General features: G+C 54.6%; 3 protein-coding genes across 7 annotated transcripts; 1 reads left to right on the top strand and 2 right to left on the bottom strand.

Annotated features, from left to right (window-relative positions):
• Positions 1-1,960: 1,960 nt before the first annotated feature.
• Positions 1,961-21,403, bottom strand: GGA1 (golgi associated, gamma adaptin ear containing, ARF binding protein 1; the record flags this gene model as incomplete). Of its 5 annotated transcripts, none has more annotated exons than XM_079715971.1 (17): positions 1,961-2,886; positions 2,979-3,089; positions 3,331-3,496; positions 4,424-4,621; positions 5,097-5,263; positions 5,734-5,798; positions 9,283-9,435; positions 10,104-10,211; positions 11,316-11,397; positions 11,476-11,616; positions 12,659-12,739; positions 13,362-13,462; positions 13,873-13,996; positions 14,982-15,098; positions 16,514-16,610; positions 17,877-17,961; positions 21,361-21,403. In XM_079715971.1, the coding sequence occupies 17 exons, from the start codon at positions 21,401-21,403 to the stop codon at positions 2,776-2,778; spliced, it is 1,950 nt and encodes a 649-aa protein (XP_079572097.1). In that variant the 3' UTR covers positions 1,961-2,775. The 5 variants fall into 5 exon arrangements, with proteins under 5 accessions (XP_079572097.1, XP_079572098.1, XP_079572096.1 ...); XM_079715972.1 differs by having other exon boundaries at positions 14,982-15,080; positions 16,535-16,610; XM_079715970.1 differs by having other exon boundaries at positions 3,331-3,500; positions 4,428-4,621; positions 14,982-15,080; positions 16,535-16,610.
• A 19,493-nt stretch (positions 21,404-40,896) lies between these two features.
• LGALS2 (galectin 2) lies at positions 40,897-42,810 on the top strand (the record flags this gene model as incomplete). Its single annotated transcript, XM_079715323.1, has 3 exons — positions 40,897-40,973; positions 42,339-42,498; positions 42,664-42,810. The coding sequence occupies exons 1-3, from the start codon at positions 40,906-40,908 to the stop codon at positions 42,808-42,810; spliced, it is 375 nt and encodes a 124-aa protein (XP_079571449.1). The 5' UTR covers positions 40,897-40,905.
• A 618-nt stretch (positions 42,811-43,428) lies between these two features.
• On the bottom strand, positions 43,429-46,502 carry CDC42EP1 (CDC42 effector protein 1). Its single transcript, XM_079715806.1, has 2 exons — positions 45,996-46,502; positions 43,429-44,698 (listed from the first exon to the last, which is right to left on the bottom strand). The coding sequence occupies exons 1-2, from the start codon at positions 46,456-46,458 to the stop codon at positions 44,076-44,078; spliced, it is 1,086 nt and encodes a 361-aa protein (XP_079571932.1). The 5' UTR covers positions 46,459-46,502; the 3' UTR covers positions 43,429-44,075.
• Positions 46,503-69,291: the final 22,789 nt, after the last annotated feature.

The raw sequence follows: 69,291 nt of genomic DNA, 5'->3' as shown, positions 1-69,291 counted from the left end.
TAGAAGTGGAAGTGTGCCTTCAAGGCCTGGGAAGTCCCACTGCTCCTGGCGTGGGCGGGGGTGGGGCTGACCCTTGCAGAGACAGAGAACACTCCTGCGTGTACCCCCTTCCAGCCTGAGGTCTCCAGGGGCTCTGGACCTGTGTCTGGATTGACACGCAGTATTTGGGGGATGACTCCTCCAGGTGGTGAAGGCAAAGGGTCCCCTCCTCTGATCAGACACCCCCTCTAGCCCCTCAGACAGATGCAGGCTCCTGCGGCAGCTCCTGTGTGTATCTCCCTCCCAGCTCTCGGTGGTCATGCTCCTGGCTCAAGGGTCCCGTGCCAGGCTGTGAGCTCTGAGGACAGGGCTGTGCCTGGCACAGGTGCTGCTCAAGAGGCACTTGCAGGACAGACAGGCAGACAGCTGGATGGGTGGCCTAGGAACAAGGAAAGGTGGTCAGAAAGACTGAAGGGATCTCCCTGTCCCTGTGACATCTGGGTCACTCCAAGCCGACTGGGGGACCCTTTTGCCCAAGGACCCTTCAGAAGGCCTCTGAGGGGCCTTACAGCTCACTGGGTACCCCCCCCCCCCACCTTTTCAAACAAGGAACCTAAAGGCCAGAGAAGGAAGCACCTTGTTCAAAGTCTCACAGCAAGCCAGAGACCCCACTGGAAGAGGCCTAGGCTCCCAGCCAGCAGCCACAGGCTCACCAACCTGTAGAGTGCGAGCTCCTGAGGGTGCTTCTGGGGCCCCAGGGGGACGCCACAGGGAATAGGGTTTTGTTTCATTTAAAGGAAGAAGCTTCCAACAAGAGATTATCTTTCGGAGACATCACAAGGGTTTAGGCAGAGTCCTGCCTGGCAGGCAGGGAGGGGAACAGGAAGGAGGCCACGTGGCTGAGAGGTCAGGGTGTCTGGGGGCCTGGATGCAGGATGGTGGTCACACTGTGGGGGCAGTGGGGAACTGGATATGCTGGCTCTGAGGCCTGCTCCCTCTCCCGTGCCCTCGACAGCATGGCCCACGTCGAGAAGCTCTTGCCCTGCACTTCCAAGGGTCGGCCTGGCACAGAGAAGGGCCCTCATTTGCAGAACTGAAAAGAGCACACAGGCTAGGCTGGCCTCCAGCACTTCTCAATAGTATCTATGTAAAGGTGTTCAGCGCCCAAGTTCACACTGCGGAAAACTAGATTAGACAAAGGGAAATTGACGTCTTAAATGCAGAACTTCCACCATCTGCTAGAAGAGAAAGGGCGGGCAGCCTTCCCCAGATGTCTGTGAGCAGGAACTCTCCCTGGCAGAGCGCAGAGGGCACGGAGGGTGGGCTCCCCACCACAGAGCAAGCCCTGGACTAGCTCTTTCTGGCTCTGCTCCGTGCTGGTTGGCTCCCTCAGCTGCTAGCCTCTAAGCCACTCCCCAGGCCTGGACCCCAGCCTCCCAGTTAGAGAAACACTGATAACCCAGTGGGGACGTGCTCCGGCCGGGAGTGGCAGGGCCACCCCCCCACACCCCGCCCCGTGCAGGGTCCGTGGGCCTCTCCGGAAACAAGCTGCAGCTGGCACCCTGCTCCCTAGGAGTAGCCTCTGGGGAGAGGGAGCAGCTGAGGCACGGGCCTCGGGTGGTGCTGCACCGCAGCTGTGTTTTGAGGGCTGAGTGCAGCAAGAGGAAGTTGTGAGTGGCCAGGGGCCTCCCCCTCAGCGTCTGCAGCAGCTGGGGCTCCTGGCAGGTCCGAGCAGCCGCTCGCTTCCAGCTGGGACAGCTCTGGGCCCACCACAGCCCTGGGTCCTCTCTGGTGACTCAGCAGTGGCCACAGGCCCCTGAGCTGGGCCTCTTCCGGTACAGGGACTGGGAGTGGTGAGAAGAGGAACCGCGGCCTGATCTCCAAGGAGAGGCAGAGAGGTCTGCGGGGCAGCCCTGGGATCCTCCCACTCTTGGACCCCTCCTGACTCCCTCTACCTCAGAAGGACCATGAGAGCAGCTGGTCGAGGAAAAAGGACGTTTTATTTCCATAAATACTCCTGCTCTCACTCACACACTGACCCCACTTCTGCCCATGGACAGACAGATGGACAAAGCCCAATGAATGAAAGAGACACACTGAGAACTCCAGTGCAGGACCTCCCTTGGCCAGGGGCCTGGGAGCCCCCAGCTGGGGCCACCTGTCTCTCCCACAGTCCCCCTGGAGGCCTGACAGCAAAGGGGCCAGGAGAGTGGAGACCCCAAGGAGGAGTGGGGGAGAGGTGGGGCTCCCCTCACTGGGCCCCCCTGAGACAGTGACCACAGGGCCACGCAGAGAGAAAAGCTAAGAGAGTCAAACCAAACACCCGAGAGTGCAAAGAGCTGGGGGTGCAGGCGTCACGCCCCCCCAGTCACCCGGTTCCTATGGAGGAGGCCTGAGCTGGTCCCGGCTCCAGCACGGCCCCAGGTTATGGCTGGGCCTTCCCATAAGGCATACGAGACAGGCAGGGATGACCCCTCCCCAGGCTGGGGTCGGGGCTGGGCCTGAGGTCCTGGCCCTTGCCCGACAACCATGCTTCTCCCCCACGACCCCCAGTCCTTGCGGGGCCCGTGTGCAGCACTTCCCCGCTCCAGCCTCCCACCTGTGATGAAGGTCCCCACCAGTGCAAACCGAGGCCTAGCCTCCTGCTGGGTTTGGCTCAGCAGGGGAGAGGGCAAGGAAGGAGGGGCCCACAGTGGGGAGGGGAGAAGCACCAGACCCAGGGGAATATGGCCGTGGGAACCCAGGCTCAGTGGCGGCCAGTCCCGTTGCCCCTCCTCTCCCCAGCCCCTCTCTGTTCTAGAGGCTCCCCCAGGTCTCCGGTGGGGGGAACTGGTCCACGTCCCCCATCTCGTTGTAGGTCTGGTCGCCCACGGTGAAGAGGAGCTTGTAGCGGAGACGAACCTTCTCCTGAGGCAGATACGGTGAAGGCAGAGGGTCGGACGGGGAAAAGAGGCTGCCCCCCCACCACAGCGGTGCCCTGTCACAGCCGGGCCCCTCACCTTCTGGGGGTTGGCAAGGAGCAGGACCTGGGTGATGGCTGAGGGGTGGACGATGGGGTTATATGCTGGCAGCTCTGTGCCTGAGGGCGGCTGCAGCTTCACCTTCATGATCTGCAGACAGGAGGGCAGGATGGGGCACAGCTAGCCCTGGCTTCTCGTCCCCGGTCCCTGGGGAACAAGGCCCAGCCTCCTGCCAGCTCCTCCTCTGGGGGCCCTTCTACCCCCCAACTCCCCAAGAAGAGAGAGACAGAGAGACGGAGACAGAGACCCTACCCCCGCCCTGGAGAGCTGGCTCCCCATCCAGCCCCAAGTCACCCTGCCTTGAGGAGGGGGGGTGGTCTGCCCATGTCACCTTGGGAACAGCTGACTGGAAAACAATGTTGCGGATGGGCTGGGGGGCGGTGCTCAGCATGGAAACCACCACCACCAGCACATCGGAGCGCCCGGGCAGTGGGTCTCGGGCGAAGTGGAAGAGGACCCGGAAGCCATGTTGGTCATACACGGTCACCGGCAAGATGCTGCCTGGCAGAGGAGAAGGGGAGAGGGCGATGGTGGGGGCGGGGGTGGGTGCCAAGCCTGAGCCCAAGCACACCCGACCAGCTCCCCACACCTGGCTGACCCCGGGCACTCGCTGCTCTGCTGGGGATGAATGAACAGACCCAGACCCAGGCTGTCGCCTTGACCCTGGGCAGCAGTGCAGGCAGGGGTACAGTCCGGGGCTCAGACAGGCAGGTGGACTTCTAGTGTGATGGTGAAGGCAGAATGCCCACCCTGGAACTGAGTCCCAACCGGGCTCCCGAAGTGCCGGGCTCCCAGAGTGCTCGAGCGAAGGGCTGGGCGTGCGCTTCACTCATGCTCTCACTGTGTGATGCTGGTACAGCCACTCTGCTTCTCTGAGCTCAGGGCCCTCCATACTGCTAAGACGGTGGCACCACTACCTAGCTCCTGGGGACACCAAGGGGGTGATACCCTCGTCACAGTGAGCTCACAAGATGGACAGCGCTGAGAAGACTAGCCCGTCTTCACCAGTCTGCTCACAGCCTGGTGCCGTGAGCAGCCCTTTTGCTCCCGGGCAGGAGAAGCCTAGGCTTGGACCTCAATCTTTATGCTGGTTCGGTTTTATGATCTTGGGGAGCCCCACAAACCTCCCCTGTCCTGGCCCTGCCTTCCCGGGGAGGGGCGCAGGGGCCATCCGTGAGAAGTCCTCTTGCCTGGGTCACCCTGGAGTTTAGAATGCAGTTTTGTGACACTCTGGGACCAGTGAGAAAACTGAGTCCTGGGAAGAGGAAGGGTCTTGCCCAGAGGCCCCGCTGAGTCGGGCAGGGCTGGGAGGGGAGCCCTGCCTTCCCACCGGCTGCCCCAGATCCAGCTCCTGACAGCAGGCAAGGCGGGTGGGGCCGCGAGCTGACCCAGCCCAGCCGGTACCTGCTGTGCCCCCGCCCTACTCACTGGGTTTGATGGACTCCAGAGGCACAGTGATGTTGGCCAGCGAGAGCTCCGTCGGTGTGGGCTGCTGCAGGGACCCAGAGGGCTCGGGGGACACGGTGTGGAGGACGCTGGTGGCGCCAGAGCTGGACAAGCTACAGCTGCTTTTATTCTGCAGGTCCCGGAGTGTGAGCCGGGGGGCTGGCTGCTGCTTCTCCCTTATTGGAGGGCGGTGCATTGAGAGGTGAAGCTTTGGTGGCCAAGAGACGAGGGGCACAGGAAAGGCTGGGCTTCCTGGCTGTCCCTGACGGCCGGCTCAGACGCCCCCTGTCTCTCTGGCCTTGGTCTCCTCACCTTGGAACGGGTAGCTCTTGCTCACCCCACCCACTCGGGGTCAATGCCCTAGTCCCTGGCAGCCCTCTGGGCTTTCAGTCTTTGTCAGGTGCTGGCAGGCCAGGCCTAGGGGAGGGCGTGTGAGTGGGGCACGGTCCCCTATCTCTCATACTCTCCAGGCCCTGTTGGATGGGCCCTGCACCTGCTGTGGTCACTCCTGTGTCCCTCGAGCCCAGGACAGCACTTGGCACACGGTGGTACTCTGGCAGTGCTGCTCACGGGGACAAACCAGCATCGGGCCTCTCCCTGATGGGCCTGGGGCAGGGGCAGGGGCAGGGTCTGGGCAGGGCGTGCCCTCACCACCGCACTTGCTGGGACTCCGGGGGCAGCGACTGCTGCAGGAGGGTCTTCCCCAGGAGGTCCAAGTCATCCAGACCACTGCTGGTGGGCAGGGACGTCTGCGCCGGGGGCCGACTGTCCACGCTGGGGGCTGGAGCGGGGTGGGGGGGCTCAGTGCCATCAGACGACTGTTGGGCATACAAAGGATGCGGGTGGGTGAGGCTGTGCTGAGAAGGCGTCAGGTCACCTGGCACTGCCCTGAGGCCCCTGCCCCTCCCGGCAGGAGACATCTGGGGAAGCAGCAGCAGGGGTGTGGACAACATTCCCGCCGGCCTGCGCCCCTCTCACCCCAGGGCCATCGGTGGGCCAGGCCTGGTCTGGGATTCTACTCGAGAAACCATCCCGTTCCAGGGACCTCGGAGTCACCCTCAAGAGAAAAGGAATGGGGAACCCCCATCTCAACCCGAGAGAAACCCAAGGCTGAGACATGCAGGGAAAAGCGCTGTGAGGGGAGGCCCTCCCATCTTCCTCCACCCTGGGATGGGTGCCTCCGCCCCCCGGGCCACCCCTTCCCCCGGCCCTCCTGCCCACCCGTCCCTTCACTGCCCCTCAGACTGCCTGTCCCAGCTGCTCTGCACCTGGGATGGGCCCCTCCTACCTGGAAGCTGTTCCACCCAGCACCATCCAAGCCTGGGCCTGAAGGGGGTGTGGGGTCGCTTAGGCCTGCAGGGAAACAAGACAGAGGTAAAGCCTCTGGATTCGTGAGCAGAGGCAAGAGAGCCGGGGCGACTATGTGCTGAGTCAGGGTTCCCTGATTGCTACCCTCTCCCTGCACCCCCTCCTCTGAGAGGCTCAGCTCGAAGGGGACACACCCTCTCCCCCCACAAAGGGAACCAGCTGCAGAGCAGAAGTAGAAACCAAAGACCCCAAGAGCCCATTCCCTGGGCCCAAACACGCTTCCTCTCTTGCCACTCAGAAGCCAACTCAACTACTGAGGTCAGGACTTTCACCTTCGTTCATTATGGGGCAGCTGGGAGCCAGCGGGGCGGGGGGGAAGAGGGCGTGGGAGACACCACGTGAGGTCTGTAAACTCAGATCCAGGCAGGCAGGGGTCACCATCCTGTGCCCATCCAAACTGGAGGGACACCCTCTGAGCGTCACAAGGGCACTGCGGTGCAGTGAACAGGGCCCTGGGCCCAGGCCCGGCCCAGAATCTGAGCAACCAGGGGCAAGGTGCCGGCTGGGCCGCAGGGTCCGAGCACACCACGCGGATGGCCTGGGCAGACTCTAAAGGCCCTGTCTGCCCTGGCACGTGCCAAGGCTGGCTGCAAAGGAGGGCGGTGGCCCTTCTGGAAGGGGCCTGCTCATCGCCTGCTGGTCGGTAGAGGGCAACAGGTCACCAGCCAGTTTGACCTCTGCCCGCCCTGAAGCACACCCCCAGCCAAGTTCACCCTGGTTTTTAAAGAGAAGCCAAGTTATCCTGTTTGTAGCAATGCCTGAATAAGTGAGGTCCAGCCTGGCAGGCAAGGGTGAGGCACGGGAGGCTGCAACTGCTGGGTCTCCACCTCTGGACATGCCTCTCTTGAGACCAGGGACAACACAGTGGAGGCTGCTAACAGCTCCGGGTCAGGCACTGCAGACATGGGTCTCAATCCTCACACAGCCTTACAAGGTGGATGTGGGGTTCTCATGCCTCCTTTAGAGATGAGGAAACGGGCGCTCAGAGGGGCTAAGTAACCTGCCCACAGTCACACAACTGGAAAGCGGCAGAGTGTGCACTTGGACAGAGCAAGGCCTAATTACTGGAGCTCAGACACAGCTCTGCCACCCAGCTGTGTGACCTTGGGCTGGGGGCAACCTTCCTGTGCCTCGTCTGTAAGACGGGAGACAACGGTAGCATTTGCATCAGAGGACTGTTGTCACTACTGAATGGGACAATTCAGACACGGTGCCTGCCCGGCGCTGGGACCTCTCTGGCAGACGGGAAGTGCGTTTTGCTTACCCCACCCCTCCCCCTCCCCCTCCCTGCCAGAGAGAACGGTTTAGGATGAGCCCCCTTTGTGGTCCCAAGGCTTCCTCCACTCCCCCGAGCCGGGGAGCTGGGTGGCTGCTGCCCTGCCACTTCTGGTTCTGGTTCCCACATTTTCTTTGCTTTGAGTAGCAACCAGAGGAAGCTGGAGGCTCAGGGCTCTGCTGAAGCGACCGGGGGACAGGAAGTGCAAAGCACACAGTGCCTCGCTGGGGGCTGGGCCACACGCTCCTGCTGCCGCCTGGAGCAGGCTCTGCTGGGGAAGACGAGCCTGTGTGTGCTTTCTGGTTACTGGGCCATCTTGACCTCTCAAGCGGGGCCAGGGTCCTCTCTCCCTGAGTCACCTCACCCCTGGCTCTGAATGATGAGGGCGCAGGTGGGTGGGACTCCTCAGGAAGCCCCCGCACACCCCGTGGTCAGGGCCTCCTGGGGGGTGCTGGCTGACGGGCCCACACAGGGGAACTTGACCTGGTCCGCTGACCCCCTTGTCTCCTGCTCGTCCCTCCAGGCCCTCACTTCCCGTTCCCGGCTGACGAGCTGAGTCAGAGCAGCTATGAGTGAGGCTTCAGGATCTGAGGGCCTCGTGCAAAGCCTGGTGCCCCGTCGGTCAAGTCACTCAGCCTTTCTAAGCCTTGCTCTGGCATCTGCAGACCAGGGACGTTGACAGCACCGTCTTCTGGGCTGAGTGGAGGGCGGGCTAAGACACAGCAGTGCTCGGAGGCTGAGGTCAGGGGAGCCCCCGCCGGGACCCCGGCATACCATCGCTTCTCGGAGTCCGTCAGGTGTGGTTTTCACCTCAGAACTAACTCAGGAGAACACAGTCTGATTTGGCTTCCAAGTTAGTTTCCCAACATATCCTCCGAGACTCCTTTGACAGGGCAAGGTCTCCTTGACAGAGCCCGACCACCTCTATCTCTTCACGCCTTCGAGCCATTGTGAGGAGGCTGCTCTGAGGCTCTCCTGCTGCTACGCTCTCAGGGGGCACTGCTGCGCCTGAAAGCTGCAAACTCTAAAACTGCTTGGCCGGCTGGGTGCCCTCTGCTTCTTCCCCAGGGATGAGCCTGCTCCCCATTGGGCTCTGGAGCCCCGACCCTGCCACAGTGACTGCGGGCCTGGCCTGGGACCAGCGTGGCTCACAGAGTGCCTTGTGCTCCCGCACGGGCTTCCCTGGAGCTTCCAGAGCTCCCCACCTCTTTCTCAGTGGCGAGGAAATGCTGACTTGCCTGGGGAGCTCCCAATTCTAGGCTCTAACCTGCTGCAGGGAAATCCCTTTGTTTTCCCTCAGGCCGCCAGAGCCTAGGTGTGGCTGGCTTATCAGAGGTGATGCCAGCCTTACCGTTTTTTAAAAAAAAAATTTTTTTTGGCTGCGTTGGGTCTTTGTTATTGCACGTGGGCTTTCTCTAGTTGCGACAAGCAGGGGCTACTCTTAGTTGCGGTGCGTGGGCTTCTCATTGTGGTGGTTTCTCTTGTTGTGGAGCACGGGCTCTAGGTGTGTGGGCTTCAACAGTTGTGGTACATGGGCTTAGCTGCTCCGCGACATGTGGGATCTTCCCAGACCAGGGCTTGAACCCGTGTCCCCTGCATTGGCAGGTGGATTCTTTTTTCTTTTTTTTTAAAAATAAACTTATTTATTTATTTATTTTGGGCTGCGTTGGGTCTTCGTTGCCGTGCGCGGGTTTTCTCTAGTTCCGGCGAGCAGGGCCTACTCTTCGTTGTGGTGCGCGGGCTTCTCATTGCGGTGGCTTCTCTTGTTGCAGAGCATGGGCTCTAGGCATACGGACTTCAGTAGTTGTGGCTCACGGGCTCTAGAGCGCAGGCTCAGTAGTTGTGGCGCAGGGGCTTAGTTGCTACGCGGCATGTGGGATCTTCCTGGACCAGGGCTCAAACCCATGTCCCCTGAATTGGCAGGCGGATTCTTAACCGCTGCTCCACCAGGGAAGTCCCACCAGCCTCACACTTTGACTGTAGGACCTGGCGCAAGCTCCTTCATTTCCCTGAGCCTCAGTTTCCTCAGCTGTGAAATGGGCCTGATGCCTCTCCTCCATCCTCCAGAGGACTCACAGGAGGAGGAGGAACACGCTGACCTGACTGCACTCTGAAAGCTGCCTTGTGTACTGGGGGCATCACCCCCCACCTGCAGCAGAGCCTGCCCTGCTCTGGGCCCCGCCCCTTCCTCACCCAGAGACATGAGCTCATCGTCAAGTAGGGAAACTGAGGTGCTGGGCTGCTCCAGGCTGGCCTGGTCACCAGGGCGGGTGGGCGTGGCTGGGTCAGTGGTGCCCACCGGAGGGAGATCCAGACCTGAGAGGTCCAACAAGGCCGAGGTGCTCCCTGGGGTGGGAAAGGAGAGTCAGGCCAGCCTTGGGCGGAGGACACTCAGAGTCCCTGGGGTCTGGGAGCAGCGAGCTTCCCCTCCTTGGCCACACTCCCTCTGCCCCGAATCTGCTTGCCAGGCCTCTTCTTTGGCACATGGTGTCCTTTCCTCACAGAATGTACTTCCTTCTTCCCTGTCTCTTGGCCAATTGCCTCCCATCCTTTAAGGCCCCTCTTAGACTCCGATGTTTCTGTGTAGTACCCCACCCCCACCTCTCCCAAACAGGGCCAATTCTAACCTCTCCCGGGGGGGCTGTCACTTTACCCTGAGTGGAGCCGAGCCTGTAATGCTGATGTATCAAACCCTCTTTGCCCACTTCTGATAATTAAACTAAGCCTCGGGGGGTGTGACCTAGCCCCACACAACAGGTGCCAGACTTGTCAAATGAAAGAAAGGCCTTCCTTCTTCTGCCTGTCCTCGCCAAACCCTCGGCTCCCTCCCCTCCGACCCGCATCCAGACCTCCTCCCCCGCAGCTGCAGGCTTGGCACAGACTCCACCCCCAGCTCTCTCAGTGGGGGCCTCCTCCATCTTAAGGGGCCACCAAGCTCTGTGACCAGCACCCTAGCCAGGACCCTATGGCCCTCCGACTCAGGGGCCCTCCCAGCTCTCCTGCCACCTCCTCACCAGGGATGGAGGCGGCTGTGGCATCGCCGTTGACCTCCTCGCCCCGCACCAGCTGCTTGTACAGGTTGATGACCTGGGTGAGGTTGTCGTTGGCTTGCAGGATCTCCGCTGGAACAGACAGGAGGGGAGAGGCCAGGCTGAAAGAATGTGGGGGCCTCCGGGGGGGATGAGCACCCCACGGCCATCTCAAGCCTCGTGGGAGGGGCCCGGGGGCAGCCCACCTCGACTCCTCAGACTAAGGCCCTCTGCGACCTGCCCTTGCCCAGTCCCCTCCACGCTGCCCCGTGCCGGCCCCCGAACACACAGGCGTGCACCGGCCTCCAGGCCTCCACTCGGGCTCTGCTGTCTGGAGACCCCCGGATCTCTGCATGGCTGCACCCCTTCCTACTTCAGGTCTTTATCCAATTCACCTCAGGGAGGCCCTCTCTAACCGCCAGCCCGTACCACCAGTCCCGCCTCTGTTTTTCTCCACGCCCCTTACCGCCGCCTGACAAACTGCCCCGCTCACACCCCTGCTTTACCGTTTGTCTCCTCTTATCAGGCTACAAGCTCCATGAGGATTTGGCTCTGCTGATTTTGATCACTGCCATACCCCCCGGGGCCCAGAACAGTGCCCGGCACAAACTAGGCCCTCATTGATGTCACCTCCTGGGGGCCAAGGCTTAGAGGGATCTGAGCAGCAAGCCTCTTGGGTGGGGACCAGGTGCCTAGCACATGGGAGGCGCTCAGGGAACTCCTGAGGAATGGAGGCTGAGACGGTACCTAGACTGCTGCCCGACAGGCCCTGGCTGATGTGGTGGCACGAAACAAGGACGAGACCCTGACGTGTGGCCCTAGCAGGAGCCACGGGGCCCAGCTCTGGAAGCACTCGGGCCTGAGGGGTTTGCTCTAGGTTTCGAGCTCACCCTAACTGGGGAGGCAGTGTCTGGAGGGAGAGAGCCTCCGGTGCACCCTGGCTCTGCCACCGTTCTGCTCTCTGATCTGGACAGGTCACTTCCCTCCCTGAGCCCCAGTTGTGAAATAGGGACAATTCTCCCTCCTGTGCAGCTTATGGGCAGTAAATAAGGTGTCTGCGAAAGGGCTTGACCCAAAGGGCCTCTAAAGCACATCAGCCCTTGATCGCCGCTTCCTTCTTCCTCAAAGTGGAGAAACCCAAGGTCACTGCTGGAGAAGGGGGCCCCCTGGTGGCAGCTCCTTCCAACTGCAGCTCACCTAAGGCCTCATCATTGTCCTCCGTGTCGCTGGCCAGTCGGAAGAGTGTGGGCCGCAAGCGCTCACAGCGCTGGTACAGTTCCTGGGGGCAGCAGGGCGGGCAGGTCAGGGCCGGCGGGGGCCCTGCAGTGCGTGGGGGGGTGGGTGGGGGCGGGCGCACCTTCATGAGGTCCTCACTACTTTGCGCAGCTGCGCCGCCCTGGCTGTGGTTCATCACCATCTCCGTTAGCAGCTTCACGTTGTTGTTCACCTCCTCGATGGCGCTCACCCGCTTTGAGATCTTCTCCATTCGCTTCTGGTCCTGGGGAGGCATCAGCAAACGGCCCCGGAGCGCCTGAGTCAGGACTGGACCTGAGCCAGGCACTGTCCCACACCACCCTCTGCTGGGTGTGATATCAGCCCCTGCTAAGAGCCCCTCGGGCCCAGGACAGGGCACTCTGGTCCAAGAAGCCCTTGACCAACCCTGTGTTCACTTCCTCTCCTCTTGCCAACGCCCCCTGGACCCAGGCCTCCGCAGGAGCCCATCAGAATCTCTAGGGGTGGCCCAGGATTCTGGGTTTCCAACATACTCACCAGGTGATTCTGGAGGACTGGGAGCTAGATTTACACCTGTGTTTCTACATAACCCTCCCCCTCTGTGTTTGTCCCTTGAAAGGAGGTTCAGTACTTGAGAGTGAAAGGGGACCTTAGCGGTCACCAAGTACAACTGAGAAACTAGTGCCGTGACCCCCTTGAAAGGCCACTGCAGCAGTGACCCTGCTATCCCTCTCCCACTCTGCTCACTATGCATGCTCCTCCCTTGTGGAATGAAAGGTGGGCTTGTGCTGTGCCATCTGATACAGTCGCCCTCCTTGAGAAGAGCTGCCCTTTCTCTGGGCTGTCAGAGTACACAGCTTGCCCTGAGACAGCCAAGAGTGTCTGCCCTTTGGGTCTCTGGACTGCACTTTTTTGATGACATACCCTTATCAATAAAAAAGATTTCAGCGTGCACCCACAACACAGGTATACATACTTATAAAATACATGTACATTATTCTCTATGTGTATGTATGTAAAATATACTATATTTTGAACATAGTAAGGCCTAATTTCCCTCTAACTTTTACAGAAGAGGTATTCAGGCTCACAGAAGCCAATGCAGGTCAGCTTGCCTGCTGGGAAATTCTTCCTTCCACACGCTGATCCTGGCTCTGCCCGCAGGGTCCCCCTGACTCGGTCAGCTCTTTCTCTGCTGTCACAGCCCTTTAGTTGGGCCACTGTGCACACGTACACACGACCTCCCTCAGTGGCCCAGCTCAACAGCCCATCCCGCCACCTCCTTGCACTCTGGGCTTGGCCATCACCTCCTGCACCATCTCCTTGATGAGTTTGTTGGCAGCTCGGAGGTCCTCGGGGTGGGAGCTCTTCAGCAGGCGGGCCAGCATCTGTGGAGACAGAGGGACATGGCTGTGACAGCAGTCCCTGGGTCTGGGGTCCCGTGCTGGCTCCTTTTCCTGGTGGTGGGATGTGAATAAGTTACTAAGCTCTCCATGGGATGGCAAAGATCTGACACCTTACAGGGTGGCCGTGGGACAAGTGACACACTGCACGTAAGCGCTCTCTGCAGCGCCCGGCAGAATTAAGCTTTCAACAAATGGTGTGAAACATTACATTACTATTGCTAGAGAATTCTTCTGGAAGGATGTACAGGAAACTCAACGTTTACCCCCTGGGACTAGAGCAGGTAGAAGAGGAGCTTTTACTTTTTATCCTACCCCCCGTGCTGTTTTAAGTTCTTGCCCATGACCACATGCTTCTTTAACAAAAAGCTAGTAAAATCATTGTTGAGAAGGTCACAGACATAAAGACAGGCAAGCTCCTTCCTGATCAACCTATGAAATGCCCTCAAACCAACCCCAGGGCCACCAGCCTCAGGTCTGCGTTTACTAAGTGAAGGGCACTGCGCGGGCAGCACTCAGCACGTGTGAGGGCTCAACACCTGGCGCCCGTCACCCACTGACCCCCAGTGGGCCTGGAGTCCTCATCTGGCCCTCCCTGAAGCCTCACCTTGGATTTCTCCTCGTCTTCAAAGATCACATTCTTGGGCCGTGGCGGAGGAAGGGGAAAGATGGCATCATCTGGAAGCTTGGGGTCGGCCTTCACAATCCCTGCAGCAGACGGCGGTGGGCAGACCGTCTCAGGGGCTGGGGTGGAGGGGAGAGGGGGATGGGGGCGGGCAAGGGTAGGATGGAAGGTGGAGGGCAGGCTTTCTCCAGCATGCGGGCGCTGGACTGTGGGGGGTCAGGGCCTGCTCCTGAACTACCATGTCCAATAGTGTGTGTGTGGGGTCGGGGGCAGTTAGAAACCTGTATTTTGAGGCCGTACCATGGGGACCAGTCTCTGACTCAACCTCATCTTTTCTCCATCCAAGCTGGCCTCAGGCAGAACCATAAAGAGGCCCCACTGGCTCTATGTTCTTGAGAAGTTAAAGGGCAGACCTAGAACCTTGCTGCCAGAGGCCCTGAAGCTGCCAGAGCCCCAGGGAAGAGGTGGTCACACCCCACCTCTGGGGCCTCACCCTGCTTCTTCAGCATCTGGTAGGCCTCTGCGATCTTCACCTCCTCAGGGAGGCCGACCGTCCAGCTGTAGAGAAGCTCCAAGATCTTGTTCTTCACCTTCTCCGACGTCCGAGAGCCCAGGTACTTCGGGGACGGAAGGGAGAGGAGGCTTTGACATTGCCCAGCCCCACACACTGTGGTCCCAACACCAGCCTAAACCTGGCTGCTTCCCCAGGACTCCTTCAGAAACCTCAGCCTACACGACCCTCCCACCTAACCAGCCTGAGCTCACCTCCTAGCCCTGCTGCTCACTAGCTGTGCAAGCCCTGGGTGTCCCAGTGCCCCGCCTGTTAAGTGGGGATGACAGCAGTGGCACCGTGCTGGGGATGCAGAGCTGACACAGGTAAGGCCCAGAGCCCAGCGCCTGCTCTCGGCCAGCTCGTGGAAACCTTAACTGTGACCTCAGGAAGGAGGAGCCACCAGGCTCCGGGCTGACCAGGGAAGGAGCAGGTGTGGAACCACTCGGCCCCGGGCTCCATTCAGTCTCCCAGCAGCAAACTCGGCAGAGGGAACCGGCTCTCACTCCAGTCATCTCCTGAGAAGAGCTGCTGGGTCATTCAGCCGCTCTGGTCAAGGGCTGGGTCTGAGCAAGGATGGGCGAAGAGGTGGGCTCTCACCCAAGGGGCATCAAACATGTTCCTGCCCTAGGGGAGGACTCCTCAGGCCCATGAGAGGCTCTGTCACTCAGGTTTGGGGCGTCAGCATCCAAGGCCTCAAGGAGGCCACTTTTGTGAGGTGGAGACAGGGAGACCCTCCACTAGACACCTAGGCGGGGTGCTGTGGCCAGGTCTGCAGGGAGAGATCTCAGAGCCCGAGCAGCCCGCGCTGGGGAGGCCGTTCTGTGTTCACTGCAATCATTCCTCCCTAAGTGCCAAGCAGCTCCAGAGCTGGCCGGCCACCAGGCAGCCTGGAAGCATTCTTCCTGGAAACCCAGCCATCCCGGACTCAGCTGTGAAGGGAACCCTGAGAAAGGGTCTGTGTTTGTGTCGGGTCAGGATGAGGCCGGTCAGTCACCCCTCCTTACCGCCGTCTGACAGCGCAGGTCTGAGCGTGCGCCAGGAGCACCCACCTTGGGCGACACGACCTTGATGAGCTCGTTGAGGAAGCGGAACTTGCCCACCTCGTCGTGGAACCTCTTGCCGCAGCTCTTCATGCATGTTTCCAGCACCTGGGGGGGTGGTGTGAGGTGCGGGGACCCCCAGGGAGGATCAGAGGAGGTACCCTCCCTCCCACGCCTCAGCCGGGGCCCAGAAGCCCAGGGACTGGCAGTGAGAAGGGGGAAAATGACTCTTGAGAAAAAGAGGATTCTGAAGTTCAGAGGCCCCCTGAGATTGATCACCACCCTCTGGGGGACAGGGCTGGGCCACCCCGAGAGCCTGGCGATGCCCAACTCGCAGCACCGACTTAGTCCCTCCACGGCTTGGCCATATCTGAGGACCACTAGTAAATTACTTTCTTACTATTTTCCTTTGATAATTTTTTGAAACGTAAATAGGCACCATCAAACTCAGCCTTATCCTAAGCTAGATGTATGTGAAATCAGAGGATTAATATGTATTTCAGGGAAAAAAAACCCACCCAAACCCTAACATGTTAAAACAAATACATAACTATTAAAAGGAAAACTGTTTATCTACCACCATCTAAAATCAGCTTTGCTGTATGGTTTGTTGCTATCTGACCCATGCTTGGGGGCCACAGCAGTGCACCCCCTGCTCTTCTGCTACTGGCTCAGCTTTGAAACCTCTGGCCTGAGCCCAGCTGTCACCCCTTGTGCCCCTGTGCTGTCCTGTGCCTGGAGGCCATCGATGGGCTGGCCCGGCCCGGCCCCGTAATGCATCTATAAACACAGAGCTCTATTATAAACACGAAGATTCCTGGATGCATATACTATAGGGGTTCTGGTCGGCGGGTCTGGGGTGGGGCCCTGATTCAGCCTCCTGAAGGTCTGAGGCACCGCTGGAGCTGGGAATCCCTGGGCTGAATGACCTAGGGCTTCCTCCCCACAAGAAGCCTAACTGTGCAGGGTCTGGGGTGGGAGGCCAGCCCACTGGTTCACTGTTTGCCATGGGACCCTCAGGGGCTGGGCCACACCCCCATTCAAGGCCATCGGGGCACAACTCCCTTGGGCTCTAAAGAAGAACCTGGGGGCTTCCCAGGTGGCGCAGTGGTTAAGAATCCGCCTGCCAATGCAGGTGACACTGGTTCGAGCCCTGGTCCAGGAAGATCCCACATGCCGTGGAGCAACTAAGCCCGTGCACCACAACTACTGAGCCTGCGCTCTAGAGCCTGCGAGCCACAACTACTGAGCCTGCGTGCCACAACTACTGAAGCCTGCGCACCTAAAGCCCGAGTTCTGCCACAAGAGAAGCCACTGCAATGAGAAGCCCACGTACCACAACGAAGAATAGCCCCCATTCACCACAACTAGAGAAAGCCCACGTGCAGCAACGAAGACCCAACAACGAAGAGCCAATGCAGCCAAAAATAAGTAAATAAATAAACTTATAAAAGAAAAAGGAAGAACCTGTTGGGACCCCAAAAACTTCAGTGTTGGCCCCCCCACCGGTGCCACCCACATGGTCAGGGGACAGATGGCACCGTGCTTCCCCTTCTCCTCACCGTCAGGGCCTGGATCGCCTCCCACTCCTGTGGGGACTGGATCTTGTGGGCCAACAGCCGGGTGGCAAGTGGAGGCCTGGGAGAGAGGAACAGCAAAGAGCCAGACTAGCCGCAGAGCCCCGGGCACCGCAGGGAGGGCAGCCGCACTTCCCCGCTGGAACTGCAGCCGGCAGCGGCTTCTCCAGGACACATGCAAAGGTCCAGCTCCCTCTCCGGATTGGGGCTGGAGACTGTGGCACAAGAGGGCGGGACCAGGTAGGGAGCACAGGCCGGGGACCTTTGAAAGGCGTGAGCTCAGCCCGCTGGCCGGCTTTACTGAGAACTATGACCTGCTGTGTCCTTGGCTTGCCATAGGGACAAGTACAGAGAGATGCCCACAGCCTTCAAGGGCCCAGCCTGGGAGCAGAACATGACAATGTGCACAGAATATTCTCCTGGGAGAAGTCACGGTGGCAATGGTGACATCATCTACCAGATCATGAAAGACCTGTCACCAGTGACAGTAACAGCTAACACATACGGAGCCCTTATGATGTGCAAGGCACCTCACATCCATCTTCCTGCCTAACCTCCACAAGAGTCCCCTGAGGTAGGCAGCACCATCACCTCCACTTTACAGTCTCAGAAATGGGGGCCCAGAGGCATCTAGTTACTCGTCCGGGCGACTCAGCGAACAGAAGGGACGGGACTCTCACCTGAGCAGCTGGACTGGGGAGCACACACGTCACGCTGTCTGCACGGCATCCCGAGTGGAGCATTTATGCTCATGGGGTGCGTCAGAAGCGAAGCACACTGAGCTGTGCTCCCCAAACTTCAATGCCACCTGGGGAGCCTGCTAACAACATCCCCCGCAAGCTCCCTGCCGGGCAGTCTAGTCCAAGTCTGGGTGCAGCCCACAAATGGACATTTTTGACAAATACACCGGGTGATCCTAATGCAGATGGTTCTGGTTCTTCCTTGAGCAAAGAGCCTGCTGGCCCCTCCCAGCTGGGGAGCACGCAGTTCTCTGGGAGGCCCTCCCCAACAAAGCATGGGTGCGGGTCAGGCAGCCCTGGGATTCATCAAGCCCGGGACTACCTACTCCTCTCTACGAGATCTTGGGGCAACTGCTGAGCCCCCTGAACCTCGGTTTCTTCACCTGTAAGATGGGTCCAGCAAGGCCCACCTCAGAGGGTGGCACACAGCGGCACTGAGTACAAAGTGCGCGCTGCCATTGTTAATTTGGGAGCACTTAAGAATGGAAACTGGGTCTCAACTCATCCTCGTCTCTGCCCAAGGCCAGGGTCTGGAGTGTGCACGGCAGGTGCTGAGTATGTGAGTGAAAGACAGGGAAGCCACCTACCCCTCAAAGTCCTCGTTGAGCTGTTCGCAGAAGCCGTTGATGCTGGCCCAGTGCAGCTCCTTGTTCAGGGGGTTTGTGGCTCTGTCTGGAGGAGAGGAGAGGGCCAGTGGCCTGGTGAAGGGATCCCTGCCTCTCCCACTCCCTGCCCTGGCGTATGGCTGAGCATGCGAAAAGGCCTCCCCCCTGGACTCCCTGCTCCGACGGCCCCAAGACCCCAGCGCTGTTGTCCGTCAAGTCAATGCACAGATGAGCTGCCGTCTGAGGGCTTCTCCTTGCAGCTTCTTCTCGAGGGGCCCCACGTCTAGAGATTGTGCTCAGGGGTCGTTCCCCTCCCGCATTGCCCCAACCCCTGCTGCTGTACGCCTGTCTGCACCTCCTCTGATTCTGCTCCTGAAGTGTCCCCATAATTCTCATGGAATTTACTCTCAGAGGAGATCCAGAGGTAAGGGAAAAAAGCAGTAGTTCCAACCTCAAGGAGCTTTGCAGCTGGGAAGTGGGCCAAGGTCAGCTAGATTCTCAACAGAATGTGACAGAGGGAGGCAAAGGAGCCGTGGGAACCGGTAACTGGAGGAGGGGACTCAGGGGAGCCTGGAGCCAGGGGAGGCTGCCTGGAAGAGGCAACACAAGAAGTGCTGGAGGGACTTAACCAGGCTGGGGATGATGTGCCTCCGAACAGCTCAAGGGTTGCGGGTGAGAAGAGCTGTGGATAACAGCTCAGGGCAGGGCATGGGGGCCTTGGGAAGGAGTGTGGCTCAGGTATCGCTTCCTCCGTCCCTAACAGCGCCACCTTCCCCGGGGCAGCACTGCCGAGGCAGCTCTCTGCTGTGTCCCCCAGACCTGACCTTCATCGTGGGCCCAAGTCTGCTACTGCACCGCATCCCAGCCACTTATGCACGCGCCCGTAAATGCACACCCAGTAAATGAGTGAATGGATGCGGGCTCAGCTGCAGGCAGGCAGGGGGAGGTTCTGGGGGAATCCGAATCCAGGAGGTTGGGGACTCGGCCTGTGGCGCCTGCCCATTTGGGGCCCTGTGCTCTGGCGGGAGGCCTGGAGCCCTAGGATCCCAGTGCCTGGCAGCCAATCATTCAATTCATATTTATTCAATAAATATTCTGAGTGTGGAACCACAGCAGTGAACAAGACAAAATCCCTGCCCTCTTGGAGCTCACCACCCAGCAAGAGAAACACTGACTACTCAGATAAACAAACAAACACACGATACTGTACACTGTTGCAGAGTGCTATAAAGAAAAACAGAGCATTAAAAAAAAAAAAAAAAAAAAAAAACAGAAAGAAAGAAAGAAAACCAGAGCAGGGAGAAGGTATAAAGAAGTGTGTGTGGGGTGCTGCTTTCTGGGAAGACTTTCAGAGGTACAGCTGAGCAGAGATGTGAAAGAAACATTTCCTCTGTGCATACAAATCTCTGTTCCAGGAGCCCTGCAGAGCCCGCCAGTCCCTGGGAGAAATGAAGCCCCTGCTGACCACCCAGGAACACCAGAAACAGCTGCCCCCCATCCACTCTGCCTCCCAGCCTCCCAGCCCCCCAGCACGGCCAGAGGCTGCTTAGAAAACTAGAATGGGGCTGGATATTGCCTACTCAATGACATCCAGCCTGGGGACCCTAAAACAGGAAGTCCCTTAGAGTGTCAGAGACACATGAGTCTGAGTGAGGACAAAGAAAGTGGTTCTAGAGCCCGCTCCTAAGTCAGAAGCCAGTGAGGAAGAAGTAGTGGCATCCTGAGACATCTTCTCTGCATCTGGTTCAGAGCGAGGGCCTCTGGGTCCAAGGAGGTCTGACCAACCTCTCTGGCCCTGGCTCCCAACTCCCAGCCCTCTTACCTCTACCTGGGGGGAGCACTCTCCCCAGCAGGCAGCAGGGTAGAACACAGAGGGAAGGAGGAATTGTTTCACAACAGGGCATGACTCCACCCTGTCACTCTACAGTGGTGACAATGCCATCAGTTACCCACCAAAAGCTACTCTTCACCTCCAGTCACTGCAAGGTAAGAGCTTACAATTTTGCTAGGGCACAAAGGGCAAGAAAAAGAGAAAACCACATCGGCCGCAATCTATCAGAGTCTAGCCTCCTGCCAAACCTGAGTGGCCTGACTCCTGTCTGTTTTTCAGATCAGACTCTTTGGCCTCTCAGAAAAATCCCACTGTTGCTAAACCTGACACTGTTCTGTAGCACCCACGGTTCAAGGCTTGCGGCCTGTCAGATCTGTCAGCCAGGGCCCTGCCCATCCCCCCTAAGTTACTGCTGAGACCTGGACACTTGTGGCGTTCCAGAACAGTCGGCCGCTGAGTGCTTCCTTTCCATGCCCTCCCCCACCACTGGCCAGACTGACTCTGAAACATCCTTGGAGACGGTGTGCTTCTGGGACCATCCTCAGGATTCAACTCTGCACAAGACTGGCTTAAAAGGGGCTGGTCATAATCCCAAAATCATCCTGTGCAGCTCCCTGGTGCGCCTGGAGTCAAGGGGCTGAGATGAAAGTAGACCCAGAGGAGTCTCTGAGGCCCTGGTACAGATGTGACCTGAATGGGAGCAAAGACTTGGGAGGGAGCTGTCCCTAGTCCAGGCGGGAAGCAAGCCGCGCTCTCAGGAACACAGTCCAGTAGTAGGTTATGAGAGCCAAGGATCTTCTGCAGTGTGGGACACGGAGGTCAGGTAGACAGTGTGAGGGCTAGTACTCAAGCCTAAGTATTAGGAAATCGTGTCTGAGGAGACACAGGAGGAGATGCAGGGCCCTTTGGAGGAAACTTAGCAAGGGCTAGGAAAGGAGTCTTTGGTGGGGGGTGCAGAATCTCAGGGCCTGGACTGAGGATAGTGACAGAGAACTTGAAATCACTTCTGGAATCTGAGACAGGACCCTCCCAAGCCTGTGGGGTTTGGGGGTTTCTCACTATGTGGCCAGAGCGCGGAGGATTCGATGGGTTAGTGGGTCCTACCTTCCAGGGCGAGGGAACGAACAAATCTGAGTTGCAAGCTCAAGAAAGGGATAGGAGAGAGTCACGCCATGCAGCGCCAGAAAGTGGAGGATTCGGGGCTCAAGGGGAGCCTGGTCCCTCGCTCCCGGGTGTGAGGTGCAGCTATCGGGGCGCTCGCTTGCTTCCTCCCGGAGTCCAGGTAATGACTTGGGTGTCCGCTCCGCGGAAAAGTCTGGGCCCGAGGGAGCTGGAGGCTGCTCTCTCTATCCCGGGGGTTCTGGGCGCAGAGCCGGGAGCAGCTCACTCTTCCCCGGGGGTCGCGGCCCAGGAATCGGAAGGGTGGGCGGCGCCTGCTCCCATCGCCGGTCCGCGCAGCTGGTGGGGTCTCCCTTAACCCCAGGGTCGGAGGTATTGGCTTGGGACACCGCCCCTCCCGGGCCGGGGCAAAGCGTGAGGAGGGGGCACCGCGTACCCCGCCCCCGCCGGGAAGGGGCCCGCCTAGTGCCCCCGGTTCCGGTTCCGGTCCGGCCCGCGCCCCTCCCGGACACTCACTGATTCGCGCCTCCAGAGTCTCCGGCTCCATCGCAGGCTCCATCCGCCACAGGCCCCCAGCCTCGGCACCGCCCCCCGCCCCCCGCCCCCCGGCGCTCTCGCGGGACCTCCTCGGCACCGCCTTCCGCCGATTAAAGGGGCAACGTACGTCCCGACGCGCGGAGCAGAAGAGCATTCGGCACCATAGAGGCGCGAACGAACTCGCCTAGAGCGCCACCTGCTCTCCCAACCCCTTCCCCAAGCGGCGTTAACATCGTGGGAGGGACTCGCCGCCTGACTTGTTCACAGCGCTCTGGCCGGAAAGGAAGCCGAGGGACTCGGGGCTGAGGGCTGCACCATGGAAACCCTGCGGGACGCTCTAAATCGTTCTGCGTCACGGCGATGCCTATGATCGCTTCCGGAAGAACTTTCCGCGGCCATGTTTTTGAGGGGCTCTGAGGTCACTTCCGTATCCCTGAGCGGGTATTTCCGCTTAGATGCAAAGGTGGGAGGGTCCCTTAAAACGGCAATGCCGTACGTTGGCCGCTGTGAAAATAAGTCAAAGTTTGAGTGCTTACAGTGTTCCAAGTATTGTTTTAAGCACCCCCCCCTTTTTTTTTTTTTGCGGTATGCGGGCCTCTCACTGTTGTGGCCTCTCCCGTTGCGGAGCACAGGCTCCGGACGCACAGGCTCAGCGGTTATGGCTCACGGGCCCAGCCGCTCTGCGGCATGTGAGATTTTCCCGGATCGGGGCACGAACCCGTGTCTCCTGCATCGGCAGGCGCACTCTCAACCACTGCGCCACCAGGGAAGCCCTAAGCACTTTTAATACATTTGTCTATTTACTCCTCACTACATGAACCAGGTAGTTTGTCTGAGATCACACAAGTGGCAGAGCCGGAACCCTGTACTGCATTCATTCTACAATCATTTCATGCACTCTGTATTCGCCTTTCTCTGGGACAGGCGCTGGAAGAGAAAGGCAAGGCCAGATATTTATTACACAACGTGGTAGGGGAAGCCCACGGGGTAATGGCAACACAGGAGGGGCCCTCTACCCCAAACTGGGGTGGGGATGGGGGAGGGGATCTCCTGTCAGGGGAGGTTTCACTGGGGAGGTGATATTTAGCTGAAAGACAGTCAGAATTCTCCAGGTAAACCTGGTGTGAGAAGATATTCCAGGCGTAGGGAACCAAAAGTTTCAGGGCTCACAGGAGAGAAAGAGTATGATGAGGTCAGATAATTGAAAGTATTTCAATACGGCTTCAGAGGATGTAGGCCAGGAAATACGCTGGGGCAAGATCACGCAAGTCCTGCGTTTAGCTTTTTTTCTTGTGAACTATGCTGGAGATGTCCTTAAAGAGTTTCACGCGTAATGGTGACAAAGTCAGGCTTTTGTTTTAGAGAGGTCCAGGCGGCCACAGTGGGCGGAAGATACTGCTGGGTGCCAGACTGAAGTCAGGCAGGGCAGAATGAATAGACTTCCTAGCCTCAGTGCCTTTTCTCCTGCCGTTTCTCCCCCTATTACAGACCCTTTTCATCTGTTTTCTCACACGCGGCCCGGGGGAGCCCGGTTACCGGCTTACCCGGGTCCGTTGCATTCTGTCGCCCCCTGGCGGCGCTCCGGGGAACTGGCCCGTGGTGTCCTCTCGAGCCTCTTGGTCTCCGGGAGGGTTAAAGCGAAACCGAGACAGAGAATCTGGCGATTCTGGTTCTGCTCAGCCGTCGCCCTGGCAAGCGACCTCGATTCACCTTGCAGAACGGAACTGACCTCATTAGGGAGTTGAGAGGCATGTGCTGGGTCAGTTTTTCCCTAAACTCAACCATTCAGCCAGCTGGGACGGTTTTCTAAATTCTCCCCCACAGGCCATTAAAATTATACAGGAAAGTGATATCTATGTTTATTGCATTCCTCAATAAAAGCTGTAACATAATATGTACTTAGAGCTCTTTTCCTTTGTTTCTTTTATTACTGAAATGAATTATTACAGAAATAAAATGCAACCGCATTTACCTCATTGATTTAGGGGCATATACACACTGTCAAGACTCACTTTTTAAAGACGGCATAGATTTGACCAGGGTTCAAATTCTGACTTGACTGCTTTCTAAACTGTATGACCTAGGACAAGTCACTTAGACACTCTCCATCTCAGGCTTCTCATCTGAAACACGGTTGTGAGAATTCAGTGGGTGTCTGCAAAGTGAACCCCAATCAATGCTCTCCACCCACTTTCTCTGCTGGACTTTTCTCCTTAGCACTTATCTATCTAGCACTGTCTATTTCCTTTCTTCATCGTGTTTTCTGTCTTCCTCCCCCACTGGAATGTAAGCTCGGTGAGGATGAGGAATTTCAGCTATTTGGTTCACCGATGTATCCTCAAGGCTTGAAAGAGTCACTGGCACATAGGTGTTCAATCAACATGGATTGAATAAATGAATAAGCTGAAACTATTATTCATAAGCTTTATGGATGAAGGGGTGCGGGAATGTGCTCAACATTGCACAGCGAGTGTGTGTGTGGGGGAGCCAGATCGTACTTTCAGTGAAGGCTCTAGGCTTGCCTCACTGAGTCCTGGAGAGCAGGGATTGGTGAGGGAGTCAGGAAGTGGCTACGCAGGTAGGGCCTGGCCCAAACTGGGTGTCAGGGTAGAAGGTGTGGAAGGAAGGATCTGAGGATGGTGACGAAGGTGAGGATGCTGAAAGGAAGGAGGACCAACACAGGAAACAGGAAAGGCAGGAATTGGGCCTTTGGCAGCTGTTCCCTTCTCCACCATTTGCAAATGTGTTCCTCTGAGTGGCTTGGGTAACCCCTAGGAGGGGGTGGTCAAGTAGAGCTGAGCTGTCCTTGAAGCAGCTATAATCAACTAATCCAACTGCTGGTTTTCTCTGAGGTGGCTACCTGTGTCAAAATCCCCTGGGGAACTAATGAAGAATTCAGGCTCCTGGGCGACCTCATATTCAAGTAGGACTCCCGGGACGTGGCCCAGGAATTTGCAGTCCAAAGTTAGCTTTATCCTATGCTCAGTCCACCCCCGGCTCCCTGAACCCCCTTTGCCTGCTCTGGTTCCTCAAAGACCTTAGATCCGAGATGTGCACGTCTGGGGTAATACAGACCCACTCGATGGTCTGACTGCGCGGTGTGGATGATCACTGCAGTTTAGCGGGATCCTGGTGTCCGACCTTCCTCTGCCCCAGCTCTTCGTAACATCAGCCTCTCCCAGCTCGGTGCTCAGGTATACCAGGTAGGGTCACATTCGCTGTGTGACTGAGTTGTGTGCCAACAGGGTTAGAGGATAAGGGGCTGGGGACTGAAAGGTCTGAGCAACCCCGTTCCGCCCCCCCACCCCCATCCATACCCCTTTCCAGCGGGTAGGAAGATCTGGTTTTTACAGAAGGGTGTGGCCACAGAGGCCGATATTATGACCCTCCTTCCACTGGCTGGAAGGAAACTAGAGACCACGGATTTCACCAATAGGAAGGCAATATGCAAATATTGCCCAGCGTTAATTGGCTGATGGACAGATGCGTACCATTCATTCTTGTGCTCTGAGACTTGGAGCTTGGAGCACAACTTTGAGGTAGAGGTTGCACTTGGAAGCAATTATTGAACGCCCACCTTGTGCCAAGTCCTGTGTCAGGGCATACAGGGGTGAATAAGACCGGCAAGGCACCACCTTCGTGGAACTTACATTCTAGTAAACTAATAAGAACATAAATAAATGAACAATTTGTTTTCTAAATTTCAGATCTGGGTGGTGCCACGAAGACAATGCACCAGGGAGCTGTAACACCAGTGATGCTGTAACAAGTCCTGTAAGGGTATATTCTAAGAGCAGCAGAGGAGGACAAGACCAATTACCCTGGTGGTGGAGTGAGAGGTGGAAAGAGGAGGTGCCCTTGAGCACGGAGCTAAAGACGGAGGAGGAATTTCCTCCCCTAGCTGAGGGGGCAGTATGTGGGAAGTACATACTGAATTTTAGGAAGCCCAGGAACTGTGGGGTAGATGGAGGGAAGAGTGTGCAGGGCAGGGGAGAGCAGACTTATGTGACTTTGGGCAAGTCTTTTACCACCTGAGCCTCAGTTGGCAGAGGATTAAATATAATGTAGAACACATAGTATATATGTGCTCTCAATAAATGCTAAATAAAGAAAGCTCCAGGTGGTGACCACTACTGTCATACTGGGAGAGCCCCTCAACTGTGTTCCCTAGATTTAGGGCTTTGGTCCTACCCCTCTCTCTTCCCTTTCCCCCAAAGCTTATACCTTCAGGGCTTCTGTCTTCACTTCTCCCCCTGGAACTTAGCACACTGGCATTTTGTCTTCCTGCCTCCCTAGGGGACAAGGACTCCAAGTAGAGCAGGAAAGACTTGGATAAGCTCCAATAAAGGACTTCCTTCTCTTTCTTTCAGAGTTGCAGCTGCTCGGAGGAGGGGACAGCGTGCATTTCCCACAGATTTAGAAAATTCTGGAGCTGGAAGAAAGGTTTGCGATAACATATATATTCCAGAGCTTTTTTTTTTAAATTTAATTTTTTTTTTAGATTTTTTTTGATGTGGACCATTTTTAAAGTCTTTATTGAATTTGTTACAATATTGCTTCTGTTTTATGTTTTGGTTTGGGTTTTTGGACACGAGGCATGTGGGATCTTAGCTTCCCGACCAGGGATTGGACCCACACCCTCTGCATTGTAAGGTGTAACCACTGGACCGCCAGGGAAGTCCCTAGTCCAGAGCTTCTCAATTTTTTTTTTTTGACAGATATCCAATGTAAGAAATGCACTTTACATCTCAAGTTTACAACTCAAGTTTTATGGAGGCTGAAGTTTGTAAAATTTAGGGACCTCTTTAAAAAAAAAGAATATAAAATTATGTATGCAAAATCAGGTATTTATTTAGAGCAAAAAAATAAATTCCTATAAATTAAAAACTTTAAAAGTCTGACTGGGATTTCCCTGGTGGTCCAGTGGTTGAGACTCTGAGCTTCCACTGCAGGGGGTGGAGGTTCAATCCCGAGCCGGGGAACTAAGATCCCTCATGCCGTGTGGTGTGGCCAAAACAAACAAACAAAAAATGAAAAGTAAAAAAGAAGGGTCTGACAAACACCATAATCATAAAGTCAGAACAATAAGAAATTTTCACTAAACTACCTGACGTATTGCTTTACTACCTTTTTTTCTGCAATTTGAGGATGCATGCTTTTCATATAGCAGTGACTTTCTTATATTTTCTATAAAGAGAAAGAAAAGTCAGGCTTCTAGCATATTTGATCAAAATGTTTTTTGTTTTATTATTTTAGAAAAGTTTTTCTCAGCTTTGTAATCAGTTTTTGGTAATGTCATGTAAACTTAAAATGTTTAATTTTGTCAAATTTGGGAAAGACAAATTTTCTGTGTTGTTTCACTAGGAGCCGCAGACTTTGTCCGGACAAAATGTGGTGTGTATGAGACAGAACCCCATGAGTCATGATATATAAAACATTTGAAGACATACACAGATGTACTTGCTATGTACAGTACTGTTATGGGTTGGTGTCCTACAACAGAGGCATCCTGGTTAATTCTATTGCACACGAGTCTCCCGCCCCAAAAAGAAAATAGCATGTGGTGCATTTATAATTAGATATGCTGTGTTATTAATTGTGTTCCCAATGGCGTGGACTTTTGCTGTAACTAGATCAGTGGGAACTCAATCCTCCACATGTAAGTTTACAGGTCTGAGAATTGGAAGAGTTTTCCATAGACTAGCTTCTGGCTCTGTACAACGCAGACCTGGGTTCTCCTCCACTGCCCACATTCTTCCCATGTCAGGTGCCAAGGTGTCATGGTCACATAGTGATGTGACCTCTGTCCCTGCACCTTTATGTCAGGACACCAGGTGAATTGACATGGTGACTGGGTATGGGTGATTGGAGTATTTCTGGGAACCATTCCCTACACTGGGATGCTAGCAATCACCTAACTGTTCTAGAAGTTGACTGTGAACCTTTTAACTATAATCTACTAAACTCAAACTAAATGTGTCCAACTCAATTTCACATGAGTTGGATCTCAGAGTAGTCGGACACAGCCTTTGGAAAGAGAAAAGTGTTTTACTGATATGGAACAATCTTCAAGATATATTAAGAGAATAAAAGTCAAGGTACGAGGCAGTGCGGCACACTTGCACCTGTGTGGTGTGTAGGGTATCTCTGGAAGGAAGAAGGAGAAGGGTATTCGCCTCTGAGTAGCTGTGGGGACCGGGGTGGATGGGGGACTTGCTTTTCCCTGTAAAGCTCCTTTGAGCTTTGTGAAGTGTTTTTTTTTACTTGACCAAAGTATTTATTTATTTATTTTTTAAACTTTATTGGATTATAACTGCTTCACAATGGTGTGTTAGTTTTTGCTTTATAACAAAGTGAATCAGTTATACATACACATGTATCCCCATATCTCTTCTCTCTTGCGTCTCCCTCCCTCCCACCCTCCCTATCCCACCCCTCTAGGTGGTCATAAAGCACCGTGCTGATCTCCCTGTGCTATGCGGCTGCTTCCCACTAGCTATCTACCTTACGTTTGGTAGTGTATATACGTCCATGCCTCTCTCTTGCTTTGTCACAGCTTACCCTTCCCCCTCCCCATATCCTCAAGTCCATTCTCAAGTAGGTCTGTGTCTTTATTCCTGTTTTACCCCTAGGTTCTTCATGACATTTTTTTTCTTAAATTCCATATATATGTGTTAGCATATGGTATTTGTCTTTCTCTTTCTGACTTACTTGTGAAGTGTTTTTTAAATCGCATGCATGCCTTCTTTTTCTTTTTCTTTTCTTTCTCTCTCTTTTTTTTTTAGATAAATGCTTAGCAGTTGACAATCTATTTTTCAACCTAATTTAGATTGTTCTCTTAGTGGCCAGCAGGGGGAGGCAAATGCTTTCTCTCTCTTGGAGAGAGGCTTCCCCTTCTACAACCTTCAGAAAACGCCATGGCTGTGCCTGTAGCTGGAACCCAGACTCCAGGTGGGGTCTTAAAAGGAAAATAAGTGAAAATAAGTTGTCATTACGAACTCTAGGGAATATCTGATTTTTAAAATAGCTTTATTGAGATATAATTCACATGCCAATCAGGAGCTGGGCACAGGTGGGAATTCTCGGTTGGGAATTGTAATCCAGGTGTTGCTTCTGTACTCCATGGATCTGCCGCATCAGCTGTGACCAGGCCATTAAGGCATCCAAGCCCCCATTGTCCACAGGAAGACTGGGTGCTCTGGACACAGGGGCAGGAACCGGGCTCAGGGCTGAGGTTTCCTCCCTCTCCCCCGGGAAGGTCACTCCAGGACTACCCAAGTAACAGAAACAGTTTGCTTTATTGTTTAATTTCTAGAGAGATGTTCTCTATGGAAAAAATGTTCCTCTTGCCACTTATAAGAAGCAGAACATAGAACATTATGGTCTCTTGTGTAAATCCACCCAGTACCACATGTGCATAGGTAGGTATGACCCTGAGAAGGAGCCTCCCGGGTCCAAAGGACCTGGGTAACATGCTGGGAGGGGGTGGGGGGAAGAGGAAGTGAAGGGGCAATGCACCACTGGATTGGAGCCACTGAAAATATCCCCCTTCTGAGCCCTGTGATGAGTGGTTCCTGCTGCTGACCTACCATCCAACTACCCATTCGTCCATCCACCCCTCACCCACCCACCCAACCACCTATTCACCTTTTCAATCTCCCATGCACTCATCCATCCATCCATCCATCCATCCATCCATCCACCCTTGAGTTAAGATCAACCTGATAAGGTCCAGCCAAGAGCTGAGGAAGAGTTCTAGGTGGAGGGAACAGCAAGGACAAAGTCTTGAGGCTGGAATGAGTTTGGCGAATCCATGGGTCAGCCTGGCCAGGGGGCATGTGTGATGAGAGGAGACTGCAAGGTGGACAGGACCGTATCAGCGGGACCTTGTCAGCCAAGGGGGGAGTTTGGATTTGTTCTAAGTGTGAGAAGAAGCCACTGGAGGGTTTCAAGCAGGAGAGTGGGGTGTTGTCATTTCCATTTTACAAATACCCCAATGGGTGGTGGAAAGATTGTGGGGGCAGGAGCGGAGAAGGGGAGACAGTGAAGTGGCTGTGACCCACCCCTTCCTCCCACAAGGGCCCTCCCCAATTCCAGGGGAGGCGAGGATGACCCAAGAGCTCCAGTGGACCTAGGCAGTCCTGGAAGGATGCGTACTGGGAGTGTGGCCAGGCGCAGCCAGCAGCTGGAGCTCAGGGTGAGGCCACAGAACCTGGCGATCAGGTTAAACAAGGAAGATCCCTGGACCGGATGAGGTAAGAGCTCTGTGGATGTCCGTTGAAGGACATCTGGTCAGAGATGCAGAAGCAGGGCTGGACATCCAAGCAGACCTGATATTAATATTTAATAACAGCGAACATTTATTTATTCAGCTGAACATGGTCGGCACTGTGATTAGCACTTCACATACATTCTCCCTTAAGGCCCACATCTACCCTGTGAGGTGTGACAGTTACAGTTCCCATTTTGCAGATGGACCAGCTGAAGCCCAGAGAGGTTACATGACTTGCTCAAGGTCACACAGCTAGAGACAGACCTCCCTGTGCCTGAGGTTAACACAACTGAAGAAAGATTGTGGGAATAAGAGGGGGTTTTCTCTGTATCGGGACTGGAGAGCGCAGATCATAAGCCCTAGATCTGTCCGGGGGAAACAGGGCCCCGATCTCGCTGGTGTGATCATTTGGCCCCTTGAGATGGTACATCTGGCTGTCACCAGCGTCTTTCTCCTTACCCATCATGCTCTAGTCCCAGGCTCCCTGGGCTCTGGGAGGATGGACACTGGCTTCCCGAGGAGAACTGTCCTCCAGGGGCAGGGGAAGGGATGTGCTCACCAGCCAGAGTCCAGGCTGTTAGATGCTGCTTGTTGCAAATTTGCTCCGAGCTTCTGCTCTCTCCACTGTCCTGGATACTAGGCTTCATCGTCTCAGGTGAAACCTCTGCCCATTTAGGAATCCTCCCTCAAAGCAAGGAAGGAAGACATTTGTTTCTTTACTTAATTTTTAGCATCTATTATGTGCCCCACATGCTACATAGGTTAACTTTTTTAATTTAAAAAATCTTAAAAAATTCTCACAACTGGGAATTCCTTGGTGGTCCAGTGGTTAGGACTCCACGCTTCCACTGCAGGGGGCACGGGTTTGATCCCTGGCTGGGGAACTAAGATCCTGCATGCTGCATAGCAAAAAAACCCCAAAACAAACAAGCAAACAAAAATTCTCACAATCACCCCGTGAAGAAGATACTATTAGCTCCCTTTCACAAATGGAGAAACTGAGGCTTGAAGTGACTTGACGTGGCTCCTCAGCTTGCAGGTGACGGAGCCAGGATGTGTTATTTGCCTATTTGATGCCGAAGGCTCGGTGCTTTCCATGAGCCCCGCTCCGTCCTGGCACCTCCTCGTCTCAGAAAGAGGAAGTTGGAGAGGGAATGAGCAGGGAGGGACGTGTGGACAGATATCACTGATGAGTTGATTTGTTGGTTCTTTGGGAGGACAAGGACAGGAGAGGAGATAGGCAGGGATCCCACAGACCTCAGGACCAAAGTCCCCCAACAGCAGGAGGCCTGGTGGGTGACAGTTGCTGGAAGCCACGGGCCAAACTCTCCATTAGGCCCAGCAGAACACAGTGGCTCAGGCCCAGACAATTTAGGGGCCCACCAAAATGTTTTAATCTCTTATAAAATCAGAAGAGGAATTCCCTGGCAGTCCAGTGGTTAGGGCTCCATGCTTCCACGGCAGGGGGCACAGGTTCCATCCCTGGTCGAGGAACTAAGATTCCATATGTCATGTGGTGCGGCCAAAAACATAAAATCAGAAGAGAAAATAAACTTTCAGGTAGACACAAGTGTTTTAATAAATAACATTGAGGGACTTCCCTGGTGGCTCAGTGGTTAAGAATCCGCCGGCCAACGCAGGGGACACGGGTCGATCCCTGGTTGGGGAAGATACCACATGTCACGGAGAGCTAAGCCTGTGCACCACAAGTACTGAAGCCTGCGCACCTAGAGCCTGTGCTCCGCAACAAGAGAAGCCACCGCAATAAGAAGTCCGCTCTCTGCACCTAGAGAAAGGCTGCATGTAGCAACGAAGACCCAACGCAGTCAAAAATAAATAAATGAATAAATTTATTTATTTAAAAAATATGTAACATTGATATATTTATTCAATGCAGTCATAAAATATAATTAAATATATGTATGTTTATGTCTATGTGTATGTAATATATATTTTCTAATGGAGGAAGGGACCCATGAAGGCAGAAGTACCTCAGGCTCACAAAAGTCATGATGGGGCCCTGGGAGTTTGCAAGGAGAACATTCCCACAGGCCTGGGGCTCAGATTTGGCCGCCAGGTGGAGGTGAGCAACCTTCCTCCCAGCTGACACAGGTAGGGCACTGGGCTCCTGATAATAATGGCAAATATTTTCTGTTAACTATTAACGAAGTGCCAGGCTTTGTCTCCCTTAATCCTCAAAACATTTATTGCTCTCATTTTACAGAGGAGGAGACTGAAATCAGAGAGGTTAGAACCAAGATTCCAGAGCTGTACTGACCTCTAAATGACATTGGAGAACCCCCTCGGCCCCAGGAATCCGGGACTTTCTGAAGCCTTCCATTGGGGTGTCATTAATTATTTTCTAGTCATTTCCTGTGCACAAGCTTGTCTCGCTACTAGACTTAGCCTCTTTAAGGCCTGGCTTTATTTTGTACTTTTCTTCTATGGGGGCCCTCAATCCCATGCATTTGAATCAAGTCTTTTGTGCTTGTGTTCCATAAGGGAGACCCTGTGTGGCCAGCTAGGCCATGTCCTCCTTGGCACCTCAGAGGTGGACACACCAGCAGCTTTGTTATGGCTGCTCTTCACTGTTGTCCCTCAGTGCAGCCTGGTGGCCTGCTGTACAATTCAGTGAAGACAGATCTGTAAGGGCCCATCATGAAGTCCGGGGAACTTGCTTTTGTAGCCGCTTTATTCACTTAACACTGTACCATGAGCAAGGAACCACGGCCATTGAGGGTCTCCTCAAAATGTGATTTCTGATGGCCGTATAATAGTTCATTTATATTTTCTTTTTTTTTTTAATTTTAAAAATTTATTTATTTAGTTATTTTTGGCTGTGTTGGGTCTTCGAGGGCTTTCTCTAGTTGCGGCGAGCGGGAGCCACTCTTCATCGTGGTGCGCAGGCCTCTCACTGTCGCGGCCTCTCTTGGTGCAGAGCACAAGCTCCAGACGCGCAGGCTCAGTAGTTGTGGCTCACGGGCCTAATTGCTCTGCGGCATGTGGGATCTTCCCAGACCAGGGCTCGAACCCGTGTCCCCTGCATTGGCAGGCAGATTCTCAACCACTGCACCACCAGGGAAGCCCCTATTTATATTTTCTTAGCACCATTAACTTAGCCAATCCTGTAGTATTGATGTTTCACTTTCTAACTCTTCCCTGATGATGATGATTTTTGCTGTTCAGTCAGTCAGTCAATAAATATTTATTAAGCATGTACTAAGTGCTGAGAACAACTTTCTGATCATCTGGCTTGATTCAAGGGTAACATTTGGAATATTGAGCAGAACGTCTGAAAACCTACGAGAAGGGGCCGAAGTAGTAGGTAGAGGAAAATTCATAGCTTTAAATACAGTTATTAGTAAGAAGAAAAGATGAAAAGTCAATGAACTAAACATTCATCTCAAGAAGTTAGAAAAAGAGCAATAAAAGAAAAAGTAAAAAAAAAACCCCTAAAAGTTAATTAACATAAAAGCAGAAAATAATAAAGGAAACAAAACCAAGAGCTGGTTCTTTAAAAAGACCAAGGTAGGGCTTCCCTGGTGGTGCAGTGGTTGAGAGTCCACCTGCTGATGCAGGGGACACGGGTTCGTGCCCTGGTCCAGGAAGATCCCACATGCCACGGAGCGGCTAGGCCCGTGAGCCATGGTCGCTGAGCCTGCGCGTCCGGAGCCTGTGCTCTGCAACGGAAGAGGCCACAACAGTGAGAGGCCTGCGTACTGTAAAAAAAAAAAAAAAAAAAAAAGACCAAGATAGTAGAATGTCTAGAGACATGTGCGGACTGCAGATTCTTTATTTATTTATTTAAGAAATTTATTTATTTTAAAAATATATTTATTTATTTTTGGCTGCTTTGGATCTTCGTTGCTGCATATGGGCTTTTTTTAGTTACGGCGAGCAGGGGCTACTCTTCATTGTGGTGCATGGGCTTCTCATTGCAGTGGCTTCTCTTGTTGCAGAGCATGGGCTCTAGGTACATGGGCTCAGTAGTTGTGGCACATGGGCTTAGTTGCTCCACGGCAACTAATGTGGGATCTTCCTGGACCAGGGATCGAACCCATGTCCCCTGCATTGGCAGGTGGATTCTTAACCACTGTGCCACCCAGGGAAGTCCCTGCAGACTCTTTAGTCAGGAGGCTTTCATGAACATTATTTCTCCCGCCAAACTTCTGATAACAGTTGCTTGGTAAAGTGTAATAGTTATCTACTGTTGTGTAACAAATTAACCAGAATTTAGGGACTTAAAATAAGAAACACATTTCTTGCAGTTCCTAGGGTCAGGAATCCAGACAGGACTTAGCTGGGTGCCTTCTGGCTCAGGGTCTCTCACAAGGCTGCAGTCAAAGTGTTGGTGACACCAGCCACCCCAAGGCTCAAATGGGAGAAGACCCACTGCCAAGTTCACTCACATGGGTATTGGCGGAGCTGAGGTCCTCATCCCTGGTTGGCTGGAGACATCAGTTCTCTGGCACATGGGCTTCTCCATAGGACTACTGATAACATGGCTCACTTGCTTCTTCCCCCAGAGCTAGGGCAGAGAGAGAGAGAGAGAGAGAGAGAGAATGAGAGAGAGTGAGAGAGCTGTCTTTTTGTAATCTTTCTTTTCATAATCAGTCTTTTGTAACCTAATCTTCTAGCATTCTGTTCTAGAATTCTAGTATGCTATTAGAATTGAGTCATTGGGTCTAGCCTCACTCAAGGGGAGCCAGTTATACACGGGTGTGAATACCAGGAGTAGGGATCACTGGGGATCAGCTAAGAGGCTGCCACCACACAAAGGGTTTAAGATCATACTCCTCCTGGAGGTCAAATATTGTTTTTGCAAAGTGAGGGCAGCGTAACACGCCTTGACAGTCATCTGAGCAATGGGTTGGTAGACAAGGCAAGCTCTGCTACTTATTAGTTGTATGAGGCCTGGGAACCTTTGTTCCTCATCTGAAAAATGGGGTAATAGTAAAGATCACCTCCAGAATTTATTGAGTTTATTGTGATGAGACCTGGAGAAAGTGCTTTGTAAAGTGTAAAATACCCTGCAGAAGGCAGGAATTATTAAGAGAACAAGGTTGGAGATGCAAGTGTCAGTGATTTTTTCCTTTCCTTTATTAGTATTTTAAAAATCTTCCATTGATGTAAAACATATACACAGAAAAGAGCACAGTTCATAAGTGTGGTCATGTTCTCCTGTCTTTAAACATTCTTTTAAAACAAGTGAGCTTTTAAGTTCTTTTTACTTTGTGTACTTTCTACAGTGGGCTAGAATTACTACTATCATCAGAAAAATGTCACCTCTACAAGGTGTAGTTTCTGTTGATTAGAGAGTTTCTGTTTATGAAGCCCTTTCAACTCCTTATCTTGCTTGGGTTTTACAATGGCCCTGGGAGAAAGATCAAGAAGGGATCAATTTCCTTTCGAGGAAATCACTCTCTCATCTCGGGGCGGGCTGGGAACTCAATGTCCTCTGTGAGTGCTGCGCAGTGAGCCACCTGTCAGCTCCTGGCACAGAAGGGCCTTCAGCAGGGCTGGCCCACCAGCACCCCACCCAGAGTGGCTACCACCAGCTCTAATGGAAAACTCTCCAGCTTGCCAGACCAGGGCTCTAGAAAAATTCTACTTCTGGGAATCCGCCTTAAAAAAGTTGTCGTGATGCTGCCAGAGGTTATGTGCAAATAATTGAACGCAGTAGCATTTTTAATAGCAAACACTTGGAATTAATGTAAGTGTTCAGCAGAAGGAAATAGGTTGAATAAATTTAGTCATTGAAAGGTAAAGTATTTCACTGCCATTAAGATATAGTTCTGAAATATAGATTTGTGGGTTTTAATGTTTACTGAATGAAGCAGGATCAACAATTGAATAGACAGTGTGTGTCTATGATATAAATCCATTGAAAACCACATGGAAGGAAATGTGCCAATAAAATAAGCAGGTTCCATCCTGGTGGTGGGATTACGAGTGATCGTATTTCTTTCTTTCTTTTTTTTTTTTACAACTTTATTGGAGTATAATTGCTTCACAATGGTGTATTAGTTTCTGCTTTATAACAAAGTGAATCAGTTATACATATACATCTGTTCCCATATCCCTTCCCTCTTGCGTCTCCCTCCCTGCCACCTTCCCTATCCCGCCCCTCCAGTTTTTTTGTTTGTTTGTTTTGTTTTTTTTGCGGTATGCGGGCCTCTCACTGTTGTGGCCTGTGGCCTCTCCTGTTGCGGAGCACAGGCTCTGGACGCGCAGGCTCAGCGGCCATGGCTCACGGGCCTAGCCGCTCCGTGACATGTGGGATCTTCCTGGACTGGGGCACGAACCCGTGTCCCCTGCATCGGCAGGCGGACTCTCAACCACTGTGCCAGGAGGGAAACCCGATCGTATTTCTTTTTATTTAATATCTCTAATTGACTATGGTAAGCATGTCAATTACATAAGTAGCAGGAGTAAAGAGCAAAGCAGGGAAATCCCATCACCCACCCCACCCTCCCCAGCTCTCCCACTCCCTTCCCTACTTAGTTTGTTATTGATACTTCTAGATGTTTTCTTTGAATCCACCATGTATTGCTTTTAAAACTTACACAGACCATCAGAAAAATCATGAGGTGAAGGGAGAAAACAAAAGACTCTCAGAATGAATCTGGACATCATAAAAGTATAGAGATTTTTACCAACAAGTCTCTGTTTAAGGATGAGAAAGTGGGGCTCAGGGTTGTTGTGTAGCCTGCCAAGCTCACATGGTTTGTGCCCGCTCCTGGCGCCCAGTTCAGCGCTGCTTCTGGGTTCACATGCCCTCGAGATCTGGGAGGAGGCTGGGAAGCTGGGCTGGAGGGAGGCCAGGAGGATGCTCTGGGCTGAGTGGGCTGGGCCGGGGTGAGGCGCCTTCTGCCTGTTTGTTCTGGGTACCAGGAGATGCAGGTGGAGAGACACGCTGGCAGAAAGGACCAAAGTCCTCATTTATGGCCTTGGAGCAGTTAATGTGTAATATTCTAGGATATAAGCTGGGCTGTGAGGTGAGACCTTGAGCCGAGATCTCCGGGAGCCACCGAGAGCCGCCGTCAGGAGCTGCCACCATGTCGGTGAGGATGCTGGCTCCCACTGCCCACCTCCCCCAACCCTCTGCCTCTTTGCCTGAGTGGGGGTGGGGTGGATGCTGACGGAAGAGCATCGCTGCCCCTCCAGCCTCCGTTTCCTCATCTGTATACTGAGGAAGTTGGACAGATCACCTCCACAGCCCACCCCCTTTTTAAAAAAATCTTTATTTATTTACTTGGCTGCGCCGGGTCTCAGTTGCTGCACGCACGGGAGTTTTAGTTGTGGGCATGTGGGATCTGTTCCCCAACCAGGGATCGAACCAGGTCCCCTGCATTAGCAGTGTAGAGTCTTAACCATTGGACCACCAGGGAAGTCCCTCCACAGCCCTTTAGCAATGAGGTTCTCTGCTCCCTCCACCACCATTCTGAGACTGTTTCTTTCCCCCTCTAGCCTCAGTTTTCTCATCAGTAATTTTCTTTTTTTTTTTTTGCCTATCCCCCTCAGCTTGTGGGATCTTATTTCCCCGACCAGGGATCAAACCCGGGGCCCCCTGCAGTGGAAGCGCTGGAGTCCTAACCTCTGGACCGCCAGGGAATTCCCTCTCATTAGAAATATTTATCATGGCAATAACAGTAACTGCTAACATCTATGGACATCTTTAACCTATTAAAGATGAAGAACTGAGACTCGGAGATTAACTTGCCCAAGATCACAATCTGTAAGTTGCAGGGGTGGAGGGAGGTTCTTTGAGGTCCCTCGCTAATTTTTTATTGCAAACCCTGCTCTGCCATAGCCTCCTGTGTGGTCTTGGACAAGGTACTTTGAGAAGGTACCCTCTCTGAGCCTCAGTCTCCCATATTTGGGGAATTGGATCACAGATGGCATCTTCTGAGGATGGTGTATGGGTTTCCTGAGGCTGCCATAACAAATTTATTCTCTCACAGTTTTGGAGGCTTGGGGTCTGAAATCCAGGTGTTGACAGGGACATGCTCTCTCTGAAGGCTCTAAGGGAGGATTCTTTCGCATCTTTTCCAGCTTCTGTTGGTTGCCGGCAATCTGTGGCCATCCTTGGCTTGTAGCTGTATCCCTCCACACTCTGCCTCCGTCTTCACATGGTCTTTTCTGTGTGTCTGTGTTTCTGGGTCCAAATTTCACTCTTCTTATAAGGACACCAGTCATATTGGATTTAGAGCCCACCCTCAGCCACTACGACCTCACCTCAACTTGGCCCTATTTCCAAATAGGTCTCGTTCACTGGCTCCAAGTAGACATGGTTTTCTGGGAGACAGTATTCAAGTCAGCACACGTGGGATGCAGGGTGTGGATGTGACTGGAGGGTCCAGCATGGATGGCACGGTGCTCTCCCCACCCTCTGCCTCCCAGGGAGGACCTTTGTGCCCAGAGACTTTCCCTACTTTCTCCTTCCCCTGGTCATCTCATCCCTCCCTTTTTTTCCTCCTTCCTCAGAGACCACCTAGTCCAAATCTCTTATATTAAAGATGGGGGAACCGAGGTCCCGAAGGTGGCACAGCTGGCCCCTAGTCACTTGGCCAGTTAGGAGCAGAGCTGGCACTAGATCCCGACCCCTGACACCTGCCCCCACCCCGACCCCAGCTTTGCCTCCCTGTCTCTCTCTGGGCTTCAGACTTTGTTAAGCAGGTGGGTCAGGCCCCCTCCCACGGGCATCCCTGTTTGTCCAGATACACCCCGGGCCCAGCTTTTCTCATGACCCTACCCTGCAGCAGCCTTGGGGTCTCGGGTTCTTCTGTTTGAGCCAGGCAGCCAGCAGGACGTACAGGGGCAGTGGGGGTGCTTCTCCCCATCCCAGTCCCACCCTGACTGTCCCAGGGTCCTGGTGGGTGATGCATGCAACTAGGAGACAGGAGAGTCCTCACGCCATCTGGTGGGGACTGTGCGTGCCGCAGGGCACACAGCTGTGGGGGTCTGCTTGGTGGCAAGGCGCCCATGTTCCTCTTTGGGACGGACTGGATAACCTCTCTAAGGAAGGCATTCTCTGTCTACCTGTGAGAGGCTGAAGGAGAATTTTAGTCCCGTCTGGCCGGTGATCCAGCTGTTACCCTAAGCGCGCATCTGTGGAGTTAGGCCTCCTGCCTCCGAATCCCACTTTCTCAAAGGCAGGGAGATTTCCCCCCACCCAGGGGACGTCTGGCCACATCTGGAGACATTTTTGGTCATCACAACTTGGGGGGAGGGTGCTACTGGCACCGGGTGGATAGAGACCAGGGATGCTGCTCTACCACCTACAGCACACAGGACAGACCCACAAGAGTGATCCAGCCCAAATGTCCAGGGTGCCGAGGCTGGGAAACCCTGCTCTGAGGCATCATGGGGTCTGATGTGCTGTGATGCTCCACTCTCCTGGGCTTGGCAAGGCCTCTTTCAGGCCTTCCTTTTTAAAAAAAATTTGTTTTATTTATTTATTTATTTATTTAGGCTGCATTGGGTCTTCATTGCTGCGTGCGGGCTTTCTCCAGTTGCAGCGAGCCGGGGCTACTCTTCGTTGTGGTGCATGGGCTTCTCATTGCGGTGGCTTCTCCCGTTGCGGAATATGGGCTCCAGGCGTGCAGGCTCAGTAGTTGTGGCACATGGGCTTAGTTGCTCCGTGGCATGTGGGATCTTCCCGGACCAGGGCTCGAACCCCGTGTTCCCTGCATTGGCAGGCGGATTCTTAACCACTGCGCCACCGGGAAAGCCCTCAGGCCTTCCTTTTAAAATGCACTGCCTCGGGCTTCCCTGGTGGCGCAGTGGTTGAGGGTCTGCCTGCCGATGCAGGGGACACGGGTTCATGCCCCGGTCTGGGAAGATCCCACATGCCATGGAGCGGCTGGGCCCGTGAGCCATGGATACTGGGCCTGCACATCCAGAGCCTGTGCTCCGCAACGGGAGAGGCCACAACAGTGAGAGGCCCATGAACTGCAAAAAAAAAAAAAAAAAAAAAAAGTAAAATGCACTGCCTCCAGGAGAACTGGGCAACCCTACCCCTGTGTATGAACTGGCAGATTATTTTCCTTCTTCGTGGAAAGGAGGCAGCTGCCAGCAGGGGAATATTGATCCTCCCCCAACGGACACCGCCCTTGACTTGCAGCGCCCCGGTCCCACGAGTTGGTTCAGGGCTTCCCAGGTGTGCTCCCTCCAGGGGAAAAAAAAAAAAAAAAAAAAAAAAAATCAGTGAACAGAAATCCCACAATGTAAATGTGTTCTTCCATAAAGTGTTCTAAATATTTGGTGGCTGCTATATCCTGTCTGGCCCAACCACACACTCTCCAACCATGGATGTGAAAACTGGACATTTTCTCAGGCTGGGATAATGAGCTTTGAAAACCCAGCATCGACAGCCTCCCTCTAACCGTAGTAAAGTTGTGGGAACCCCTGCTATATGGAAATTCAGACAGTGCCAAGGTCGACAGAAAAATAAGAAGCAGATGGATACTGTAGTAGCAATAAGTAAGCATAATGACCACAGTCCCTTGATTTGCTTTTAGCCTGTGCCCTATTTGTGGGCTTCACAAACGTGAGCTCTCATCCTCCCAACCAGCGCCTCAAAGGAGGCGCTATTAACCTCAGGGCCTCAAGCAGCATCTGTCACACAGTGGACGCTCAGCAATTGGTTCTGAATGAATAAATCAAATCAGCCCATTTTATAGATGAGGAAAGTGAGGTATGGAGAGGGATTTGGATGGACATGTTCAGACATGTGACTTATGGAGTTTTACAGATTCTTCGTTTGGGATGGGCCTAGACCTGCCTGTGATACAGTCATTTTCTGTCAGTAAAATGACTCCAAGTTTGTGCAAGAACTAAGCATATCCTTGTTTGGGGGATTTTGCAGAGGGCACTGTGCATCATCACTTGAACACATTTGGGAACAGTGAGGTGGGCAGGAGTCATTCTATCCATTTCATAGATGGGCAAACTGAGGTTCCCTCAGCTGGGCCCTATGTCTCCAGATCTGGCTGTTCTTCAGGCTGCAGTGGATGAGAGTGAAGCAAAATGGGCAAGAGGAGGGCTCCGGGAAGCTTTGATCTGAGCACTCTGGCTCTTTCCCTTCCCAGCTCCGTGCTCTCATGTGGGCAGAGGGAGAGTGAGGCCTGGGGCCAGGTCGGGATGGGATGATGTTGGTGCACGGGCTTCGCCAGCAGAAGAGCGCTGGGCACATGTGTGATTGATTTGTGTGGGTTGTTTCTCTGTTGGTGCAGGGGAAATTTGAGATTATGAACATGGACATGAAGGTGGGGACAACCCTGAAGATCAAGGGCAAGATCGCAGACCATGCTGATGGGTGAGCCAGTCGGGGGGCAGGTGAGGCAGGAGGGGGAGGGCGGCTGCCCACAGACCTGGAATAGGCTGGGAAGGGCAGCCTCGTGAAATGGTCGGACAACGAGAGTGACCTCAGACCAGGGGCCTTCTGTACCCTCTTGCACGCTCTCACCCCCTCCCACACCCCTGCTGGCTCCTCTTCTGTTAGGGCTGCTTTCACAGCTGAGGCTTCAGAATTCACAGCAGATGCCGTGTGCTCAGTTTCCTTGGCCCCAACAGACACTGAAGGGGCAAGTGAGAAATCCCGGAAGCTCTACCCAGTCCTCTGCGAGCCAGGTGCCTCTACTGAAGGCCCAAACCCCCGGGGAACCACCCTCTTGACCCAGCTGAAGGGTCAGAGGCCTGCCTTTCACACGCATTATACCAGCGACAGCTGCCAGGGGCCACCAGGTGGTCTTGTTTGCCTTCTCTCCATTAGAATCAGAGGCATTTCTCCGCCTCAGGTGTTACAGCTCAGCGTTAGCCTCTCCTGTGTGCAGGACAATGTCAGCATTTCTTGGGACTGATGTCCATCAACTTTTGGTTGGGGAAGTGCAGGCAGACGCATTGTGCAGGAGCCAAGAGAAAAATCACCCCTCTCTCCTGCGTGGGTCCCTAAGGGTTGCAGAAATGTGGGGTACCTCTGGTCTGAGACGTCCCAGTGAAGGTACCCCATGACTCAGAACGTCCCACTCTCAGGGACCCTGAAGGTCTATCTAACTCAGGCCCCTGTAGTGATCTTTTCAAGAGATCACACAACTCCTGATTGCATACCTCTAATGACATGGAGCTCACCACTTTAGGTGTCCGAGTATTTATGGCCAAGCTTAATGGGTCTTCAGATAGTTGAGAACAGCAATTCTTTCCCCCAGGATAGACACCTTCATTTCTTTCTTTTTTTTTTTTTTCCTCTTCTCCGTACGCGGGCCTCTCACTGTTGCGGCCTCTCCCGTTGTGGAGTACAGGCTCCGGACGCGCAGGCTCAGCGGCCATGGCTCATGGGCCCAGCCGCTCCGCAGCATGTGGGATCTTCCCGGACCAGGGCACGAACCCGTGTCCCCTGCATCGGCAGGCGGACTCTCAACCACTGCGCCACCAGGGAAGCCCGACACCTTCTTGAAATGTCACTATTAGTTACCCTCTTGTCAGGAACCTTAGTCTGTGCTCTAAATGGAATGTGATACTCCAGTGCCAAGTCTGATCAAGTTGTCACCTCCCTTGTTTTAAGGCACAGACCTCAATTAACACAACCTTTGGTGATTCTTCCAGTTTGTGGTCAACCCTGCGACCCAAGCTGTTTTAGCCAGGGCTGGCCCCTTATTCTCACCTGTTACTCCTTCCCCTGCAGCTTTGTGATTAATCTGGGCCAGGGGACAGATAAACTGAACCTGCATATCAACCCACGTTTTGATGAATCCACCATCGTCTGCAACTCACTGGATGGCAACAGCTGGGGGCAGGAGCAACGGGACAGTCACATGTGCTTCAGCCCGGGATCAGAGGTCAAGGTGAGGTCAAAGGCGGAAGGGGCCTGAGGAGGATATCAAGGGGAGAGCCCAGATGGTAGGGCACCCTGGCCTAGACAAGGGCCGGGACCGTCTGAGCCACCAGGCACTGCCGTGGCCCCTTTCCAGGGTGCTCCTGCCTCCCTGATGCCTTCCCTCCTACTGCAGCTCCTCGTGACCTTCGAGAACAATGAATTCAAGGTGAAGCTGCCAGACGGGCACCAGTTGACCTTTCCCAACAGGCTGGGCCACAACCACTTGAGCTACCTGAGTGTGCAGGGTGGGTTCAACGTCTCCTCCTTCAAGCTAGACTGAGGGCAGCACCTCGCCAGAACGCAAGACCCCGGAGCGGATTCTGGCTCCTGACCCCCAGCTCCAGCCAGTCACGTGGGATCACCAGCCCTTGGGTCCCCGCTTCCCATGTGCTGTTCCTAACCCTCTGCGCTCATCCCCCAAGGCTAAGAACCAACAAAAGAATCCACCTTTATAGTCTTTCCGTGGTAGGAACTGTGGTGCTTTCCACTATTCTAATGCTCCCAGCATCCTCGTGATACGGATGAGGAAACTGAGGCATAAGGTCCTTGGACTGCCACATGGGGGTTGGGATGTGCTCCCGAACACCTCTAAGCCACCAGTCCTGCCTGCTTGTCCCCTTTTGTCACCAGGGCAAGTGCCAAGCTGCCCTGTGGGATTATGGTTCCAGGCACCTGGGCCAGGGGCTGTTCCCGGAACTATAGATAAGGGCTCCCACCTGGGCCTCTTATCTCAGGGCTATTCATTCCGGCCTAATTACTCATTACCCAACACCTCGGCCCCTCCCCTCACTGGGGCCCCCTGGGGGAGTCCTTGGCTTTCCACACCCAGTGCTTAGGGGACTCAAGCAGGTGGCGCTGACACTGTCCTCCCAGGTCCTCAAGCATCTTGCAGGACACCTTTTATCAAAAAAGCCTTTTTTAATCAGGACCCAGAGGCAGGTCTGGGGTGCATGGGAAAGTGGGATTCCCCCACTGTGAGGTCACACCTGACTTTTCTCTGAGGCTTCTGGGACAAGTGGGGGTGGCGGGGGGAATGTCGGGGAAGCAGCCTTAGCAAGGGCTGGGGCTCTCAGAAAGGCAGTGGGGACCCTGTTGGGGGCAACTCCAGGATGAGCTGGGGCAGGCAGTCCCTTTGGGAGAGGGGACAAAGGCTCTATGTGCTATGCTCCCCACCCCCACCCAGCAAGGGCAGCTTTCCCAGCACAAAGGCTGCACTGTGAGGCAGGCCCTCCAGCTGGTGGGGATGGCCTGGGGTGGCGGGTGGGCCCGAGGAATGGCTACTGGGTCCAGAGTGGCAGTGGGGGGAGGCAGGGTGGCCCAGCACGGCCCATGGGAATACCCAGGTCCCAGGACAAGCCTGGTCTCCTCTGGCCTCCCTCCCATGTCTGTCCTGCAGAGGTGTGGAGGGGTCTGGGGACAACTTGGGTTTTCTCCCATCTTTCGTTGGCGGGACCCAGCTGTCAGGTGAGGGGCTGGCTCTGCGCCTGGGGAGTTCATAGGCGGTGCCCCGAGGCTGGCTGGGGTCCTGAGCCCATGCCCAGCCGCTCACACCTTGACTTCGTCATCCTCCTCAGCTTCAGCAAACTTGAAGGTGTCGGCTTGCACCGTACTGGGCACGGGGGCCCTGCGGCCTGCCTGCGGTGGCCCCCACTCTTCGTCCAGGCTCTCCCAAGAGGCCCGAGCCTGGGGCAGCACCTCGACCAGCTCGCTCCGAGCATCCATCTCAGTGTAGCGGCGGCTGCTTTGGCTGCCACCACAGCCTGCTCCCCAGTGCCTGCCGGGTCCCACGTCAGCAGGTGCACAGGGACGCTCTCCTACCGGGCTGGCCCTCGCCTCGGCCGTTGGGCCCAACCCCAGGGTTACCCCATTGGGGCACTGTCCACGGGGTGGGGGGCTTGAGGCAGGGGTCGGGGGGTTTGCAACAGGGGCTGGGGCATTTGCAGCAGGGGCTGGGGCTGGGGTCTCGGCCGCAGAGCCTTCTGAGAGGCTCATGACCCCCAGCAGCTCACTGAGGAGAGAGGGCCCAAGGTCGAGGTCCAGGCGGAAGGACAGGAGGGAGTCAGAGCGGCGAAGCTCAGGCTCGGAGGGGAAGGAGCTCTCACGGTCTCGGTCACGAGGCTTTTCTGGGCGAGGCAGGCGAGAGATGGTGCAGAACCCGGAGTCCAGGCCTAGAAGAGAAATAGGGACCAGGGTCATAGGTCATAGGTTAGGGACCAGGGTCATAGCTGGGGTCCCTAACCAGGAACTGGGGAGGGGAAAGCCAGGACCAACTCCAGCTTGCTATGTGGCCTTTAGCAAGCCACTCCCCCATCTGGTCTCAGTTTCCCCCATCTTTCCAATACAGTGAGCCCCGTAGTCTCTTGTGTGATCCTCCTGTCAATGCTGGAAATTTACATAATTCCCATTCCCATTTTGCAGATGAAGAAAGTGAGGCTCAGTTTGGGATGAGGGGAAGGGCTAGCCCAGGGCCACAGAGTCAGATCTCCTGACTCTCAGTCCCAACTGTGAACTTGTATGACCCCTGGTTCCCTGCCATGAACCCGTAGCATACGGGCTGGTTTGTGGGCACAGGGATGGAACCAGCAGCCAGAGTCTGACTACATAGAAATCAAGACCCAAAGGACAGGCAAATGCCCTCCAAAGGTCCTCTGTCCCAGCCCCTGGCTCCAGGACTACCAGGACTGAGATATAGCCCTCAGTGAGATTCTAAGCGTCACCCATGGAGAGAGGTGCCTCTGGTGCTGGGGCAAACCTGCAGGGCAGGAAATGGCCACCAGGTGGCAGCAGGGGCCCCAGTTCCCAGGTGAGCTGTCCAGAGGGGGAGCCAACGTTACACCTGCCACTCCCCACCCTGGGAGGAAGGGCCTCTGGCTTCTGTCCATGTGAGTGGTTTTCCAAATTTGCCAAGTTACAGGAACCTTTGTTCACGTAACGACACAGCAACAGCTGTGTCCTGAGCACCTACTATGTGACAGATTCTGGGCCACACTGAGTATGTGTATTATCTCACTGAATCTTAGCAATGACCCTGAGGGGCCCATTATACAGGCCAGGACTTGACTTAGCAGAGCTCAGTTGGCTCGCTGGGAATCAGGCAGAACCAGAATTTGAATCCAGAGCCCTGGCTCTCTGCCTCTCCACTATATCATTCTGACACAAGGGAGCTGCTTCCATTGAAGGGGGCTAGAGCAGGCTGGCCCAGCCAAGAGCCTGTGGGTGGCGGGGGCAGCTCAGGGGCAGGTAGAACTCAAACCCCATCTCCTCACCTCTCAACCTCAGTGTTTTGGGGAGTGAGCAGGTTCCCACCCTGTTACCCCCGACTCCATTCATGATTTGGGGTTTGGGCCTGACCTCCACGGAGGCTGAAATGCTGTGGGGAAAAGAGCTCACTTGGAGGTTTGGCTGAACCATCAAACCCTCTGGGCCTCAGCCTCTGAAAAATAGGCAGATAGCCCAGGCCCTCACCGTAACTGGAGTGGCCATCTGTGGAGGTGGCAGGGCTGTGGTCGAAGCTGAGCTTGCCCACCACGAGGCTGTCGTAGGCAGCTTGGTTGAGCTGAGGCAGGGAGATGGCGTTCTTGATGATGGGGGAGATGGCGGGTGGAGCAGGTGAGGGTGCAGGTGGGGAAGCCATCCTCCGGGGCGGTGCCCCTACCCTCCGCACCAGCTGCAGCTTCTTGGCCAGGAAGCTGCGGGGCGAGCGGTGGGTGCCCCGTGAGCTGCCACCGTGGTTGCTGAGGAAGGAGGTGTCGCCGAAGACGTCCCCGCCACGGCCCACGTGCATGGTGTGGCGGAAGTCCCCGAGTGGGGGGCTGATCATGTCCGCAGTCAGCCGCCTCTTTCCCTGTGAGCTGGACACCCAGCCCACGGGTGAGAGCTTGCCCAGGTTCATGGCCGGGGCTCCTCCGGCCCCCTGGGGGCCCGGCATCGGCTCTGGCTGTTCACAGCTGCTGGTCCATGCCCACGGGGGGGCCTGGGGAGGGCGCTGGGCTGGGCTAAGGGTCCGCTTCTTAGCTCCCTCCTTCTCTGTGAAAGGGGGTGGATGGAGGCTGCGCCCCTGCTCTTCTAAGGTGCTGCCTCCATACGCTGAGGCTATGGGAAGTCCATGGCTTGTCTGTCCCTGAGGCCTGGCTCCTAGCCCTGTGGAAGCAGCTGTAGGTGTTCTGTCCAAGAACACAGAAAGCACCGGACGTGCCTCAAATGTGGACAGCCCCTCTCCTGCCCAGGGGTGGAGACCTAAAAGAAAGAAAAGTAGTGGTAGGCCTGGGGGCATCCTGGGTCCAAATAATAACAGCTAAAGAGAACAAATGGGGACTCCCTGGCGGTCCAGTGGTTAAGACTCTGCGCTTCCACTGCAGGGAGCGCAGGTTCCCTCCTTGGTTGGGGAGCTAAGATCCCCGCATGCTTCGTGGTGTGAGCAAAAAGTAAAGAAAAAAAAAAAAAAAAAAGAACAAATGACGGGGAACACGGAGAAAATGCTGAGCAGACGGACCCACAAAGGAGGACACATCGCATGATTCCACGTACAGGAAATTTAAGAACAGGCAAAACAAAACAATATGATAGAAATCAGAATTGTGGTTGCCTTTGAACAGGTATAGACTGGGAGGGGGCACAAAAAATTCATCGAGCTGTACACTTAAGCTGTGTGTAGGTTAAAAGTATTATACGGGGCTTCCCTGGTGGCGCAGTGGTTGAGAGTCCGCCTGCCGATGCAGGGGACACGGGTTCGTGCCCTGGTCCAGGAAGATCCCACATGCTGCGGAGCGGCTGGGCCCATGAGCCATGGCCGCTGAGCCTGCGCGTCCGGAGCCTGTGCTCCACAACGGGAGAGGCCACAACAGTGAGAGGCCCGTGTATCGCAAAAAAAAAAAAAAAAGTGTTATACGGTTGTTATACGGTGCCCACTGATGAAGCAACTACTGAGCGCCAATGGCTTAAGTTCATCACTCATTTAACCCAGACAACAGCCCTGAGGGAGGCTCTATAGAGAGAGGAGAAACTGAGGCACAAAAAAGTGAAGGGACTTGCCTGACGCCACACAGTAGGCAATGGTGAAGCAGGGCTCCCAACCCCAGAGCCCTTGAACCCCAAGGGCCTCCTGCTGGTGGGTTGAGTAAGTCACCTCCCTTCTAAGTGGGTTAAATTGTCTTCCAGCAACCCGGTGAAGGTTTTGTGAACTGCTGTGTAAACAGCAGAACCCTTCGCCTTCTAGATGTTTCCTGGAAAAAGGATCCTGTGGTCAAAAGTGGTTTTTCCAGATGCCTACTACATGCCTGAGCATATTCAAGGCTCTGAGAAGGCCCGCAGGAAAGAACATTATCATAGTTTTGACAAAAGCCTTGTCACCGGGGAACAAGTTTTGGAAAAAGCTCAGCTGGTGCCAAAAGCTATTTCTTGCCTACTCCCTCCCCTCCTGATCTCTCCCCCACTTTCTTCCCCAGTCCCAGTCTTCTCTAAGCTTCTCTTGGTCCGACCCTACCCCTTCTAGTATCATAGAAAGTGTAGGCTGGAGGACACCTATGAGACTATGTTCCCACACTTGGTTTTCCTGTGGCCCAGAGAGACCAAGCTTGCTCAAGGTCACATCAAGAGAGCTGGTAGAGGGCTTCCTGGCGGTGCAGTGGTTGAGAGTCGTGCCCCGGTCCAGGAAGATCCCACATGCCGCAGAGCAGCTAGGCCTGTGAGCCATGGCTGCTGAGCCTGCGTGTCCGGAGCCTGTGCTCCGCAACGGGAGAGGCCACAACAGTGAGAGGCCCACGTACCTCAAAAAAAAAAAAAAAAAAAAAAGAGAGCTGGTAGAGACGTCAACTCAGAGCCTTTGACTCACGTAGCCTTTACTGGCCCGTGGAGCCCAGTCTTGTCTCTCCAGATCACAACACACTCTGAGGCCGGGGCCACTGCCTGGATTTTCCCTCCTCCCTCCGTCCCAGCACTCAGCTTGGGCTCTGCAGGCGGCCAAGTGCCAAATCAATACCAGTTTAATCACAGGAGTTCTTTGTGATACCTTCATGCCAAAGGCTCACCCCTTGTCACCTTCCGAGTGAGGGTAGGTGGAGGATTCAGTGGCCTCACAGTGTGACCTTGGGCAAGTCATTTACCTCCACAGGCCCGGCACCTGAGCTGATAGACGTTGATAATGATTCTTAACAAGAACACCTAGATCTGAGTGTCAACTTAAAAAAAATTTTTTTGCTGCCACCTCCAAGCATAAAAACCTCAATTCTGCCCTTCAAATGTTATTTGAAATTCAAAATAGGTTAAATAACAAGATAAAAACAAAGGAGGCAATAAAACAAAGCTTGCTTTGTTTTCTGACTACATTCTCTTCCCTTCCCACCATCTGATCCTCTCCCAACCCTAACTCCTCCCCACTGGGGGGCGGTTCTGAATCATCCCTTTCCCTGGCACCCCCGGCACCAAGAAGTCCTTGTGGAATGTTTGCTGAAGTTATGAAGCACTCTGCATTTGGCCAGCCACTACATGATGTCATCTGATTCTCCAACAGCCCCGAAAAGCTGGAGGGTTAGCCCATTTTACAGGAAGAGCCACGGCTTGGAGAGAAGGAACTTGGCCAAGGTCACATGGCAGGTACCTGCCATGGGCCAGGTTTCCCTGCTCTGCTGAGATGAGGATTAAATCTCTGGAGGAGGGGGGGAGGGTGTCATCCTGAAATGTCATGAAGAGGGGTCACTGTGTCTGCCATGGGGCCACACCCACCTCTCCCCAGCCCCCAATTCCCTGGCTTCTAGAAGCAGCACCTCCTTTCTCAGCAAAAGGGGCTCCAGCCCCCACCCAACACCCATGGCCACTTTGACTTGTGAGACCAGCTTCTGCCCCAATCTTGTGATGCCCCCACCTCCCAAATGTCTCTGGGCACCTCCAAAAGATCTCTACCCCACCCACTGCTGTAGAGAGACCTGTGGCACTGTGGAGCCGAGGGCAGGGCACTGCTACTGGGGACCTGTTTTCCCACGTGGAAAACAAGAACTGCATCGAACGCTGGTCCTCTCGCAGGAGAGTTTTAAGAGTGGAAGATGCTGTCAAGCCCTTGGATCCTGAAGCAGGGCTGGGTTTCAAAGCCAACATTCTTACACTAATAGCTCTCATTCTGGGGACGCTTGATGGCAGCCTATTTGGCACTTGACGCTGACCACTGGGTATTGCTGGTGGTTAGGTGTGCCCCACCTGGCCCTGGAGTAAGCAGGGCTCCGGCTGTCCAGGAACATGGCCTATCTCCCCTCACCCGTCCAGGATTACTACCTGCTAATGCTCACAAATACCCATTTTACAGATGGAAAAAATGAGGCACAGAAAGGGAACTGACTTGCCCCAGGTCAGAGAACAAAAAACAGTGGTGTGGCTGGGAACCTCCCCAGGAGTCGACCAACATCAATAGTAAATGCCAGGGGAGTGGGCGAAGACTCCAGGGGTGCGGGGAAGAGTTGTTGGGGTCCGGGCAGATGCCCAGCCGCTGAGAACAGAAGGGCAGGCCTGGGAGGCAGGAGACTCAGCTCTGCAGATTCGGTGTCTGTGACCTGTGCTAGAGTGGTCCCCGCGCAGCCTCAGCGTCCCAGGAGTCCTCATGTTTACCCTACAGGGGACAGTCGGGCCTGGGTGCTTGGTAGGAGCTAGCTCAATAGCAGTGATGACCACAGGGACAAGGTCTGGGGCCGGAAGCAGAGACCATGCGCTAGGGAAGGCCAACAGGGGCCGCTGTGGAGGCACCTGTGTTTGGAGGAGGCCCAGGGCTGCCTGACGAAGGTGGGGGGAGCGGGAGAGGCAAGGCTGAGGCGGGTGTGGGGGCCGCGGCACCCTAGCGCTCACCTGGGGGTCACCCGCAGGCCCCTAGCGGGCACCACCTCTCATCCTGGAGGCCACTCCCTGCACATAGCCCTCCTCTCGCAAGTGTCCCGCTGGGTAACGCCACCCCTGCCAATGCGCAGCGGGACCCTGTCTCTGTTAGGGCTGCTCTGGCCTCTGGAACAAGGGGTTAACTCCCTGGGTGCTGCCTTCTTCTGGTCCTCAGAGTCCAGCCACTTCAAGACGCGGAAACTGAGGCCAGAAAGAGGGTAGCAAGCTGTCCACAGTGGCGGCGGAGACCCCGTTCTCAGGACGTCAAGGGGAATAGTAGTAGGAGAGAGCACCTTGGGCCACAGGGGCGGAAGGAGGAAGAGGGGGAGACGCTTCTTGCCCAGACACCCCAAGTTAGAGCCGAATCAGCCTTTGGCTCGGCGAAGCTGACTGGCTTCCGGCAGGGTCTCCCCAAGTCCTCGGTTCCAGTCCCTGCGCCGCGTTTCGCGCGGCTGTGGCCTCCGGGCCAGTCCTTTCACCAATCTGAGCCTCAGTTTCCCGATCCAGAAAATGGGCTTCAAACTTCTTGAGTCTTGCCTGTCTCGGCAAGAATAGAACAAATCTCGAGGGCAGTCGGGATTGGAAGTCCCGGGAAAGATTTTGGCCAGAAAACATTCCCTCTGGGAGGTACGGGGTTAGAATGCGGAGGGTCGCTCCGCCGGTAAGGGGGCAGCCGGCTGCCTTGGCCCGAGGGGAACCGGACGGGATGACCTCATCCGCTGCTCCGGCCTGGAATGCGGCGGTTGGGGAGGGGGCAGGGTGCCTGGACCATCTCCCCAGCGGTCCCCCCCACTTCCCGCTCTCCGCGCCGGCCTCGCCAAGGGGCCAGACATTCCGACATATAGCCCCCTCCCCGTTCCTTCCCTTCCTTTCCCAGGGCAGGAAGGAGCCTAGACTGCCCTCGACTCGCCCCCTCCTCCCGCAACCCGCTTTACTTTCCAATTCTCTGCCCCACTCTTCCCGCCGGGAATGTTGCAAAACAACCCGAAAACTTGGAGCGTCCCGGCGCCGCTCCCGCGGCCACCGCTCCGGGCCTGCCTGTTGGCACCCGGGGAGACGTTGGCAGGCTGGCCCCCCTCCCCCGCTCCTTGAGCCTAGCGGAGGGTGCCAAGTCCTCGCGGCGCCGCGATCCCCCTGCCGGTGTCCACGCCCACCCAGGGCTCGACGACCCGCGGGGCAGCTCGCAGTTACCTTCTCTCCGCGAGCCGCAGGAGCGGGGGGCGAAGGGCGGACGCGTCGGCAGCGGCGGCGGCAGCGCGTCCCGGCGCGCAGCCCGGGCGAGTGGCTGGGCCGGTCTGCGCCGCCCTGGCCTCGGGCTCCGCGGGCTGGCTCCGGGGGCGGGGGCGGGGTGTGGGCCCGCTCCCTCCTCCCGCCTCTCCCCTCCCGTCTGCGGGCGGGGCCGGGCCCCCGTCCCGGGCACCGATCACGCCGCCCCGAGCGGCGGCGGCGAGAGCTGGAGGGGGAGCGGCGGGGGCGTCAGGTCAGGCTTTTGCCTGCTGCCTGGGGCAGGGAGGGCCGGGGAACGTGCGGGTTGCCGGGGCGAGGTGACTCGGTCCCCGGATCCCAAGTCCTCTTCCACCAGCTCCCTGCGTGGCCTTGGGACGCCCTGACCTGGTAACTGTCGCTGCTGGGCTCTTCAGCCGCTCCCTGCGGGAGTTTGGGGAACAGGGAAGCCGGATCTCAGAGGCCTTGAATGCCAGAGTCCTGCTTAGACCTTAAATTCTACAAGCTGAGATACCCACTCCCTTTCCCCTACCCCCCCTTTCCTTTTTGCTCCAGTACAGGCCCCCGCGGGTACCAGGACACAGACATGAGCCAGACTGGGGTGCAGGCCACTGGTAGAGTGGTGTGGTGTGTGGTCAAGGCTGTGGACCTTGGAACGAACTCAACAGCCTGGCTTCCTATTCTGTTCTGGTCACTGCTTAGCCTTTCTGTGCCTTGCTTTTCCCATCTGTAAAATGGCATAATAGCAGCAGGCATCAGATGTTATGTTGTTAAGTGTTCTCTGCTGTGTCAGCACCTAGGAATCTTTCTGAACAATTACATGAGGTCACACCTCAGATAGATGGGTTCTGAAAGCTTTATTGAGCACCCCTCAACCCCACCCATGAGGGGCAGGGAATCAGCCAGGCACGGCACTCTGTGCCATCCTCAAGGAGGGGAGATAGATCTCTGATCCCTGCCTCATGCTGTTTTGACCTCCTCTGATACTCCCCTGTGACTGTGAGGCCCCCCCCCCCCGAGGACAGGCAGGAAGACCTGGGGCTGTCCTTGCCCAAAGGGACCCCTAACAGAGCCTGCAGGAGAGGGGCGGGGCTCAGCAAGGTGTCCTAGAAGAGGTGATACCAGAGTTAACTTGTAAAGGACACACAGGCAGAGGGAAGGGCAGTGGAAATGCACACACACCTGGCAAGAGACAGAACAAGCTAAGGATCCACATGGAGTAGGCAGGTGTGGCTGGAGGAGGAGCCATATTTACACACACGTGGAAGGAGGATGTTTTTGCGGTTCAGAGCGCTGTGCTTCTTTCATTGGCTCCCAGAATCCTCATGCTGTCCACCAAGGGAGGAGTTATTTCCCTAGCTGGACAGATGGGAAAACTGAGGTATAGAGAATTCCAGCACTTGCTCACACAGCAGTAGCACCGAGACTCCAGTCGGTCAGAGCTCTTTCCTTGGGGTCAGGCTTGAAGGTGCTTTGCCCCGGGAAAATTTGGAACATCTCAGCATGGGGGAAGGGGGGCTGCCCCTGAGAGGCCCAGATGGGGGGCACAGTCAAGTGCTGGGAGAGACTTGGGCCAGGCGTTGGGGGCTTAAACTTGGGCCAGGTGTCCTGCCTCACCAAGCCAGCAAGCAGTGTGATCAAGTGTGAATTTGGAAGCTCTTGCTGTGAGCCAAGAACGTCTGTGAAGGACAGTGACGGAGGCAGGGACTAGCGCTCTGTGGTTATCATCCTTAACAGCAGTAGTAATAAGCAGTATTTATTGAGCATCTAATGCATACTAGGCCCTGTAGCACCTCACATGCATCATCACATTTAATCCTCATGAGATCCCTGTAGGGACAATACTACCATCATGTCCATTTTGCAGAGAAGCAAAGTGACTTTCCCAAAGCCTCCAACTGTGGCAGGATGGCCATACTTCCCAGTTTGCCCAGGACGGTCCCAGATGATGCCTACTGTCCCAGCGTAATTTTTTTCTTTTTTTCCCCAGCGTAATTATTAATAGCACTTCCTTTCACTCTCAAAGGTGACCTGGTTAGACAATAAATTACACATCTAGTCAGAAGATCCCCGGAGCAGCTGGCAAAGTTTGGTGTGATGTCAGAGGCCCTGAGACCATGGGTAAGGCACTTGGCCTCTCTGAACCTCAAGTTTCTTGTCTGTAAAATGGGTATAATACCAGCATGGAAATTTGCTGCTCGTGGGTATTTACTACTTGCTGAGAGCTCCAGAGATATGGCTGAGAGAGCAGTGTTAATGGAGAAAGTTACAACCTGCCATACATACTCTCTATCTGCTTTAGCTCGGGGCTCAGGGGCAGGCAAGGAACAACAAGAACTTTCCTACTATGTGCCAGTCACTTTGTCTCTGCTAGCTCTCTGTGAGGCAACCTGTGAGTTAGAAATTCGTTGCCCCATTTTACAGATGGGTAAACTGAGGCTGAGAGGCGTTCTCCCCTCATTCTAAGCCTCTCTCCAGATAGAAGAACAGTACTTCTCTATATAGGCTGCATTCCTGTTCTTGGCTTCACTCTTGATTTAAGGATCCAGCTCAGTTTTTCCTTCCGGAAAATGAGAGAAAGGGAGAGGTCTGGGCATCCTTGTGAAAGATGCAGGGATGGGCAGTCCCCATTTCCCATGGTTTTCTCCTCTCCCAATTTCCTGTGGTCCCCTTCCTTCCCTTGTCAAGAGACTGTGCCCAGGAGCGCAGGGGTTAACCCTGGCAGAGCTGTAATCAGCGTGCAGAATGCAGAACAAATGCCTCCCAGCTGGGGACTGGGAGCCGCTAGGTGGGACTGGCTGCCTGGAGTTCAGGAGGCCCCCTCTCTTCCTGTGTGCTGAGGAACCAGGCCCCTTGAGCCATAATCACAGAGCTCAGCTGCTGCCTCAGCTCACCCTGCAGACTGGGTGGGCTGAGGCCTGGGGCTTATGGAAAGGAGGCAGTTTCTGGGCAGGGAGTCCTTTATGGAGCTAGGGTGGAGGGGGCAGGGCACAGCTAAAGGGGTCACTTCCCTCTTGGGGACCTAGGAATGCCAGTGGCTGCCCACCAGGCTCCAGTGAGGTTTGGAGTGGGAGCCTTGAGCTGAGTGAGTTGGCCACATCTATCAGCCCCCATCCCAGCCCCTCCCTAGGAGGATGCATCATTTCCATCCCAAAGTCTGGCTCAGCTTTTGGTCAGTTTATGCATCTGCTCAATGACCCACTGATTGCTCTTCTCAGTCCTTTGTCTTTTTTTTTTTTTTCTTTTTTAGTGGTGCCACGAGACATGTGGGATCTTATTTCCTGGACCAGGGATCGAACCCATGCCCCCTGCAGTGGAAGTGCAGAGTCCTAACCACTGGACCGCCAGAAAATTCCCCCAGTCCTCTGTCTTTTGAGTGTCTACTACCCATCTACCCACCCACCACCCACACTCCTATCCATCCATCTACCCACCCTTCTACACATCCATTTAACCACCAATTTACCCATCCGTCAACCTACTACCCATCCACTACACCATCCTACTACCCACTACACCTCAGTTGACCCACTGCCTACAGCCCTATCCATTATCTAGCTACCCCCCACCCATCCATCCACCTCCCCACCCATGCCTCCTTCCACCCCTATCCATTTACCCACCCATATATCCCCCCCCGCACTCTATCCATCCAGCATCCCTTGTTCCACTGCCCACACCCACAGCCATCTACCCGCCCGCCTGTACCTACATGGGTCCCTCCACCCACTCATTCCCTGTTCATGATCTTACATCAACTCATACCTGGCCTCTGCTGACCAACGTGAGTTTCTGAGCATGTCGTCATCTTTCTCAGGCACACACCTCCCTCACGTTCATCAATTGGTTGCCCTTGGGCAAAACATCTTTGAAGGCTGCTTTGCAATGTCACCTCCTCCTGGAGGCCCTCCTTCAGAGTGAGCCTCTCCCCTGCTCCTAGTCCCTCGTCCATATTGGCATCGGTTACTCTGTGAGCTAGCTCTCCAATGAGACAGTGATGTCTGTGCTCCTGGTGCATTTGGGGAACAAATGGTCACAGCCAGCATAGGAAGGGGGTCCCTTTCACCCCAACTGGACTGCAACCACCATGAGGGCAGGTGTCCTCCTTCTGGGACCACTCCAGGGACACTCTCCATGGGCTGGACTCCCGGCAGGGGCTCAGACACACTTGGGCATTGCAGGGAAGGGGGCAGCATTGGGTTCTCCAAGTGATTTGTACTGCAGGCTAGTTCCCCAGCTTGGGGAGACTAGCAGTGGGGCGAAGGGGGCTACCCCATGCTCTCACTTCTATCACCCAGCATGCATTTCCAAGTCAGACCAACCCGAGTTCAAATCCCAGCTTTGCCTCTCACTAGCTGAGTGACCTTGGTTAAGCCGCTTCCTCGCCTGGGCCTTGTGATGAGCCATAAAATTCACTACATGTCCTGTAGGTGATGGTCAATGAAGGGTAGCTATTATTATTACTATTGTTAGAACTTTCCTTTCCCAGGAGGCGATTTCATTTAACACACATTAAGAAAGCGCCTGCTGTGGGCCAGACCCTGGGCTGGGTACCCTGTGAGGAGGCAGTGGTGAGTAAGGAATGCAGTCCCTGCTCTCAGAGATTTGTCTTGTCTGGTGAGGAAGACAGAGGCCAGGGAACTGGTAGGACTGAAAGGCCAAAACAGTGGTAGAAGGGGCCAGGGAGGCAGAGGACTCACTGAGGAAGTCCAGGGAGACTTCCTGGAGGAGGTGGCATTTGAACTGGGCCTTGTGCCTTGGGATAAGATTGCCCACAGAAAAAAAAAAAAAAAAAAAAAAAAAAAAAAAAGATTGCCCACAGGTGGAGCTGGGGAGAGAGCTGGTCTCGAGGGGGGAGAAGATAAGCTGGGGAGGGTCTACTGTGGAGGATGTGAGAGAGGCCCTGAATGCTGTGCCTGGCCCTCTGTGGTGTGGGCTAGTCTGGGCCCCTGCCCTTTCCCCAGCAATGGCTGCCCTCAGGTGTCACAGACCCTGAGGTGCCTTGGGATCCTTACTGGGGTTTCTCATTAGCAGAGGCCTGCGGCAACCTGGCCCCAAGTTTTTTTCCCTGGTTGACCTTGAGGACAGGAACGTGCTCTGAGGGGAGCCAGGGGACGGAGACTTTCCTGGAAGGAAACTTCAGCCCTTCCTTCCTAGTTCCTTCCGCCTACCCCAAATCCCCAAGAGTCAACAATTGGTGGAAGTTTCAGGGCCTCAGTGGGCTTCTGAGAACACTGAGGCCCAGAGAGGGTAGGCCTTGCCGGGGCTGCACAGCGAGTCAGCTGTGGAGCTGGAGTCCTTGGCCGCCCCACACCCCATGGCTGCCTTCAGTGTGAATGGGCATGTGTTGAGTACCTACTGTGTGCCAGCTCCCAGCCTAACAGGATGAAGCAGACAGGCTCACAGAGAGTTAAGGCTCAGACAGAGCACGGACTTGGCAGGGCTTCCAGGAAGGCTGCCTGGAGGAGGTGGGACAAGGCTCTACACAGACATGTGAAGCTGTGCGAACCAGGTGTGAGAGCCAGGCTGGGTACACTGAATGTGTGTGTCTGACATGAGTGTGTGTGCCATGGGGTGTCAGCTGGAGTGATGACTGAGTTGCTGGGGCATCAGGGCCTGGCCTGGGGCTGGCGGGTGGCCTGGGGGCCGGGTGATGACAGATTAGTCCCTGGCTGTCCCTGCTTGGCTGTTTCTTGAGGTGATGCCTGGGTGTCAGTGGGTTCTTGGGAGCAGCAGGGTCAGGATGGGAGTTAATCCCAAGGGTATTTTAGAGGGTGGGACTGTGAGGCCCACAGGGAGAGCATGGCTCCCAGAAGCAGGCAGCTGTCAGGGCCGGAAACGCCTTTGGAATTCCAGGCTCTGGAAAGAGGGCTGGCCGCGTGGAAGAGTTTTCTCAGCCGGAGCCTTCCAGGCCAACTCAGCTCTGGTTCGTTATTCACTGCTCCACAGGGAAATGGGGGAAGGGAAGCCCCCCCCCCCACCGGCCCCTCAGGCTCCCTTTCTCCTGGAGAACAGGACAAGCAGTTGGAGGGGGGCTGAGGAAGGATGTGGGGTCAGTTCCTCCAGCCCCACCCCTGAGGAGGACAGTCAGATGGATGGATGGGGGGTGGGGAGTGGGGGTCTGAGGTGCCTGTAGGTGCAGGGGGTGGGGAGGGACAGCAGAAGGGCCAGGGCCAGGTGACCCTGCCATCTCAGGGATGATGAGGCTGGCTTCTTCAGACCTGGGCCAGGTGGCCAGGGGCCAGGATGGAAGGGCAGTGTTGCACGGGTGGGCAGGTCCTCCAGGAGATCTTTGTTCTCACCATGAGGAGGGGCCGGTGTGGAGAGAGCAGGGGCAGAGGGGGGACAGGAAAAGTGTTTGAGGAGCAGAAACAATGGCCTATTCTCTGCTGCCCAGCCTGGCCTGAGAGATAGGCCTGTGGGCTGGAGGCCAGCCCTGCCTTGCCCTGACCATCTCTAGCATTGACTCTCCCAGCCTATCCCAGCCCTTGGGGCTTCACCTGGTCCCGCCTAGGTCCGGTGGGGCTCCTTCCTCAGCCCCACAATCATGGGTTCATTCCTGGATGCATGGGTCCATCTGTTTTCTTCTAACAAAAGCCAGCCCACTTTGGTGGATGCAGGGCTTTTACATACGTGATCTCCCTTGTGTTGTGGACGCAGAAACAGAGGAGGGAAAGCCCTTCCCACTGGCCCACGGCCCCTGCCTGTTGTTCGTAGAGCTGGGAGTCGAACCCAGTGCTCCCGGCTCTGAGTCCTGGGTTCTTCCGATGATCCCCCTTCCCACACAGCTTCTTAGCTCCTGGTTTCCTCCCCCCTTTCCTGGACGTATGAGAAGAGGAGGATGAGCTGAAGTGAGGGGAGCAGTAATTAAGCACCTCCTAAGCGCCAGACGCGAGCTTGAGCTCTGGGCTCGGTGCTTTACTTGCATTGGCCCTAATCCTCACAACACCATTATACAGATAAGGAAACTGAGGCCAAGGAGGTAAAGTTACTTCTTCAAACTCTTGCAGCTCGGAAGTGGTCCCACTGGATTCAAACCTCAGTCTGTGGCGTTCACACTGCCCTGCTGCCTTGAGGGCAAAGGCTCTGAGGCCACGAAAGGACGCTGTCCTCGCAGTGTGAGGATGTGGGGAGGAAGCCCGCGTGTTGCACACACATCTTCCTGGGGCCGGGATTGCTCAGAAGCCTCCCCGACTGATGGACGTCGCCTCTACTTTCACCTCTTTGGTGACTGGGAGCTCATTCCAAGAGAACAGCTCTGCTGGTCAAGAATTTCTCCCTGAAATGGAGCAGAAAACAACTCCCCATAACCTCTGCTCACTGCTCCTCCCTCCACTTCCTGGGCCCGTCCCCTGATGTTTGGGTAAATTCCTTAGCCTCCCTGTGCCTCAGTTTTCTCATCTGTAAAATGGGAATAATAATGCTGCACTCAAAGAAGATGGCTGGAAAAGAAGCTTTACAAACACCGGTTGGGGGTGTGTATCATAATGATTGCAGATGTTCAGGCTCCTTGTACTTTTCTGAGTTGTTCCCTGAACTGAACTGTCACGTCACAGCAAGCACTCGTTAAGTAACTTCTCAGCACCTGGCAACAGGGCATAGCCATTGCCTCTGGACGCAGGAATTTGCACCCCAGCTCGCAGAGGGGAGATGCAATGGCTTGTACAGTTTTATGTGCAGAGTAACCTTTATTAATTCATAAAGACTCTGACACCATCCTCATGGATAAGTAGTGGATCTCACAGGTGAGGAAACCGGCCCAGAGAGGTGAAGTGACCTACCTGAGGTCCCACATCACTTTTCTGCAGGGTGACTGACTGTTTGACACTCACCAGGCCATTCCCCTGTCAGGCCTGCAGGGGTTAACTGGGCTGGCAGGCACTCAGGCAAGCAGGAGGGAGGGTCTCATGGAGAGTGAGGGGTGGGGGGTGGGCAGCCCCCTCTAGGTCTCTGACTCCACCTCGGTGGGCAGCTTGAGCCCCTGCCAGCCTCTTGTTGACTCAGCCGGCCTCTCTCCTGCCAAGGCCTGCTGGCCAGAGCTCCCACGGGGAGGCTCAGGCCGCATTCTTCTCGGGCTGGAGGCTGGGGGGTGGCTGGCACCTCCTGGTGGAGGCTGTGTGCTGGTTTGTGGGTGCTGGGCCAGATGCTGGGGCGAGGCAGGGGGATAGCCTAGCCTGAGAACTGGGCTACTTGAGCATGTGGCTCAGCTTCGCCATTAGTGAGCTAGGTGATCTCAGCAAGCCACTGCCACCATCCTGTGTCCACCCCGTGCCTCAGTTTCCCCGTCCATCAAATGGATATGATGATAATAAGCTTTGCCAGCCCTACCTCATAGCTATTGGGAGGATCAAAGGAGAAAACAAGTTTGGTCGGAGTGAATGCCATTTGCAGTTCAAGGACCCAGGCACGTCTGCTGGCCTGCCAGCCGGGCATTCTCTAGGTTGAGTACATGAACAGGAAGGGAGGCAGGGACAGCTCTCAGCTGTGGCATGTGTCTGCCTGACATCCCTGTCTCCTCCCCAAACTTGACATAGTGACAATAACAATAATAACCCCCCCTCCTTCCAAGTACACAGCCCTTGAGAGTTTACAAAGTCCTTCCATACCCATTACGTCAGGTCACCCCCACTCCCCTGCCTCAGGGCCTTTGCACTGCTGTTCCTTTTGCCCAGAACACTCTTCCCCCAGGTGAGTGAAAGGCTGCTTCCCTCTCAGCTCAAGTGTCACCTCCTCAGAAGCCTATCAGACAACCCATCCAAATTAACTTCTCCCCGACCCCTCACCCCACCAGCACCCTCCCTTCCACTCCGTGTCTTTCATGACTGCCGTGACCTTGTTCATGTGGGGGGATCATCTTCCCCCAGGACGTTAGGCTCTTTGAGGGCAGGGACCATGACTACAGTGTTCACTGCTGTGTCTGGAGATGGACCACAGCCTTCCGTGGTAGCTATTAGTGTCCCATCTTACAGGGGAGGAGCCCGAGGCTCAGAGTGGCCAAATGACTTGCCTAAGGTCACAGAGCCTGGAAGGAATGGAGCCGGTCGGGGGGCTCTTTCCAGAACTGTTCCCACAATTGCACCGCCTGCATCCTCCTCAGGCCCCACCTGTCACCCCCATGTAGTCGAGCCCATGCCTCCCTCCTTACACATGTATGTGCTGTGCATGTATTTGTTTGGTGGAATGTGGGGAAAGATTCTGAAGATTCTGTAAAGCGAATCTTCTGGAAAGACTCATTTTACAGAAGAATAAGCCACCGGATGCGACATACATATCTGGTTGCTCCTCTAGCAGGCCTCTGGGCTAACACCTTGGGCCCAGAGCAGGGGTCGTGCCAGGGGCCTCCTTACCCTGCGCAGGCAGGCTGGCCAGCCTAGTAGCCCTCCCAGAATTGCATCGGCGGCAGCTGCGGGGTGGCCGGATGCCCCACCCCCGGCGCCTCTGGGCCCTGAGCCCAGGCCGCAGGCGGATCTGTGGCTGGCACTGCTCCTTCGGTTTGGGGTGGGAACACCGCAGGGATTTTAAAAATAAAGGGCCTTGAGACAGTGGCCTGGCCCAGCCGGCCGTGGGGCGGGGTGGGGGCCAGACAGGGACAATGGGAAGCTGATTCTTAGGGGCTGTCCACCCACAGGGAGCAACCAGGCGGGGGGAGCCCTTTTCCCTGCCCCCCACCAGTGCTGATCTCCCAAGGACTCTCCTTCCTCGCCTATCCTATGCCTATCCTAGACATCTGTCTCAAATATTTACTGAGCACCTACTGTGTGCTAGGCCTCAGTGACCGCGGAGTGGGAACCTCCAGCCTCTCTTTCCCCCAACTGTGTTGCTCTCCCAGAGCAGCCCCTCTCCTCCTTATCCGACCTCAGGCCGGATGATTTATTGAGCGCCTACTATGTGCCAGGCTTGTTCTGGCCTCCTTCCTTTCAGCCTCTAAGCGCTTTTCTCTTCTGCTCGCACACTCCCTCAGGCCATTTCTGTCTGCCTCTCTCTCCTCTGGCCCCGCTAACAGGAAGCAGCCGGAGAGGTCAAGGGCTGCTGGGCCTCCAGAGTCCAGCGTCTGCATACACAGGGGCCTGTTGACGGGGTGGGGGGGGACGGGGGGGGACGGACTTCCTGTTTATGAGAATCAGAAGGACCCCCAGGGCGGTGCCTTGGACAGGCCTGTTGGGCAGTCCCTCTAGTCTGAACCTCAGTCCCTCCCTTCAGGGTCCCCCCTACAAGCAGCCAGCTCAGACCCAGGCACTGCCCTCCCCCCATCCCGGGGAGGGCGAGAAGGGAGGAGGACTGAGTCTTCGGAATGGCCAGGAATGTGGGAGTCCAGTGTCCACAGGAAGCATCCCTGGCTCCAGGGCCCAGCCCCACCACGTCTGGGTGACCCTCCCCATTCTCCTCCCCCAACCCCAGAGCCCTCCCCTGCTTTGACGGTGGAGGGCCTGAGGGAGTCGGGAAGGAGGAGGCCAGATCCCATCCTGCCCCAGTGGGGTCACAAGGCTTCAGCTCTGGTTTGACCAGGCTCTGGCAGCCTCAGTCTCCCATCTTTGGGTGGGGGTGATGGGCCAGTAACTCCATCACCCTCATCTTGCACCCACCGCATTTTGCCCTGAGGCCTCCATGCCGGGAGGATGGGGCAGGGCTGCTAGGAGGCTTGGGACCAGCCGGAGAAAACGGGGACCAAGGTGTTACTTCACACCTTCAAGAAGTATCCCTTCCTGTTCTAAGCCCCAGGTCCTAAGAGCTGGGGTGGGGGTGGGGGGGCAGACATTGGGCGGGGCTGGCCAAAGGTGCCCAGGGGAAAGCAAACAGCCCTGCCCTCCTCACCTCCAGACAGCCCCAGCCAATCCTGCCTGTGGTTACCCAACAGGAGATACTGATTGAGGGCCCGAGGGTCATGGTCAGTGGAAGAGGCCGGGCAGAGGGAGACCTGCCCTTTTCCTCTTCCCCCACCTAACCCAGAAGGAGGTCAGCGACACCTGTCCTCTGTCTCCCCTCCCCTAACATCCCACCCCCTAGCTCAGAGTACCTGGAGACAGACCTTTAGGACACAACCTCATTAGTGTTTAAGGCAGTCATCCCCTGGAGAGCGACGGGGGCACCAAGGAGCCCGCTAGCCCAGAGGAGGCAGTCAGAGAGGGCTTCCCGGAGGAGGCCACCCTCTCAACATGGAAGCCTAAAATTGGGAAAGGATGTGCCTGGCCTGGGAAAGAGCTTGATCAAAGACACGGCATTTCCAGAGAAATGCTAGTGACATGATGGGCCTGGAAAAAGGTGCGGATGAGGGAGCAATGGGAGATTATGGGTGGGGTGGGGGATGAGATCATTCCTCAGGGCCTCAAAGCCTGCACTTTCCCTGGCTCTGGAGCGCCCTCTTTTGCCCCGGGCCAGGTGGCGGAGGGGAGTCGGGTAAAGGAACCACTAAGATTGAGATTCAATGTGTCTGTGTGGACCTGATGAGGTCAAGGGCCTGGGGCCTGGGACTGGGACCCTGGCCTCTAGCTCTGTGAAGCTGCCTGGAAAAGACTGCAGGCTGTCCAGTTCCTGAGACACCTGCCCTGCCGGAGCATCTAGGCATTTCCCCAAGGTGCTGGGGCTGCTTGTACAGGCCATACCATGTGGTGAAGACAGTCCTGGCTCTGCTGTTCCAGCTCTGTGACCTTGGGCAAGTTATTAACTTCCCTGGCCTCAGTTTCCACCTCTATAAAATGGAGCTAAAGGCTAAAGAGAGGACCTGCCTCAGAGGGCTGTTGGTAGTTGGAATTAATTTAGCAAAGCACCTGGCACTAGTGAGCCTTTAATACCAGCTAAATATTATTACTAATTGGGAAAAAAGAGAAAGTTGGTTTTCCCTCCAAGGACATGCCGACAGGTGGGTGGAAGGTGTTTTACCAAAAGAGACCACAAAAAAGGCACGATACTCAGCCCCTGGGATTCCCAGGCTTGCCTGATCCAAGCAACCTCCTGGGGTTCTTGTTAAAAATACCAGCTTCCCACCCCCAGTCTCTGACCTGGTAGGTCTGGGGTGTGACAGGACTCGGGATTTGTAAGGAGGCCTCAGGCCTGAACCTTCTACCGGGCAGGTATGGGGAACGTTCCTCTCTGATGACAACAAGGATTCACTCCAAATGCTTCCTCCTTGGGGAAACAATTCCTTCAAAATTCCCTTTAAAAATATTTGCTGTTTATTGAGTATGCCTTGCCTGTTCTAAGGCCTTTCTGTGTTAACTCATACAATCCTCACAATAATCCTGTGACGTGTAGGTACTCAGAGCTGCTCCCATCTTACTGATGGGGAAACTGAGGAAGCTAAAAAACTTGTCCAAGGTCGCAGGAACTCTGTGACTTGTCAGGAGTCAACTTGGGACTTGAACCTGGACATGAGCCCTTACCCACTGGGTTGTAGTTTCCCCACCTGCCTCAAGTCCCTGCGATGTTTGATAAGATTCCTCCAGGTGTCTCAGGGCCAGAGCTGGGAATCCATACTTTTCACTCCTTTGTCCTCTAAGGGTGTGACCCTTGAATCAAGAAATGGCCGGTCCTGCTTTGAACCCCCTTGGGAGGCAGAAAACTGGGATTCAACTTTCTGTTCCCTGCTTACTTCCTCCGGGTGGTCTCCGGTAGTTTGGTCTCCCTGAGGTGGTTTCCCTACCTCTAAATGGGGATGCACCACTTCCCTGGGTGTCGTCAATGAGTCACCAGACCAAGGATGGGTAGGGGTTTGTGAACTGTTGGGGCTGTGTGTTCTCTGGGACCTGGGAGTGGCCGAGGTGGGGGGTGTAGGAGGACTGGGGACAGCCTAGGAGCTGCTCCAGTCACCTGCATCCAGGGCTAGTCCTTTTCCAGCTAGTGTCACCAGGACTCCAGAGGCTGGGGAGGCCATATAGTGATGGGAAGAGAGGTTGATGGGGAGCCTGGCTTCTCCCTCCCTGCCTGGCACCCCAACATGCCCTGGCTGGCAGCGGCTCATGATTCACCAGCTTTAAGCCCTGGTTTCATCAGTAATCAGGGAGCGCACCACTAGAGAGCCTGGGGCATTTTCTGGAGAGCCCAGTGCCCTCCCAGAAACTGGGGGTGGGGTGGGGCTAGGAGGAGGGAGCCTGGGAGGGAGAAGGGAAAAGGTCTGGCCCCAGAGAATTTGCATAAAGTATTCTTTTCTTTGAGGAGGGTGAGAAATGCCCAGTACCTGACATCCCTGGAAACGATTCACTCATTCATTCTAGTTTATTGAACCCCTTACACTGTGCCAGTTACCATGGACCTAGGAAGTAAAGTGAAGTAATCCAGAAGTGTCCTGGTGGGGAGATTACTGTATGATCAGCTCATTCCTGCACAGCGCAATGAGGAGCAGGTTTACAAAATTCAGAGCCCACAGAGGAGAGAACGATTAATTTGGGGTTGGGTGGTTGTGGCATGGATCGGGGAAGTTTCAGCAGTTCTGAGGCCCCTACCAGGGGGAATGACAGTGTGGGTGGGGATCAGAACCTTCTGCCACTTCTGAATGGCTCCTCTCCCATCTGGGCCTCAGTTTTCCCACCTGTGAACTGGGCACAGCAATGGAGCCTTTCTCCTAGGGTTGTTATGAGAATTCAAAATGTTAACTCATGTAAAACACTGAGAACAGCTCCTGGTGTGTGGTCATCACACAGGTCAGAGTGTGCCTGGCAGACAGGGAGAGGGCTTTCAGGTAAAGGACACTGTCTGTGCAAAGGCCCAGGGGTGTGCAGCACATGGGTATGATGGACATCGGTGGGGTGGGGTGAGAGGTGGGAGGGGGCATTTGAAGTATTGTCATTCCCTGTGGACACTCTCCTTAGGGCAGTGGGGAGCTATGGAAGGCTTTTGAACAGAGGAGTGACATGGCAGATCTGAGCACCAAGGCTACAGAGTCGTGATGGGCTGGAGGGCCAGATTGGGGCAGGGAGACCTGTGAGGAGGTGGCACAGGGTCTTGGTGAGACATGGGGAGGCCTGAACTCACACAGTAGCTGTGGGGATGGAGAAACCTGGAGATGAGGACCAGTAGGGGGACACCTAGCTGAACTGACGGTGGTGATACAATGAAGGAATAGACACAGTGTGCTGAGGAGAATGGAGGAGTCCAGGTGTGCTGGGAGCCACTGATCTGGAACATACTAATATACTTAGGAGAGGGTGTTTAAGGAGGGCCTTGAAGGGTGTATAGGAGTTGTCCAGGCGACCTATGAGGGAAGGGCTGTCCAGACAGAGGGCACCAAAAGCAGAAGTGTGAAAGCAGTGGGTTTGGGGAGGAAATAATGGGGTCAGGAGTTGGGGCGCCTTGGGTGCCATCTGTAGGCTATTGGGGGTTGGGGGCAGGTCAGCAGGCTGAGCAACAGGAAGAGAATATAAACATCTCTTAGTTTCCTGTGGCTGCTGAAACACATGACCACAAACTGCGTTCCTTAAGGCACTCTGCTTTAAAACAATAGAGATTTCTTCTCTCACCGTAGTGTCGGCAAGGCTGTGCTCCCTCACAAGGCTCTAGGGGAGAATCCTTCCTTGCTCTTTCCAGCTTCTGGTAGCTCCAGGTGTTCTTTACTTGCAGCTGCAAAACTCCAATCTCTGCCTCTGTTTCCACATGGCCTTCTCTGTGACAGTGTCTTTTCTTATAAGGATGCTTGTCATTGGATTCAGGGCCCACCTGGATAAAATCCAGGATCATCTCATCTCAAGATCCTTATCTTTTTTCTTTTTTTTGGCCAGGCCATGCAGCTTGCAGGATCTTAGTTCCGGGACCAGGGATGGAACCCGTGCCCCCTGCAGAGGAAGCAAGGAGTCCTAACCACTAGACCGCCTGGGAAGTCCCACAAGACCCTTATCTTAGTTACATTTGCAACCACTCTTTTTCCAAATCAAGTCACCCCCACAGGTTCCAGGTGGACCTATCTTTTGGGGGGCGGGGTGGGGGGAGGTTACCACTCAACACACTACAAGATCCTAAACTCTAATCCCAGTGCTCCATCCCAGGTGCAGAGTCTTTCCCCTTTCTCCTCCTTCTGGACTCCCAGTCCCTCCAGTCCTGCCCCCTGGAGCAGGGAGGGCGCCCCGCTGTTCACCCTTCCACCCCCAGGGCCCAGAAGCGTTTGGACACGTGTGCAGAAGTAGCAGCCGCCCCGTCTCCCTCCTTCCGGTAGCCAACGCCCTCAGAGGCGGGGACCTGGCTGGACCTGTGGGGGGTGAGCGCCACCTTGTGTCTGTTTGGGAACAGTGCGGTCGTAGGCTCCAGCCGGGTCCCCGCCCTGAGACAAGACGCGCACGCGGCCACTTACAGTGCTCCAGCTATCCGCCAGCCACTCCACACACATCGGTTCTGCTGGCCTCAGTGTGAAGTGGGGGTTATCATCCCCATTCTCCAGACCAGGAGACGCCGGCTCAGAGAGGCTATGACTGGCCAGGGTCACACAACTTCCATTCCCGTCTGACTCCAAAGCCGCACCGTAAAAACTAGACGCGTGCACCGGGCGCGGGGCGGGACCTGTCGACCCCGGCGGCTGCGGGGCTTTTCCAGATCTACGTTTCCCCAGCTGTAAGCGGGGCGCGGACGCGCACATGAGCCCCTTAGGTGGCCCCTTGCAGGGAAACCCGAGGAACACAGAACTCAGCTTTTCGCTGAGGTAGTCTGTGGACCTCGCTGCTTCTCTATACTTTTCAAATGTTGATCTTAAAAAAAAAATTAGGTGTTTATTGTTTTTCTCTAAACATTTTCATAAGTGTGAACTATTTAATAGTTTAAAATATATACTTACTTCCAGTTCCCCTCTGAAAGGCGATAAGCTAGGGCAGTTTCTTCCACATTCTTCCAGGAATGATCTCTGCATATGCATATATATATACACACACACATAAGTATATACACACACCCATGCATGTATATTCACACACCCCCATTAAAAAAATAGTGACATGCAATATACATTCTGCATTTGCTTTTGTCACTTAATGACATTTTTGCATTTAATCCATATGATTACAATATATATATATATAATTTACTTTGGGGAGTACAATTTTCTATTGAAATACAACATATACCTATAACTATGTCTATATATCTATTTCTATATCTATATCTACATCATAAATGTATACAAGGTGAACACAACATGTAGCCAGCACCCAGATAAAGATATGAACGCACACACACAAAAGACATGAGCACAACTAGCTCCCCATGAGCCCACTCTGTGCCCACTTCCAACTCCCTGCAAAGGGAACCACTAACCTGACCTCTCAGATTTTGAAGTTTTTGTTCTCTGTGTAAATGGCATCATGTCCTCGTTTGTCTGCAGCTCCTTTCACTCAACATTCTGTTTGTGGGATCCAGCCATGTTGTTGCCTGTGGTTGTACGTTATTTATCCGCATGGCTGTGTAATGCTCAAATGTGTGACTATACCACACTTGATTTTATGCGTTCTACTATTAATGGACATTTGGATAGTTTCCAGGTTTTGCCCATTACAAATAGTGTTGCTATGAATATTCTAGCGTGGTACGTGTCTTTCAGTGAACATGTTGGATCTATACCTAGAGGCAGAATTGCTGGGTCAAAGGTCTATGGATGTTCTGTTTTAGTAGAAGCTGCCAAAAAGTTTTCTAAAGTGATGGTAACAATTGACGTTCCCACCAGTTCTGATTACTCCATATCCTCACTCACCCTTGATATCTTCTTTTTCATTTTAGCCATTCTGGTAGGTGTATAGTGCTATTGCACTGTGGTTTTAATTTGCATTTCTGTGATTACTAATGAAGTTGAACACCTTTTCATGTGTTTTTTGGCCATTTGGTTATCCTCTTTGATCTGTTCAAGTCCATTGCTTATTTTTCTATTCTGGTGTCTTTTTATATTGGGTGTTTTTCGTATTGATTTGTAGGAGTTCTATGTATATTTCAAACAGAATTTTTTGCTGTATATATGCATTACAAATATCCTCTCCCACTTTGTGGGTTGTCTTTTAACTCTTTGAAATGCATTTTTTTGTTGAAGAGAGTTCTTAATTTTAATACAACCCATTAAAAAATGATTAGCTCCTTTGTTTATTGTTTAAGAAAGCTTTGCCTCTTTCAAGGTTGTGAAGATGTTCTCTTATGCTTTCTTCTAAGTCTTTATTATTTTACTCTTTCACATTTAGGTCTGGAATTTATTTCTGTTTATGGTGTGAGGTAGGGGTTATTTTAAGCTGAAAAATGGGCTCCCCAAGATGCGCACCTCCTAATTCCTGGAACTGTTACCTTATATGACACAGTGTTTGCAGAGTGATTAAGTTAAAGGTCTTGAAATAGGAAGATTATCTTGGGTTATCTAGTTGGGTCCTAAATACAATCACATGCATCCTTGTAAGAGGAAGGCAGAGGGAGATTTCATACACACACACACACACACACACACACACACACACACACACACACACACACACACGGAAGCCCTTATGAAGATGGAGCAGAGAGAGACAGAGAGGTTTGAAGTTGCTGGCCCTGTGATTGGACTGATGCAGCCACAAACCAAGGAATGCCGGCAGCTCCAGAGACTGGAATAGGCAGCAACAGATTCTCCCCTGGAGCCTCCAGAGGGAGGTTGGCTCTGCTAACACCTTGATTTTGGCCCAGTGAAACTGATTTTGGACTTCTGGCCTCCAGAACTGTGGGGGGATACAGTTCTATGGCTTTAAGCCACAAGTTT

The sequence above is a fragment of the Hyperoodon ampullatus genome (assembly GCF_949752795.1).
Source record: "Hyperoodon ampullatus genome assembly, chromosome: 11".
NCBI classification, from domain to species: domain Eukaryota; kingdom Metazoa; phylum Chordata; class Mammalia; order Artiodactyla; family Ziphiidae; genus Hyperoodon; species Hyperoodon ampullatus.
Note: the sequence above shows the minus strand (reverse complement) of the source record. Positions and strands in the feature narration are given on the sequence as shown.

Coding starts and splice junctions, on each gene's coding strand:
- CDC42EP1 (XM_079715806.1), bottom strand. CDS start 46,458: ATGCCGGGCCCCCAGGGGGCCGGAGGAGCCCCGGCCATGAACCTGGGC. Junction 44,699..45,995: donor AGATGGCCACTCCAGTTACG/GTGAGGGCCTGG, acceptor TTTCTCTTCTAG/GCCTGGACTCCGGGTTCTGC.